At 38.9% G+C, this 72,089-nt stretch overlaps 1 protein-coding gene and 1 pseudogene across 3 annotated transcripts; one reads left to right on the top strand and one right to left on the bottom strand.

Moving 5' to 3' along the window:
- Positions 1-17,931: 17,931 nt before the first annotated feature.
- On the bottom strand, positions 17,932-18,819 carry LOC136329015 (cyclin-dependent kinase 1-like; annotated as a pseudogene).
- A 3,969-nt stretch (positions 18,820-22,788) lies between these two features.
- On the top strand, positions 22,789-49,116 carry ZRANB2 (zinc finger RANBP2-type containing 2). 3 transcript variants are annotated; one of them, XR_010730438.1, is made up of 11 exons: positions 22,792-23,032; positions 26,165-26,217; positions 26,305-26,413; positions 27,362-27,444; positions 35,797-35,873; positions 36,133-36,267; positions 38,406-38,575; positions 40,230-40,316; positions 42,206-42,361; positions 43,419-43,488; positions 44,013-44,029. XR_010730438.1 is itself a non-coding variant. In XM_066268889.1 (11 exons), exons 1-10 carry the CDS (start codon positions 22,977-22,979, stop codon positions 43,446-43,448), a joined length of 960 nt encoding a protein of 319 aa, XP_066124986.1. In that variant the 5' UTR covers positions 22,795-22,976; the 3' UTR covers positions 43,449-43,488; positions 44,013-49,116. The 3 variants fall into 3 exon arrangements, 2 of the variants coding, with proteins under 2 accessions (XP_066124985.1, XP_066124986.1); XM_066268889.1 differs by having other exon boundaries at positions 22,795-23,032; positions 43,415-43,488; positions 44,013-49,116; XM_066268888.1 differs by lacking the exon at positions 43,419-43,488 and having other exon boundaries at positions 22,789-23,032; positions 44,013-49,116.
- Positions 49,117-72,089: the final 22,973 nt, after the last annotated feature.

Below are 72,089 nucleotides of genomic sequence, written 5' to 3' on the forward strand. Positions count from 1 at the left end.
GTATACTAAGTAAACAATGTTTAGTAATTGTTTTGGTTTTTTACTTTTTTAATTGAATGTATTGGAGTGACACTGGTTAACAAAAGTATACAGATTTTAGGTGCACAATTTTACAACTGTGCATTCACCCCCTTAAGTCAAGTCTACCTCCATAACCATTTATCCCCCTTATACCATTCCTTACCTCTCCCCACTCCATACTCCACACAGTCTCTGCACTGTTGTTCATGTCCATGAAGCACATTTTAGAATAATAATTTGTCCTTTGGGGTCTGAGTGTCTGTTTCCAGCATAAGGACAGGAAAGGGTCTGATTTGCTCATCCGCTGCTCATCAATGCCCAGCCTCATGTCTGGCCAATGGAAGACAACTGACATGTATCTCTGTCACTGTGAAAGCCTATTTCCTTTGTTGTTCTCCATTTTCATCCAATCTGCTTTCTCACTTTAGGAGCTTGACCAGGTTCCCACAGTGAGTATGGGAAAGAAATCCTCTCAGGCTTCTGGCAGGTGGAGAAGAAAAGCAGCCATTTTGAAATGTTTAATAATTTCTTGTCACTTGTTTCAACACATTTAGTTTGAACCATAGAAAAAAATCTGGCTTTAGCCAGGTGGCTCAATGTATAAAGCATCCTTTCTGTGCACTGAGGTAATGAGTCCGATCCCCTGGGTAGGACATGTGTGAGAAGCAATCAATGAGTGCACAACTAAGTGGAACAACAATTGATGCTTCCTCTCTCTCTCTCTCTCTCTCTCTCTCTCTCTATCCTTTTCTCAAATCAAGAAAAAAAATTCAAAAAAGAAAAAAGACATCCATGTGATAAGTTATTCTCAGAGATGTACATTTGGGGTACATGAAACTTGAATGTCTATGAATATCTACACACATCTCCCAAGCACTATAATAATTTTTTTGCTCTTAAAAAGACTGTCAAAGAGAAAAAGATGAACAGTCAGTTTAAGGAGTTCTCCTAACTTTGAGAGAGTGACAACTCTAATGGCTATCCCTTGAAGTATTGGTATTTGCTTATTCAATAGCCATAGTAAGCAGAATTTTAAGATGGCTTCCAAGAATCCTGCCCCTCTGCATTGTACACTTCCTTCGAGTGTGGGCAAGAACTGTGAATATGACAGGCTGTCACCCCTTTGAGTAGGATACATTATATAGCACAGGTGATGGAATCATTTACAGTTACATTACATTACATAGGACTACTTTCATGGTGGTGGTGTGGTAATAGTAATGGTAGCAGGGGAGCAGGAGGAACAAATTGTAGAAAAGTTCTTCTGCAGAATGGAATGAGCTTGGAAGATGACCCTGAGCCTCAGATGAGACTGCAACCCCAGTCAATACCTTGATTGCTGTCTGGTAAGACTAAGCAGAAAATAAGCCATGCTCAAACTTCTGACCCACAGAAGCTGAGAGATAATAGAAAATGTTGCTTTAAGCTGCTAAGTTTTTGGTAATTTGTTACATAGTACTAGAAAACTAATACAAGAACCAACTGCTTTTTCTTCTCTCTGGATGCTACCCTTCCCCATAGGGATGCTTCCTGGCAGCCAGGGTAGCATGTTACACCGTCCTCAGACCACCTGACATGGCTGATTGGATCTGACCTAAGCTAGCACAACTAGAGCCTTTGTCTGGAAATATGAAGTTGGGGGCTAAAAGCTTCCAGTTAGGAATTTCTTAAATGGAAGAGAGATATTATAACCATGGATGCTTTAGTAAGTAACACTATCTTCTGTCCGGGGCTGCCTGTAGGGTATACAAGGTCCTGAGGGAGATATTAGGGGTATGGCAGTGAGAAAGCTAACTATAGCAACAATTCGATTATAGAACTAATTACAAATATCATGGTTCCATGTGAATTGTAGTGATTTATTTATAAAGTTTTGGAGTAAGAAGATACTAATGTAGCTGTTCATAGTCCAACCAGTGCACATAAATTTTTTTTTTGGTATCCAGGATCTACTTTTCTATGTTATTCATGGTAAAGATATCATTCCTGGCTAATTTCATATATCCCACTCCAAGGAAAATGTAGAAACACTATTATTATTCAAAATGCTAAGGCTCTTTGGAGTTTTTTTTATGTTTTTTTTTATTTTTTTTTATTAATTTTTAGAAAGGACAGAGAATGAGAGAGAGAGAGAGAGAGAGAGAGAGAGAGAGAGAGAGAGAGAGAAGGGGAGGGAGGAGCAGGAAGCATCAACTCCCATATGTGCCTTGACCAGGCAAGCCCACGGTTCCAAACCAGCGACCTCAGCGTTCCAGGTGGACGCTTTTTCCACTGCGCCACCACAGGTCAGGCTTTAATGTTTTTTAATTGAAACAGATTTTCTTGCCTCTACAGTTCCCTAATGCCATTAATTTAATGCTGATTACATCATTACTCATCTCATGGCAACATCCATTGTGCTTCCAATGACTCTCTAATGTTGTTAATTTGCTTTGTTGACCATAAATGCAAGTCTCACCCAGAGAATGCAGGAAAAAAAGTAAACAATTATTGTTTTATTATCATGTTGAATTTATCATTTAGTATTTCATAGCATTTATGTATAGAATTTACACATCTTCCAGCCATGTCTTCTCTTAAACTATCTAAGCCTTACTGTATTGCTACAATGTGACCCTTTAAAAATTTTTTTTAACTTATTGATTCTATAGAGAGAGGGAGAGAGAGAGAAACATCAATTTGTTTTTATACTAACTTCTTGGAAATAAACATGTCAAGAGGACCCATAAGAAACTTATATGTACCCTAGAAGGCCAATTTCTCAATCTATAAAGAGATTAAATCTAGGAAGAATAACATTTTAAAATTTTTATTTTTCTGGGTATTTCACCACAGTAGGTTAAAAGTACTCAAAAGGGAAAATTATCAATTAGAGGGTTGTTTCACGAGCCTATAATTAGAAGAGAATGAGAAGTTTTGAGTAATGTTTCCTTTGTGTTAAGATAGATGAAATTCCTTCTCTACTCTAGGAACAGTTCTCTTTGAAAATATAGTTGTAGTCCTTAAACTCAAATAGCTTTCTGTAAAGCCAGTAGCCATGGCCACCATCAAAGCCGCCTGGCCCATACAGGTTCGCATTTGATTAGAACAGACGGCAATGAAGCAACAGAGCCAAGAACTGGTGGGCCATTAGCTTTAGTCCTAGCTTGTACTTGGTGGGCAAGAAATATACACAGTGGGAAAACATTTCCCTTTCCATTTAGGGCTCCCAAAGCCACTGACTTACCTGAGCTTCCTAGAATTAAAGGTTTCTACCTCACCAGCCTTATTCACCTCTGTTCCCCATCTCCTTCTCTCTGCACAAACTCTGCACAAACTGGCTTCTCCTTCAGCACTCTGCCATCTTGGCTGCTTCTCCTCTCCTCCACATGGCCTTTCTCTGCCCTCCTACAGCATGGGCTCCTCTGTCCCATTTTATAGTGTAGAAATCAAAACCTTTAATCCAATATACAAACAAGGAGGTCTCTGATACAAAGTAATTTATCTGAGGCATAATGAGATTCCTCATGAGAGTGCATCACCCCACATCATGCAACAGTCAAGGGTGTGGGGAAAAGCATAGTTTTAAAAATATCTTAGTCTTAAAAGGATGGGAAAGGCTTAGTCTCAAAACTAAGCCTTAGGCTCTAACAACCCTGCCTGCTTACAGCCTGTCCCCCACACCCAATGCAAACTATAAGTGAGCAAACATATATATCATATTTACAAACTTATTTGACCAACAGCTTTCCTTCTTGGTATTTACCAGATAAATTTTTATGTTTTGTTCACTGTTATTATCTAAGACTTGTTGTAAATCATCTTTTTTTCTATTGACATATGATTCACTCAGTATAAATTTTCTGTTGGTTTAACTTTCAGTATACTAATTGAAAGTTCTTCACTAGTACCTATTACCTGTGAGTCTTTAATTGTATAGCAACAACCATTATTTATTGAGTTCTGTTTGTCAAGCACTTAAGTGAGTTATCTACTCTAAAATACAGATACTATTATCATCATCTATTTTCTAGATGAAGAGACAAAACAGAAATAGTTTAAGTAATTTGCCTAAGGTCAGAGAGTTAACAAGCAATAGAGCTGGGATTTGAACCCAAGCAATCTGACTCCAAATCACCATATATTACACTTTATAGACTTTCACGAGGTACTTACTTTCTAAACATTATTTTACTATTCTGTAAACAGAGCTAAAAATATCTGTCCTAAACATTCTTGGGGCTCTGGTTAGTTGGCTTAGTGAATTGAGCTTCATCCCAGTTCGCCATGGTCATGGATTGATCACCAGTCAGGGCACTTAAGGAGGCAACCAATGAAGACACAAGTTGATGCTTCTTTCTTCCCTTCTTTCTCAAATCAACAGAAAAATCAAAACAAATCATTTAAAAAAAAAAAGCTTCTTGGTGGTATAAATGTGATAGATATAAAGCTCTTAACAAACTACTAAATATTTGGTGATTAATAAATGGTAGTGTCAATGTAAGAAATTTTCAAACCTGTAAGAATTTTTTAATGAGTTTATTTGAGCCAACCTATTGACAATTGTTGGGAAGCAAAGTCTCAACAGATTGAGAAAGTGCTCCAGGAAATGATGGTTTCACCACTTATTTTATACATGAGTGTAAAGCAAATGGCCATGGCCATGCAGATGCAAGTTCTCACTGGATTTGGGCAGACAGTAAAGGAACTGTGGAGCCAGAGGATGGTGGGCCATTCTGTTTATTAAAGCCTCATAACAGTGGACAAGCAAATAGGCAGGGAAAACTGCTCCCCTCTCACTCAGGGCTCTCAAAGCCCAGACTCATTCTCTGGACTCTGAATTCTGAGCTTTCTAATTCTATAGGTCACTTGGGAAAAAGGATTTAAACTATTTCTATCATATTTATGTCTCAAATTCTAAAGATCTAGTTACAAGCACTAACTGAAATGACCAATATACTACAGAATAAGTCTTATATTCTACTTAATCATAAATTCCTTTTATATTCTAAGAAATTATACCTTATTTATGCTGTAATTTTATGCACCCTAACAGATAATGTCTAAAAAGTTCAAGAGAAACAGATTTCTGTTCACATTCTTTAGCCCTTTTAATCTGGGCTCAAAACTTAAATGTTTCCCACTACCACAATTAGTTATTTATTTCCTATTTTCTCCTTTCCACCTATTATGTTGAGAATTTTACTGTTAGGCCAATCAATACTAATATTTATCACTCTGGGTTTGGTGACCTAACATTGAACAATACTGCTTCAAGAATGATAATAAGCCTGACCAGGCGGTGGTGCAGTGGATAGAGCATCGGACTGGAGATGTGGAAGACCCAGGTTCGAGACCTCGAGGTCGCCAGCTTGAGTGCGGGCTCATCTGGTTTGAGCGAAAGCTCATCAGCTTGGACCCAAGGTTGCTGACTCGAGCAAGGGGTTACTCAGTCTGCTGAAGGCCTGAGGTCAAGGCACATATGAGAAAGCAATCAATGAACAACTAAGATGTCGCAACAAAAAACTGATGATTGATGATTCTCATCTCTCTCCTTTCCTGTCTGTCTGTCCCTGTCTATCCCTCTCTCTGAATCTGTCTCTGTAAAACCCCCCCAAAAAAGAATAATAATAAGCTAAACATTTATACACATAAAAAGACATCATTAATAATCATTACATATTCCGTAATATTTAAACCAAGATTTTTATATCACAGGGCTATGAAATAGCAAACAAAAAGGAGAATTAACAAAAGACTCTTGAAAGAACACATACAATTTTAACATAGAAAATATTTTTTTCCACAACTTTTCACACACAAATGGAGCGCAATAAGCCACTACTCCTAACCCAGTGGTTGGCAAACTCATTAGTCGACAGAGCCAAATATCAACAGTATAATGTAAAGCCAGTAGCCACGGCCACCATCAGAGCCACCTGGCCCATGCAGATTTGCATTAGAGTCAGACAATGGAGCCAGGAACTGGTGGAGCATTACCTTTAATCCTAGCTTGCACCCGGCAGGCAAGTAAAAACACACACTGGGCTTCAAAACCCATTCATTCAGTGCTCACAAAGCTACTGACTTATCCGAGTTTCCTAGAATCAAAGGTTTCTAGTTCACCAGACTTATTCACCTCTGTTCCCCATCTCCTTCCTTCTCCCTGCACAAACTCTGCACAAACTGGCTTCTCACTCAGCATTCCACCATCTTGGCTGCTTCTCCTGGTGTCCTCTATGTGGCCTTTCTATGTTCTCTTCTCTAATGCTAATCTCAGGAACCAAGAGCAAGCTCCTGGTCTGCCTCACTTTATAGTGCAGAAATCAAAAGCTTTAATCCAATATACAAATAAGGAAGTCTCTGATACAAAGTCACTTATCTGAGGCATGATGGAATTGTACCACCCCACATCAAAAAGGGTGGAAAAGACTTAGTCCTAAAATCAAGCCCCAGGCTATAAGGATCCTGCCTGCTCACAGCCCGCCCCCAATACACATTAATATCACCTGGGCAATGGGCTTCCACGTGGGCAGCACCATCTTTAACAAAGTGAGCATAATATATTTTATCTGCCCAACATTTGTTAATTTCTAAACTTTTCTAATTGACCCTGTTCCCTTTTCCTTTTTTAATATTTTTCTAAAGAAAAGTTCTAATCGTTTTAATATTATTCCTACCCTGTATCTTCCATATGGGTAAAATTACTTTTGGTTCAGTAGATGGATATCTGAATATCTGAAACTTGTTTCTACTCTATACTTCCTCCAGTCACCCTACCCTTACTTGTCCCATCACCTTACTCCAGCTGGAAGAGAGATGCTAACCCTCTTTTGACCCACAGTGCTTTATACTATTAAGTCAATATAAGGGAATTGGTCAGGGTCCCTGGGATTCCAAGGGGGGAGCAGGCTCTGGGAGCTGTGAGAGGAGCCTGCCACTTTTCATGCATCCATTTTAGCAAAACAATGGCCCCTCCCAAGCAGGAATGTAATCCAATCTGCCATCTGCAATCAACTGCCCTGCTCTGAGCAGCTGCCCAGTGCCATTTCCCATAACAAAAGCAGCAAACCAAAAAAATACAAATTTCACAAATTCACCTTCCCAACAGTGGGCTACTCTAGCCCACATGAAGTTTTCAATTTCCCCGGGGACACAGCAACCCCACAATTCCCTGAGAACCTTCTCTTATAATTTTCTACCATTATGGCTAAAGCAGTGGGTCTTCCTCTTGAACCCCATGCCTCCATGTCAGACAATAATCATCCCACATGAAGAAACTGGGGAAGGGTAGGGGAAACTTGGAGGGGACCCAACACCCGCCTCGGCCCCGTCAATCTTCAAGGCCCCTTAGAATGTAATATAGGACATCTTGTAATATAGGACATCTACTTTTCCAATGCCCTTCCTCCTTGCAATACATGCACTGATTCTTTCCTAGCGGAGTCCTAGTCCTTTTTCTCGAATCTCCTTTTTGTCCTAGATGTAAATCTGGCCGGACTAGGAAGACATAGCACCCTTTCTGCATCAAGCATGCTTTTAGACACTGTGGTGGGTCCATTGCTAATTTAGCCATTGATCAATGTAGGGGAACTGGTCAGGGTAGCCTGGATCCTCAGTCACGATATTCCAGACTGCCCTTACCAGCCGGAGATTAAAAGTACCGGCCAATGGCCATCTGTTGGGCAGATAAAATGTATTATGCTCACTTTGTTAAAGATGGAGGCCGTCGCCCAGGTGATATTAATGTGTGTTGAGAATCCTTGTAGCCTGGGGCTTGGTTTTGGGATTAAGCCTTTCCCACCCTTTTTGATGTGGGGTGGTACAATCCAATCATGCCTCAGAGAAGTGACTTTGTATTAGGGACTTCCCTACTTTGTATATTGGATTAGAGGTTGTGAAGCTACAATATAAAATGGGGGCGGAACGAGAGTTGGCTCTCTTGGTTCCTGAGATTATCATTAGAAGAGAGAGTAGAGGAGAGCAGAGAAGGAGGCCACATGGAGGAGGCCAGGAGAAGCAGCCAAGATGGCGGAGTGCTGAGTGAGATGCCAGTTTGTGTGCAGTTTATGCAGGGAGAAGGAAGGAGATGGGGAACTGAGGAGAATAAGGCTGGTGAGCTAGAAACCTTTGATTCTAGGAAACTCGGATAAGTCAGTGGCTTTGTGAGCACTGAATGTGAGTGGGTTTTGGAGCCCAGTGTGTGTTTTTACTTGCCCGCCGGATGCAAGCTAGGATTAAAGACTATGGCCCACCAGTTTTTGGCTCCGTTGTTTCTTTACCGACTGTCCGAATCCAATGCGAACTTGCAAGGGCCGGGCTGCTGTGATAGTGGCCCTGGCGCTGGCTGCTGGCTTTACACCATCCAACCCTGAAGGTGGGTGTAAAGCCAGGAGCCGCCATCGTGGCCATTCACATGCAGGTTCACATTGGATTCGGACAGTCGGTAAAGAAACAATGGAGCCACAAACTGGTGGGCCATAGTCTTTAATCCTAGCTTGCACCTGGCAGGCAAGTAAAAACATACACTGGGCTCCAAAACCCAGTCACACTCAGTGCTCACAAAGCCACTGACTTATCCAAGTTTCCTAGAATCAAAGGTTTCTAGCTCACCAGCCTTATTCTCCTCTGTTCCCCATCTCCTTCCTTATCCCAGATACAAACTCTGCCAAACTGGCATCTCACTCAGCACTCTGCCATCTTGGCTGCTTCTCCTGGCCTATTCCACGTGGCCTTTCTCTGCTCTCCTCTGCTCTCTCATGCCAATCTCAGGAACCAAGAGCACAAACTCCCACTCCGTCCCCATTTTATAGTGTAGAAATCCAACCCCTTAATCCAATATACAAAATAGGGAAATCTCTAATACAAAGTCACTTTCTGAGGCATGATTGGATTGTACCACCCCACATCAAAAAGGGTAGGAAAGCCTTAATCCCAAAACCAAGCCCCAGGCTACAAGGATTCTGCCTGCCTTTAGCCCACCCCAACACACATTAATATCACCTGGGCGACGGCCTCCTCGTGTTATCTTTAACAAAGTGAGCATAATACATTTTATCTGCCCAACAGTGGGCCATTCTGATTCACAGAGAGTGCGAAGTCTTCTTTTTGACCATTTAATTCCGTACTGTTGGGCAGATAAAATATATTATGCGCACTTTGTTAAAGATGGTGCTGCCCACATTGAAGCCCATCACCCAGGTGATATTAATGTGTGTTGGGGGTGGGCTGTGGGCAGGCAGGATCCTTGTAGCCTGGGGCTTAGTTTTAGGACTAAGCCTTTTCCACCCCTTTTGATGTGGGGTGGTGCAATCCCATCATGCCTCAGATAAGTGACTTTTTATTAAGAGATTTCCCTATTTTGTATATTGGATTAAAGCTTTTGATTTCTGCACTAAAAAGTGGGGCAGACCAGAAGCTTGTTCTCTTGGTTCCTGAGATTAGCATTAGAGAGGAAAGCAGAGAAAGGCCATGTGGAGGAGGCCAGAAGAAGCAGCCAAAATGGTGGAGTGCTGAGTGAGAAGCCAGTCTGTGCAGAGTTTGTGCAGGGAGAAGGAAGGAGATGGGGAACAGAGGTGAATAAGTCTGGTGAGCTAGAAACCTTTGATTCTAGGAAACTCGGATAAGTCAGTAGCTTTGTGAGCACTGAATGAGTGGGTTTTGGAGCCCAGTGTGTGTTTTTACTTGCCCACTGGGTGCAAGCTAGGATTAAAGATGTTGGCCCACCTGTTCTTGACTCCACTGTTTCATTACCATCTGTCTGAATTCAATGTGAACCCACATGGGCCAGGCAGCTGTGATGGTGGCCATGGCTACTGGCTTTACATGTACCCATGGTTGTCTTCATAGGTTTTTAAAAGTGCTTTAGGAGACAACCTAAGGGTTTTTTTGTGTGTGTGTACTGGGCCCTCTTCCTATATTTAATAGCTAGGGCACTGATTTACAAAATTGAAACTGTTCAGGAGAATTCAGGAATCAACACACCAATAAAAGGCAAGAAAGGTAAGACATAATAATTAGTACTCAGAATAAAAGATGTTTGACTATAGAGGTGTCAATCATCACACAAGACAAGAAGCAGGAGCCAACAGAAGAGAACAATTTCTTCAGAGGAGAAGTCAAACAGAGTGCCCTGAAGCCAGAGGTCTTTGATCCAAGAAAAGAGATTTAGTGGGTCTGGGGGAAAAGGCTCATACCACGAAATGTGTCAAGAGATTTCTCGGATGAGCAAATAGAATCTACAGTACAGACACTTCACCATTTAAGAATTTTTTAATACTTCTATGAATTTTGTTAGTCTTATAATTTGTGGGCTTTGGCAGACAGCCACTAGCTCATATGAGGTTTATGAATTTCCCTTCACTTTTGCCCTCTGGTTTTAAGTCAGAAATTTCTAATTTTTGCTTGCAAGAACTTAATTCAGGCCTTAAAAACAGACACCTTTAGACCAGAGGTCCCCAAACTTTTTACACAGGGGGCCAGTTCACTGTCCCTCAAACCATTGGAGGGATGGACTATAAAAAAACTATGAACAAATTTCTATGCACACTGTACATATCTTATTTTAAAGTAAAAAAAAAAAAAAAACGGAAACAAATACAATATTTAAAATAAAGAACAGGTAAATTTAAATCAACAAACTGACCAGTATTTCAATGGGAACTATGGGCCTGCCTTTGGTTAATGAGATGGTCAATGTGCTCCTCTCACTGACCACCAATGAAAGAGGTGGTGCTCCTTCCGGAAGTGCGGCGGGGGCCGGATAAATGGCCTCAGCGGACCGCATGCAGCCTGCGGGCCATAGCTAGGGGATCCCTGCATTTAGACATTAAACAAAGACTTCACATATAATCATACAAATTAAGAAATTTAGATGAGTGCGCTTTACTTATTCCAATTAAAATGACACCAGAGATTTTCCTGACACAGAGAACTTACAAAACAGACAATTTACTATTTTACATTTACACTTGACTTTTAGGTGCACAGTTCAACAGACAAAGGAAGGGGTTCTCCCATCAGGGCCCTCTCAGGTGCTTGCCCAGCCATGTTTTTCATGGGAGCTCAGGCTCAGGCACCAGAGATCCCCACTCATAAACCAATAACTCACGGGTTTTAGACAGAAACATTAAAAACAAAGAATGAGATCTCAACAAGTACAAAGGTGTCCCTTGAAGTTCAAGACAGGGCTGATTAATTCAGTCCCTACTCATGTCTCTTCCTGAGAGCACCACCAAATGTCCGCACTAATGTCTCTTTCTGAGAGCACAACTGGATGTCCCTGGAAATCCAAGATAGGACTCAGTCTCCACTCATTTTCTTCCTAGAGTACAACCAAATATGTCCCAGAAAAGCCTGAGGCAGGACCCAAAACTCTCCACTGATGTCTTGGTCTTGGAGAGCCTATTGCGAGAGTGAAACTGTGTCCGGTCCTCTACACAACAGTACAAATTAGAGTAGTCCAAAAGAGAATTCAGCAAAGCAAAAGATTTGCCTCACTTACCTCTAGAAGTCAGAATTTTACACTCCTCAATCTCGCTGCCAAATTGTCAAATTTGGGGATTGGGAGTGTCTGCCAAAGAGTTTTCTGAACCCCACAGGAAAATGGGAGCCCTGGAACATCTCAGGTGGTGCCTCTTCTCGAGATCCAAGTGGGGTTAGGCAACCCTCCAGAGAGACCAGCTGATCCGGGTGTCTCTACCTGGTGACGCAGAACACCGAATTCCAGACAAGCCCCAAAATGTTGAAAAGTACTGTACCTTACTTCAGTGGGTTTACGTAGAGACACCAAGTCCAAATGAATTTTTTGAGGAGTTTTATTGATTAACCTGGCTGCATATGACTAACACAGGGTATAGCTGACCCAAATCATGCAGTGTTGAATATAGCTCTGAGGCTGGTTATATACCTTTGACCACATACAGGTTGGGGGGACCATGACACAATCATTAACAGCTTATAACATTTTTTTAGAGGATCTATAAAAGACATTAAAACTTTCAGGGTAACACAATAGTGATGTTGTTTTACATATCAAAGACATTCATTTAGTGTCTATCTCCCCTCCTTTTCCTAGAGGTGTATGTTATTCTCAGGGTTCCAGGAAGGGAGGGAGAGTTAAAATCAGTGTAGGGTATGTAAATTTTGTCTCTTATTTAAAGGGGAAGGAGGTTCTTCAGATAACCTTTATCCTTTCAGAGAACTATAGTTAAACTAAATGAACTAGTTGTCCTTGTAAGTCAGGAACTCCCATTCTCTAAAGAAAGGATGGTACAAGAAGCCTGACTTTCTCTCCTAAAATACTAATATTAATTTTTGCAATTCTTTAGTACCTTACCATACTATGTGGTTACTTTAGGTCTCTGAGTCTGTAAGGCCACCATGCAGGCCTCCCTGAGCTCGTCAGGTTTAATGTGTGGCTCCTTTTTCATCCACAGTAGCTATTTTTTTTATTTATTCAGTTTTAGATAAAGAGTATTGAAAGAGAGAGAGAGAGGGAAGAGGGGAAGGAGCAGAAAGCATCAATTCCCATATGTGCCTTGACCAGGGAAACCCAGGTTTTCAAACCTGCAACCTCAGCATTCTAGGTTGAGGCTTTATTCACTGTGCCATCATAGATCAGGCTCCACAGTAGCTATTTTTTTAGATTTTATTTATTGATTTTTAGAGAGAATGAAAGAGTGGGAAAGAGAGAAAGGGGTGAGGGGAGAAACAAGATGCATCAACTCATAGTAGTTGCTTCCTGTATGTGTTACCTGACTACAACCAGTCCGGAGTTTGGGTCATTCCCCACCACAAAGGCCAAAAGCAGAGACTGGGTCTGAGAGGGAAACAGGAGTCTTTAATCAAGATTGCTCAGCAACTTGAGAAGACAGGAGGCATATTTTAGCCCAAAGCCTGCTGTACAATCTCAGTTGCAAGGGCTGATTATCTACTTTTTCAGGTGAGGTTAGTATAATGGAGGGCATGAAGTTAGTCATAAAGTAGTATAGGTGGTTCCCAGCATTGTAAGAGTCATCAAGCCTGACCAGGTGGTGGCGCAGTGGATAGAACGTCAGAATGGGATGCAGAGGAACCATGAGGTCGCCGGTGTGATTGTGGGCTCATCTGGTTTGAGCATAGCTCACCAGCTTGAACCCAAGGTCACTGGCTTGAGCAAGGGGTCACTTGGTCTGCTGTAGGGCCCCGGTCAAGGCACCTATGAGAGAGCAATCAATAAACAACTAAGGTGCCGCAACAAAGAATTGATGCGTTTCATCTCTCTCCTTTTGTGCTTGTCTGTCCCTATCTGTCCCTCTTTTTCTCTGTAAAGCCAGTGGCCACCACCGTTGTGGCCATGCTGGTTCTCATTGAATTCAGGCAGACAGTAAAGAAATAGTGTAGCCAAAAAATGGTGGGCCATTCCATTTATTAAAGTCTCCTACTGGTGGACGAGCAAACAGGCAGGGAAGACCACTTCCCTCTCATTTGGGGCTCCCAAAGCTGTGACGCATTCTCCAGTTCCACAACTAGGAGAATCTTCTCCTGTTCCTCCTAGAATCAAAGGCCCCACCAGTCTCAGTAGAGCTCGCAAAGTCCCTCAGTTCTGGTACCCCATCTGCACACCTTCTCTCTCTGCAAAACTGGCTTCTTCAGCACTCTGCATTCTCTCTGCTCTCCCTGCAAAACTGGCTGGGGTCCACAAAGACTCCTCCTCCAGCAAACATTAGCAAAACAATGGCCCCTCACAAGCAGGAGTGCAATCCACAATTTGCAATCAATTGCCCTGCTCTAAGGGCAAGCACACATTTCACTGCCCAGTGCCATTTTTTTAACAATAAAAGCGAATAAACAAAAAATACAAATTTTACAAACTCATTCGCCCAACAGTCTCTCTCTCTGTCTCTGTCTCTGTCTCTCTCTGTCTCTGTCTCTGTCTCTCTCTCTCTCTCTCTCTCTCTCTCTCTCACACACACACACACACACACACACACACACACACACGAAGAGTCATCAAGCAGGACAGCTGGTTCCTGGGATCATAATTTCTTCTCCATGACATTCTGATCTAATCACAGTCTTTATTGCTTCTTGAGGTCAGTCAACTCCTCAGGGGTATGGAAACATCCAGCTTCTTCAGTAGTTCTCCTCAGTGGTATGGGAGTATCTGGCTTTAGTGGTTTTCCTGCATTTCTGGGTGGGGGTGCTATAGAAAATCTAGGAAATAGCTTACATGCAGTGCACAAGCACACTAGCAATCAGATGATAGATAGATATAGATATAGATGATATAGATATAGATATAAATAGATATAGGTATAGTGATATATATATAGATATATATAGATATATAAATGTTATTGATTATATACTATATACTCTTGCCTGGTCAAAGCACATACAGGAAGTGACTACTACCAGTTGATGCTTCCCACTCCTCCTCACCCCTTTTCTCTCTCTCTCTCTCTCTCTCTCTCTCTCTTTCTTTCTCTCTTTTCTCTAAAAATCAATAAATAAAACCTTTTAAAAATAATTTTAGGCCCTGGCCTATTGGCTCAGTGGTAGAGTGTAGGCCCCGTGTGTAACAGTCCCAAGTTTGATTCCCAGTCAGAACATACAGAAGTGACCATCTGCTTCTCCACTACTCACCCTCCCTTTCTCTCTTCCTCTCTTCTCCTCCGGAAGCCATGGCTCAATTGGTTCTAGTGCATTGGCTCCGGGAGCTGAGGATGGCTCAGTGGAGCCTCCACTTCAGGCATTAAAAATAGCGTGGATACCCAGCAGGGGTCTCATATGGGCAGAGCATTGCAGCCTGTAAGGGGCTTGCTTGGTGGATTCTGGTTGGGACACATGTGGGAGTCTGTCTGTCTTCTCTCCTCTCACTTAAAAAAAAGTTTTTCTTTTTGCCCTGGCCAGTTGGCTCAGAGGTAGAGCGTCTGCCTGGCGTGCGGGGGACCAGGGTTCAATTCCCGGCCAGGGCACATAGGAGAAGCGCCCATTTGCTTCTCCACCCCCCCTCCTTCCTCTCTGTCTCTCTCTTCCCCTCCCGCAGCCAAGGCTCCATTGGAGCAAAGACGGCCCGGGCGCTGGGGATGGCTCCTTGGCCTCTGCCCCAGGAGCTAGAGTGGCTCTGGTCACCGCAGAGCGACGCCCCGGAGGGGCAGAGCATCGCCCCCTAGTGGGCAGAGCGTCGCCCCTGGTGGGCGTGCCGGGTGGATCCTGGTCGGGCACATGCAGGAGTCTGTCTGTCTCTCCCCGTTTCCAGCTTCAGAAAAATAAAAAAATAAAAAAATAAAAAGTTTTTTTTAATTCCTTATTTTTCTGTTTGAGTAAGACCTACTGTTTTCAAGAACAAGAATTTTATGGTTATAATCCCAGATATTTTATAACACAAGGATTTATATACCATAAAATTAATGGAAAAGAATTCCGGTCAACTAAAAAACGATTATTTTAAAATATCTTAATTATGATATGCAGTTAAGATTTAGAAATCTTTTTAATTTTTTTTTAACAGGGACAGAGAGAGGGAGAGTCAGAGAGAGGGATAGACAGGAACAGACAGGAACAGAGAGAGATGAGAAGCATCAATCATCAGTTTTTCATTGCGAGAACTTAGTTGTTCATTGATTGGTGTGTCATATGTGCCTTAACCGTGGGCCTTCAGCAGACTCAGTAACCCCTTGCCCAAGCCAGCGACCTTGGGTCCAAACTGGTGAGCTTTGTTCAAACCAGATGAGCCGTGCTCAAGCTGGCAACCTTGGGGTCTCGAACCTTGGTCCTCGGCATCCCAGTCTGATGCTCTATCCACTGCGCCACTGCCTGGTCAGGCTTTTTTTTTTTTTTTTTTTTTTTTGCGAAAGAAAGAGAGAGAGAGAGAGAGAGAAATGAACAGGGCCAAACAGACAGGGAGGAAGAAAGATGAGAAGCATCAACTCTTCGTTGCAGCACCTTAGTTGTTCATTGATGGCTTTCTCATATGTGCCTTGATTGGGGAGCTCCAGCAAAGCAAGTGACCCTTGCTTAAGCCAGCAACCTTGGACTCAAGTCAGCAACCTTTGGGCTCAAGCCATTGATCATGGGATCATGTCTATGATCCCACACTCAAGCTGGCAATCCAAGCTTAAGCTGGTGAGCTCACAAACAAGCCACATAAGCCCACACTCAAGCCAGCTACCTCAGGTTTCGAATCTGGGTCTTCAGCATCCCAGTACAATGCTCTATCCACTGCGCCACCACCTGGTCAGGTGAATTTAGAAATGTATATGAAGTTGTTTTTTTTTAATTTTATTTTTTACAGAGATAGAGAGAGAGTCAGAGTGAGGGATAGACAGGGACAGACAGACAGGAACGGAGAGATGAGAAGCATCAATCATTAGTTGCGCATTGCGACACCTTAGTTGTTCATTGATTGCTTTCTCATATGTGCCTTGACCATGGGCCTCCAGCAGACCGAGTAACCCCTTGCTTGAGTCAGTGACCTTGGGTCCAAGCTGGTGAGCTTTGTTCAAACCAGATGAGCCTGCGCTCAAGCTGGCGACCTCGGGGTCTCGAACCTGGGTCTTCCTCATCCCAGTCTGACGCTTTATCCACTGCACCACCACCTAGTCAGGCTGAAGTTATTTTTCACTGTTTTGAATAGCAGATTTTTTTTCCTGCCTTTATCTAAATATAAAGAATAAAATCTCCTTGATTTACCTGTACTTTGCCAAAAGTCTCCTTGAGACTGGATATGTAAACCTTAGAGAGATTGAATCATTGCCACCTTAAATGCTCAGTTAACTGAAGAGCTGAGAATGGGCCTTTTCTTAATAGCCTTGTAATATGACTCTATATTAAAGTTATGGCAGATTCAACATCACAACTCTAAGAAACCCCAATTACCATTAAAGCCAGAAAGTACCCAGGTATCAATGATGCCCAGGTCACAAGGGGATCTGGGATCACTACCATTACCTTAAATTTGGTATAATATTTAGCAAGTATTTCCTAAATGAAGAGATAGGTGGGACATGAGATGGGTAAATTAAGTATTTTTTATCTTCTTATTAAAGTTAAAAATAATGCCCCAATCATAAGTGTTGTGAAAAGTTGGCATAAACAGAACTATTTTATTTTTTTATTTTTATTTATTTTTGCTAATAAAAACTTTATTTGCAAATTTTGACAGTGTTTCAGTGAGAATTGAAAGCCACAAGATGCAGCTCCTTTGCATAGTTACTGCCTCTGATGAAGGCAAAAGAATTCACTTAGACAAAAATCTTTCATAATCTACCTAAAAATAGGATAGTTCATAAATTCTCTAAACTGTTCTTTCCTGCTGTGTGCATCCCTTGACCTTTAACTGTAAAACTTAGCAAACTTTGGCATTTTTTAATGCTAGTTTTATAAGTTACTGAAAATCTCTATAAATTTAGCATTATTTCTCAAATCTGGGTAATTTTCTCATTCTGAATGCTTAACATTTAGATTCTAAATTGAAATACCATAGAAAAGTATTCATCTTTAAGCAGGTTGTGTGGTCAACACATGGCAAGAAACTGACAAGAAAAGTTAAACATCCAGAGCATACAAATATTTCAAAGCATCATGAACTTTGAACTTAGCACTTTTCTGAATAGTAAAGAGCTTGACTACAAAAAAAATCTGACTGTTGTAAGGTTTGATATGATTTAAGCTAACTCAAATTTTTCCAATGCCTGATATCAATATTAGGTTTATAGTTTTATTATAGTAACAAACAGTTGTTACAATGAGATCTACACACATATACAAAATTATATTTAAATTCATCTAGAATATTTACATTTTTAAGTTACAACTTTTGAAGTTATATGAAACAGTTTGAGCTTTACAACAAAGAAAACAAAAATACTTGACAAAAATAGAGTTGACAGCAAAAATAGAACTATCTGTTCTTCATACAACATGTGGAAACTCTTTGTCAGAAAGCTACATCTTCTTAATTTGATTGTCCAAATTTTTAAAATATGGATGATTCAGTGCCACTTTGCAAGAAATTAATTAGGCAGGATAGTAGACTAACATTTTTTAGAACAGATCCAAGCCATTTTCATCCAAGTTTTTGACATGAGATGCTAGGCTTCCTGGCTTCCACTTGGGAAATGTCCTGTAAGAGATTCCACTTCTGGACACACTTCACTGTTGGGAGTACCTAAAGCTCTGAAAACTGAAGAGTTGATTGATTTCTGAATCCCCATGGAAAAGGGGTTTCTTAGTTGTTAATTCTGTAAATATGGTGCCTATAATACAAATGTCAACTGGAGTCGAATAGTGAGCTGACCCCAGCAATACTTCTGGAAATCTATACCAAAGTGTTACCAGCTCATGTTTAGATACTCTAATATAATAGTTATTCCAAGAGCTCTGGCAAAGCCAAAACCAGCCAGTTTAATTGTTCCTTTGTCATCAATCAGTAGATTTTGAGGTTTTAAGTCTCTAAGAAGAACTCTTCTAGAATGACAAAACATAATCTTTTGTAGGATTTAGTACAAATAACTGTTAATAAGTGAAGAATCCATGAACTGACCAGGAGGAATAGAATCCAAGTAGTTCTTTTGATCCATGAAAGGGTATTCAAAGATGAGACATAACCTGGAATCCTGCATGAGCACATCTTGAAGACTGACTATATTTAGATGATAAAGTTCTTTTAATAGAGAAATTTCCTGAATTGCAGTATTAAGAACCCCTTCTTCTTCACTTTCTAGTCTGATTTTCTTCAATGGCTACCACTTGACCTGTAGTTTTGTGTCTACCCTTATACACAACTCCATAGGTACCTTCTCCAATTTTCTCTATTTTAGTATAACCCTCCATTAGTCAATCAAGAGTTATGGTAGATGCCGGATAATGACCCTGCAGCGAAAACAGTTGTGGCAGCAGCAGGTACCATGTTCAATTCACCCTTCCATTTAACTTCTCAGAGCCAGCTTTGAAGCTGTAAGTAGAGCTATTTCAAAATGGAGTGAGGGCAACCATTCCAGAGGAACTGAATTGCACATCTTATCCCTTGAACCTTTGGGATGTTTAACTGGGCAAAATAACATTTGGATTGGCCAGAGCAGCACTGTCTTCCCAACAACTGTTTGTAAAGCTAACAGGAAACAGACCTCCTGATTTTGAGAACTGATCATTAAAGATACTCTTTAGAACCCGTAAATAGCCATGTATAGCTAAGGAATAACAGTTTATTAGCACAGATAGAAATTTCTCCTTTTTTGTGTGTGTGGCAAAGACAGGGAGAGTCAGTGAGAGGGACAGATAGGGACAGACAGACAGGAAGGGAGAGAGATGAGAAACATCAAGTCTTCATTGTGGCTCCTTAGTTCATTGATTGATTTCTGATATGTACCTTGATGGGGGGGGGGGGTGACAGCAGACCGAGTGACCCCTTGCTCAAGCTGGTGAGTCTTGCTCAAACCAGATGAATCTGCACTCAAGCTGGCAACCTCGGGGTCTCGAACCTGGGTCCTCCACATCCTAGTCCGACACTCTATCCACTGTGCCACTGCCTGGTCAGGCAGAAGTTTCTCCTTTCTATTCATGTAATTATTTCCCTTTCTTTTCTCATAAAACCTCCTTTGATCTCAAAGAAACACTTGTTGCCTCTCATTTTAGCCTTTTATTTTCAGGTTAACGGTGTGCAGCTCAGTGAATTTTTATAAGGTGAAAAGCTGTGTAATCGGAACCCAGATTATGACAAGGAATATTATCAGGACCCCCAAAGGTCCCTCATGCACCCTTTGAATCACTGTCTCCTTCTTAAGCAATTGGAAATGTCTACTTTGGGGTTATTATGAATAGTGCAGTGATGAACATTATATATGTCTTTGGTGAACTTAGGTGCCTTTCTGTTGGGAGTATACTTAGGAGTAGAATTTCAGGGACATAGGGTCTGCATATGTTCAACTTTAATAAATTCTAACATTTTTCCAAAGCAGAATTATCAATTTACACTTCCACTGCCAGTGTGTAAGAATTCTAGTTTCTAAAAATAAAAATAAAAATAAATTCTAGTTTCTCCACACTCTCTCCACACTCTTCTCAACACTTGGTAATGGCTAAATTTTTCATTTTAATTATTCTGATGTATACACATTGGTAAATTACTCCAGTCAAAATGGAGTAAGACCATTGCAGCCTAGCTTTCCTACTGATTACAACTAAATGCTCAGGAAAAAATACAAAAAAACAACTACTTGAGGACTCTGAAAAGTATATAAAACAGATTGTGGAAGAGAAGCAAAACTTTGGAGAAATATCCTGTGTTTGTTTCTCCTGTTTTTTTCTCACAGCTTTGGCCTGAGCCCTGGCACCTAGTGAAAACTGTAATGGCAGCAAAAGCAGTAAAAACAGAGGGGTGGGGGATGACGACATATTTCTAGCCAGTTGAATGGGGAAAGGGGCTTCTGTGAGTCAGTTTGTAGGAAACACCTGGCTTTTCTCCTTCATCTTTCCCTCCAGACTTTGACCTGGGAATTAGGCCTAGGCATAGGCAGCTACAACACCAACAGAAACTCTATCTTTCTAAACAACGAAAATGGGAATGTGGACCTCCATGGTCTGAACAGAATAGAAGCAATCCGTGTTTTTTTTCCCTTTTCTCACCTTTTTACCCCAGTGTGGACACTAGTCAGCTGCTTCAGTTATGCAGGCAGCTAAACTCCTAAGAGAAACCTCTTATTTCTGGCAAAAGGGCCAGGAGAATAGGACTTTGCAAAAAAGAGTATGAGAGGAATTTCAAAAAGGGAAGAGTTGGAGAAGGGGATCCTAATTCTGTGTAAGAACCATGTAAATTCTGTGTCCACAGCTAAACTGAGCACCTGCACGACATAAAGCTGCATAGCAAAAGATATGTGAACTAGACTACAATTTCAACTACTGTCAAAGTTACAAAATAATCCCTGAGTGTTGTATATGTAGGACAGACTCAAAACAACATAACAAAGCCTTTGAAAATAGACCGGACATGGAACTGATCATAGAAGGTGAGACTGAATTTCTAATCTGAACCAAAGTAGATTGACTGTTCCCTAAAATAAAATAAAATAAAGCAGCACCCCCTCAAAGGCTTTTAAAAGGAGTCAGTTTATGCAGTATAATGTTCAGATTGTCCAGGATAAAAACCACAATTACTCAATTCACAAAGAATTTTAAAATATAATTGGCTCTGAAAGTAAAATAAAATCAAAACCTGCCAACTCCTATATGACCAAGATGTTACAATTATCAGAAAAAGACTATAAAGCAGTTATTATAACTACAAAATAGTTAAAAACATTCTCTCATATATATGCTGTGCTCTAACAAATTCTTGCATTTTTGTACCCTAATCTATGCATAAGAATGTTTATACCAGCATTGTTTGTAATGACAAAACCCTGGGAAACAGAAGGAATAAATTGCCACATAAAGGAATATTACCAGTAGATAGCAGGGAAGTTGAGGAACTACAGTTACATGCAAGTATATGCAACAATCTGAGATGAATTTAGAAACATTGAGTGAAAAAAAATTAAGACAATTACATAACTATCCTTGTAAAGCTCAACCATTTATAAAATGAAAAATATATGTACATAAACTAAACTTTTAAAAAGCAAAAGAGGCCCTGGCCGGTTAGCTCAGCAGTAGAGCGTCGGCCTGGCGTGCGGGGGACCCCGGTTCGATTCCCGGCCAGGGCACATAGGAGAAGCGCCCATTTGCTTCTCCACCCCTCCTCCTCCTTCCTCTCTGTCTTTCTTCCCCTCCCGCAGCTGAGGCTCCATTGGAGCAAAGATGGCCCGGGCGCTGGGGATGGCTCCTTGGCCTCTGCCCCAGGCGCTAGAGTGGCTCTGGTCGCGACAGAGCAACGCCCTGGGGGGAGCAGAGCATCGCCCCCTGGTGGGCAGAACGTCGCCCCTGGTGGGCGTGCCGGGTGGATCCCGGTGGGGCGCATGCGGGAGTCTGACTGTCTCTCCCCATTTCCAACTTCATAAAAAAAAAAAAAAAAAAGAAAGAAAAGGAAAAAAATAAATAAAAATAAATAAAAAGCAAAAGAATAATCCTCAAATACTGAAGTGTTACCTCTGGAGGAAAAGACGGGGATGGTAAAAATACCAGTATATATAATTTTTTTTAATTTAACAGGGTGACATTGATCAATAAGAGTACATAGATTTCAGGTGAACAACTCCACATCACCTGTACAGTCGATTGTTATACGCCCATCACCCAAAGTCAAATCATCCTCCTCATCTTGTATTTGTCTCTTTATAACCTTCCCCCTAACCCCCTCCCAGGTAACCACTGCTCTTTCATCTACGTCCGTGAGCCTCAGTTTTATAACCCACCTATGAAGACACCGGTAATTTAAAGAATATTGGCAACATCCTAGTTCAAAAATTACTGGTCGGTTTCCATGTTTACACTACTTACCTGTATTTATATATAAAAACAATTTTCTAAAAGATATCTCGTGTGCATAATAAAAGAATAACATGTTCACTCTTTTATTAAAATAAGCTCTTCAAAAACTTAACCCACTGCAGCTAATCCCCTAAACGTACACCGGGGAACCCGCGATTCTGATCCCCACGCCCAACAAACACCTCCGCCTGTGTTTACTTAGCCCCGCCCATCTGAGCTACAGAGGTACTTTCCATCTGGGTCCTCCCGCCTGTAGGGGGCTCTCCAATTCTTCCAGGGCCAAGAAGGCCTCCCGCCTGGGGTGTCCCTGCAGCGCCTGTTTGTTTAGCTCGAGAAAACATATTTGCATTATAGCTCTTTCTACCAGGAAAAAAATCGCACAGGCATTGTACTCTGGACGATAACGTTCAAACCCAATCCTGTCCGAATGCCTTCATTATCAAACCCTGACGCAGTGGTGGTAGGAATCAGGCGGCACATGGACAGTCCCAGAGTGCCGAAAGTCCCCGATCGGCTCTCCTCCTAAGAAGACGTAGCTGCGGGTGCCTGTGGTGGCGGCGTTCAAGATGTCGACCAAGAATTTCCGAGTCAGTGACGGTGACTGGATTTGCCCTGACAAAAAGTGAGTTCACGGAGGGCCCCGAATTGGAGCGGGGTTTATCAGCGGAGTCTTTCTCCGTCGGTTCGGCATTTTCCCTTTTTAAGATCCCCAATGGCATAAGCCCCCGGTTGAGGCGGCGAATCGCGGGCTCCCTGGCGGGAAGGAGGCTCCCAGTCTCCTCACGAGGACGCCTTCCAAGAGCTTTTGTTTTGAGGATATGTCCCGGGTTTCCTCGGCGTTTTGTCCCTTTTCGGAGAAGGGGATGGCCTCCCCTCTCTCCCCACGCCCCACCCCCGCCCCACCCCCGCCCCGCCGGGTTTCAGCGATAAGGAAGCCTTCCTGTCTTCCCGGTGGAGGGAGGCCCGCTCGCTATTTGATCTCCCTCACGTGACTTCCCTGCAGAACTTTACCTCTGGTTCGAGGAAGGCGTCTGGTTCTGCAACTCGCTCTTCTGCTTCTCATAGTTCACCTTGCTGGAGTTTTTTTTTTAACTTAAAAACTTTTTTTTCGTAATAAATGTATATATATTTATTTTCCCCAAACACTACCCATTCGTGGTTTGGGAAATTCTGACTTTTTATTTTTATTTCCCCGCAAGAGTTGAACCTTTCACCTCGTTAGAGCCGAAGGCTTGAGGCCTGTGATTTTGCTCGCTCAGCCCTGTGGAAGGCCTGCAGCGGAGAAGCACGTGTTAGGTGGCTCTGCTTTTGACATTGTTGCTCATCAGATGGTTAGTTTTTATTGAAGGGCACTCCCAATAGGTGTATCTCTTTGGAAAGATATGGAAACTAATTGTCAAAAATGTTGAATGCACAACTCACCTTCAAATAAGAATTTTTGATTTCTTGTACCTAAGTTAGTCACAGATATAATAACAGAGTTTATAGTGGTAAAGAGGAGAAACTTTGAAGCAAATAGACCTGAGTTGAAATCCAGCCCAATTACTTGTTAACTGTGTAACCTTAAGTATTTAACTGGGCTTAAAAAAAAAAAAAAGAATGAAACTTTCCTCACAAATACATGAAGCAGCATAGATAGTATGCAGAGAACAGTGGTCTGTAGCAAATAGTCATTAACAGTTACTGATAGTAGTATCAGAAAATCAAATCACCTAATGTCATTAAAGGAGAATAAGTTATTTCCCCAGCATTTGTCTTCTATCCATATTTTAAGCAATTTAAATGAAACATTTTTTAACATGATAAATTGATGGTTCTTAATTGCATAAAGATTCAGATGACTGAAGGATGTCAAGTGTATCTGACAATATTGAACAAGAACAAGAGTGATATGTTGTGAATAACATTGCTTTGTATGGTAAGACTATTTGAAAACATTAAAAAGGTATTCAACAACTTCTAACTTATGTTGTTGGTCACTTACAGAATAATGTGCTTAATGACAACATAACCACATATTTGAAGGAGGTCTCGAAGAGTGTGCATTTCAACTCGGTTACAAATATGTGAATAGACTATTATTTCTCCAGTCTATGTAAATCCAAAAAACATTTCTTCAGAATATGTTTGGCTCAGAATGGATATTCTTTAGTGGGGGAAGTCACCTAAAAAATCTTTGAAGTGCTTTAGGTCTGTGGTAATTACATCTTTATTTTGTTCTAGTATAATAACTAAAAAAAAAGTGAACAGTTTTTTTTTAAATTGAAGTTACACATCAGCATTTTTCTGATTCTGACGTGCACTATTCAGACCATGTTAACGACTCCAATAAATTTTTGTCTTTGTTTGCTGAATATAAGCATAAAATGGTATTGTTTCTCCATGTCTTGAGATTATTGGTTATGATTATTTTTTTATCTAGGTTTCAGAGATTTGATAAGTCAAAAAACACATTTTTTTGTAACTATTGAACCTATTTATAGTTTTTAGTCAGTACAGTGTATTCCTGTTCTTCCTATCCCACCTTTCACTTGTAAAAAGTATTTTATCGGCCTGACCTGTGGTGGCGCAGTGGATAAAGCATCGACCTGGAAATGCTGAGGTCGCCAGTTCGAAGCCCTGGGCTTGCCTGGTCAAGGCACATATGGGAGTTGATGCTTCCTGCTCCTCCCCCCTTCTCTCTCTCCTCTCCTTTCTAAAATGAATAAAAAAATAAATAAATAAAAAAAAGTACCCTAAAAAGTATTTTATCAAGATGCATGAAACCCCCCCCAAAAAAAAAGGGGAAAAAAAAGATCGGGAAACCCTCTGATTTATTTATTCTCTCCCCATTGGTTTGCCCTTAGGATTTTATATTTCCAATAATATTTAACACATTTATGTGTATATTGCATTTCCTTTACCGGGACTGACTTTGAAGTTGTTTGAAACTCCTTGGTGCCTAATCAGTAATTATTGAGGTGGACTCATCTTACTTCAGCTTTGCTAAGGGGATTTAATTACATTACAGTTATGTTCCCCTTAATGACAGGATTATGTTCTGAGAAATTTGTCATTAGGTGACTTTGTCATTGTGCAAAAAAGAGTGCACACACACAAACCTAGATTTAGTAGCCTACTACACACTTAGGCTAGATAGTATAACCTGTTTCTCCTGCACAAAACAACACAAAATGAAATCAACCAGTTAGTATCGTAGTCATTTATTGTCATTGTCAAGTATTATGTACTATACATAACTGTATGTGCTACACTCTTATACTGCTGGCAATGCAGTAGGTTTGTTTTTTACTAGTGTCACCACAAACATGAGTAATGCATGATGTCACTAGGCAATAGGAATTTTTGAAGCTCCATTATAATTTTAATGGAACTACTGTCATTTATGCTCTCTGATGCTGACCAAAACATCTTAATTCAGTGCATGGCTGTAATAATACAGTACTATATGCTAATAGGATACTGAGTCACAGAGATCTTAAGTGACTCGCTAGGATCAAATAACTAGAAAGTGAGATACATGCTGGGTTTCTTATCTTGGACGTGTGACTTCAGATCTTATATTTTTCCACCTGAATTGTGAGGATTTTTTTTTTTCTTCTGGTAGTTAATAGTGACACTAACATGGCTAAGATGGCTTTAAAATTTCTGGACCCAGGTATATAGTGACGGAGGACACATTAAAAAGCTGGATTTTAAAAGATTGTATTAATTTAAAAATAGTATTTATATAAACATTTTGCTTTATTTTCAGATGTGGAAATGTAAACTTTGCCAGAAGAACCAGCTGTAATAGATGTGGTCGGGGTAAGCATTTAAGGAAATTTCTGTTAGGACTGTATATACAGATCATTATTTCCCCTGATTCATATTGCGTAATTTTTCTATTTTCAGAGAAAACAACTGAGGCTAAGATGATGAAAGCAGGGGGTACTGAAATAGGAAAGACACTTGCAGAAAAAAGCCGAGGCCTATTTAGTGCTAATGACTGGCAGTGTAAAACGTATGTGTTTCAAATTATCATCCATTTTTCTTCCATAATAATGTATCTATCGACTCCTACTAGTCACATTAAAGCCAAGGTAACTTTTGGATCAAAGGTTTATTGATTGTTATGTAGTTTGTGTCAGATATATAAGTGAAGAGACCTATTAAATTCTATTTTTTAATGGTAGTATTAGTTGTTACTATGATATACTATGTATACCACCATTAGACAAATGTTACAGGTGAGCTAACATCCCAAAAGGAGGAAGATGGATTTAAAGCACAAGAACCTACTTCTTTCTATTGCTGAAAGAAAATCTCAGAAACTTTTAGACTATTAATGTGAAACAGCACAAAATTTATTTTGCCTGTTTACAAAGTAATTTTAGAATTATGCATACCGTGATAATTATTCCTAGATAGGTTTCTTAATGGTTTTGATTTTTAAGTTCTGTATTGATTTTTCCGACTTCCATTTTTTTTTCTGTTATGCAGGTGAATCAAATATATATATAAGAAAGAGGATTTAATCACAAGGGGGTCTTACATAAATTTCAGATCCTGTAGATATTAATTTTTACTAGACTGGGTTTGGTATATGTGAAATTAAGTGCTTGAACTATTTTCTTTGGGAAAAAAATAACATTATTTGGACATTATAACTTTACCTTTGAGGTGAATTTGGAGACAGAAATTAGGAGAACCTTTGATTTAAAATTATATTTTCCCCCTAAAATGACAGAGGCACTCTGCATACTATATTGCTTTTGCTTCTCCGCTTAACTAGTAAGAACCTACATACATTCTCTTAAAAAAATACAGTGGTACATTTTATTTGTTTGTAATATTCTTAGTAAATATTTTATATGGTAGTGATTTCATCCTAGTTTTTATTTTAAAATTCTAGAATGTCTAAAAATTTACTATTTTTCTTGTATTGATTTGGTATTTTTAACTTCTAAAGTTGCAGTAATGTGAATTGGGCCAGAAGATCAGAGTGTAACATGTGTAATACTCCGAAGTATGCAAAGTTAGAAGAAAGAACAGGTGAGATAAAAACACATTCTAACTAAATGATTTTAAAAGGACTGAAAATTGAATTGACAATTATATCATCCTAAGAACGTAGTGATTAAGGATTCCATCTATTCTACCTTTAGGTTTTTTACCTTGATTTTTTTTTTCCAGTTTACAAAGTACAGCATTAGGTACCTGTATCTTAACAAATAGTGACAATAGGATACTTTAAAAAAAAATTTTATTGATTGATTTTAGAGAGAGAGAGGAAGAGGGAGAAAAATATTGATTTGTTGTTCCACTTGTTTATGCGTTCATTGGTTGATTCTTATATGTACCCTGAGCAGGGACTGAACCCACAACCTTGGCCTGTCAGGACATTCCTCTAACCAACTGAGCTACCTCAGGACTAATATACTTCTAGAAATGTTTTATTTACTCCCTTTTCCTACACTGGTTTAGATGTTTATTGTTAATAATAATAGAATAATGCCACTTTTTCATTTATTTTATATTCTATTGAGACAAATAATGGGCAGAGAGGCACATTTATTTATTTAAGATGGGGAGTGGAGATAGGCAAACTCTTGCAGGTGCCTCAGCCAGGATCCACTTGGCAACCCCATTGGGGCCAGTGCTCAGTACCAAGCTATTTTTAGCTCCTGAGGCTGACACGCTTGGACCAATCAAGCTATCCTCATCACCTGGGGCCATGCTGGAACCAGTTGAGCCATTGGCTGCAGGAGAGGAAGAGGGAGAGAAGCCGATGATTACTTCTCCTGTGTGCCCTGATGGGGAATCAAACCTGGGACATCCATACGCTGGGCCATTGCTCTTTTCACTGAGCCACCAGCCAGAGCCAGAGAGAGCCCTTTAAAGTAAATCTCTTTAGGGGTAGGGGTTCCAAAATTCTGCCACTGATTTGTATAGAATTAGGCCTAAATATTAGCTTACCATTGGCTCTGTGTTAGTGTTGAGATGAAAATATGTACCTAATAGGATATGGTTTTCCCATGAACAGCAATTAGCCCAACCACATTATCAGTATACTTGAAATATGATTTTATCATTCAACAACTCATACATCATATAAAAGCTTCCTTCTGTATCTAGTCACCTTTCAGACCAAGACTTAGTTAATTAGTTCCTAGGGATTTTTTCCACCCTGTCTTTAGACTGTGTCTACAATGTTTGGTTTCTGGGAATAAGGAACCCAGTAAAGAATCTTTTAGACTTAGCCCATCCACAAGTGCAACAGAAATTCTAGTTTAAACCCATCTACCATTTTTTTTCATTTATATTCTCACAACTGAGAACATTACAGCTGAATGTTGTAGATATTTTTTTTTAGTGTTCAGATCCTGCCCCACTCTTTTTGTGTGTGTGTGTGGCGGAGACAGAGAGTCAGAGAGAGGGACAGATAGGGACAGACAGACAGGAAAGGAGAGAGAGATGAGAAACATCAGTTCTTTGTTGCAGCTTCTTAGTTCATTGATTGATTTCTCATATGTGCCTTGACTGAGGAGGGGAGGGGGCTACAGCAGACCGAGTGACGCCTTGCTTGAGCCAGCGACCTTGGGCTCAAGCTGGTGAGCCTTGCTCAAACCAGATGAGCCCGCACTCAAGCTGGCGACCTCGGGGTCTTGAACCTGGGTCCTTCACATCCCAGTCCAGCGCTCTATCTACTGCGCCACCGCCCGGTCAGGTCCTGCCCCACTCTTATTATCCCAAAAATAATCTTGCCTTTGTTCTGATTGGATAGAATGAATCCTGCTAATAAGGGTATTCGTTTTTTTCCTTCCCTCGCCTCTTTAAGATGCACTTTTTTTACCCTCACACCTTTGCTTGTTTATTGTCTTCGTTTTTAGTTTCATCACCTTCTGCCCTCTTATCAGGCCACAGAATGTTGGGTTTTCTCAAGATTAAATCTCTAAGGTCTCTTTTCTTTAGTTTTCTAGGCATCTTCTGAGCCCTAAGTTTAAGTAACCATTGGCACAGCATGATGCCTAAATTTATATCTAGCTGCCTATTCACCACCATCGTGTAAATGTCAAACTCTATTGTAGCTGAATTCATGATTTTTTTCCCCAGGACCTGGCCCTCTTCTAGTGAACTTTCTCATGATAAGTACCACCTACCACATGCTTATTATGTAATTCAGAAATCTAGGTGACTTTTATAATAACTCCATCTGTCCTCCAGAATGTCTTATCAATCACTGCCCTACACAGAGGTACCACTACATCTTGTCTTGATAAAATAGCTGCCTAGTTAGTGTTTGTGCACATTCCACACTTGCCCAGTTAGAGCCAGAGATTTTTGTTTTGGGGGAGAGGTAATTCTAAAAGTAAAAATTCCATTTGTTTAAAAGTTATGATTATTTTTAAGGTAAAGTCCAAAATCTTGAATAATAATTTTAAAATATATAATCCTAAAAAGCTTTTTATTCATATTCCCTTTGACCTGTTTTGCTGCTCCTTTATTTCACAAGAGTTGTAGTCTTAACAACTGAAGCCTTCAAACTTTAATGCCTTCTCACTTTGTTTATTGTTGTCTGTTTTTTATCATTTGACTCTTTTCCACATCCTTGGCTCCAAGTAGTTTTCTTGGCTAGTCAAAATTTAAGGTGTGGGGTAACTTACACTGTTGCTCTCCAGTTTTTCTTGACTATTTGTAATAAAGTCCAAAGTTTGGGAGCATTGCATTTCTTTATTCTTTTTTTTTTTAATTTATTTTTTTAATTTATTCATTTTTAGAGAGGAGAGAGAGAGGGAGAGAGAGACAGAGAGAGACAGGGAGAGAGACAGAGAGAGAAGGGGGAAGAGCTGGAAGCATCAACTCCCATATGTGCCTTGACCAGGCAAGCCCAGGGTTTTGAACCGGCGACCTCAGCATTTCCAGGTCGACGCTTTATCCACTGCGCCACCACAGGTCAGGCTTTTTTTTTTTTTTTTTTAAGAGACAGAGAGAGGGGTAGACACAGACAGACAGGAAGAGAGAGCGATGAGAAGCATCAATCATTAGTTTTTTGTTGCGCATTACGACACTTTAGTTGTTCATTGATTGCCTTTTCATATGTGCCTTGACCATGGGCCTTCAACAGACCGAGTAACCCCTTGCTCGAGCCAGCAACCTTGGGTCCAAGCTGGTGAACTTTGTGCTCAAATCAGATGAGCCTGCGCTCAAGCTGATGACCTCGGGATCCTGAACCTGGGTCCTTTGGCATCCCAGTCCGACACACTATCCACTGCGCCACCACCTGGTCAGGCCTCATTGCATTTCTTTTTTTTTTTTTTTAATTTTTCAGAGACAGAGAAAGAGAGAGAGAGATAGACAGGGACAGACAGACAGGAAAGGAGAGATGAGAAGCATCAATTATTAGTTTTTCATTGCGACACCTTAGTTGTTCATTGATTGCTTTCTCATATGTGCCTTGACCACGGACGGGCCTTCAACAGACCCAGTAACTCCCCCCCACCCCACCCCCCCTCTCGAGCCAGCGACCCTGGGTCCAAACTGGTGAGCTTTTGCTCAAACCAGATGAGCCCATGCTCAAGCTGGTGACCTCGGGGTCTCGAACCTGGGTCATTGGCATCCCAGTCCGACGCTCTATCCAGTGCACAACTGCCTGGTCAGGCCTCATTGCATTTCTTAAGTACCCAATCTACAGGACAGGCTGTGAATAAAAGAAAACTTGATGCACTACTTCTAAAATATTACTTCTGTTGCATAATTTCATCAAATGGTTATATAGCAATTAGCCATCTTAGATTTTAGCAAAAAGCTGTTTTATATCATTAAGGGTAACTGCAGTAGAAACAATACATTGTGATTTTCATTCACCCATATTTCCAGCTTTAGAATAAATTCTTAGAAATTGGATTAGGTAAATTGTTCAAAATACAGATTCACAGAATTTTAAAGTTAGTATCATAGTTTTTACTTTGCGGCACATGTTGTATTCATCCACTTTTCTGTGTTCATTTCCATTGTCACAGCCCTAACTCAGGCCTGATTTAAACCTGTGTTTGATGCTTTACTGTATATTGCCTGCCTTTTTACATTTCACTGCGAGACAGATTTGAAAAGATTTTTATTGTAATGCTTACAGAAGTTTTGGTTGCTTGTTTCTTCTAAACTGATTTTTAAAGCCTTCTTTATATGGCACTAGAATTATGGTGTTTTCTATATTCAGTCACTGAAGAAATTATTTATTTATTTTTTACAGAGACAGTGAGTCAGAGAGAGGGACAGACAGGGACAGACACACAGGAACGGAGAGAGATGAGAGCATCAATCATTAGTTTTTCATTGCACGTTGCAACACCTTAGTTGTTCATTGATTAGTCTCCCACACGTGCCTTGACCATGGGGCCTCCAGCAGACCAAGCAACCCCTTGCTGGAGCCAGTGACCTTGGGTCCAAGCTGGTGAGCTTTGCTCAAACCAGATGAGCCGGCGCTCAAGCTGGCGACCTCGGGGTCTCGAACCTGAATCCTCGGCATCCCAGTCCGACGCTCTATCCACTGCGCCACCGCCTGGTCAGGCGAAATAATTTATTGACCATTATACAAAATGTTGGGGATACTTGACTGAGCAAAACGGAGATGTAGAGCCAAATATTAATGAAGTCTTTTTAAGAAAGCAGTTTGAGAAAGCATTGTGTAAGCTAAGAAGAAAAACATGCATTACCCGTGTAAATAAGTTGAAAGATTATTCTAAGCAAGAGCAAACAGCTTGTATGAAGGCCCTGAGACTTGTAAGAATTTAGCATATTGGATGAACTAGTTAACTCCAGAAAACACTTCAGAAATAGGCAAAAGTCATGTAAATTATGGTATGAGGAGTTTATTTTATTCTAAATGTAATGGGATCTATCTGGAGGACTTTTTTTTTTTTTTTTTTTTTTCCCTGAAGCTGGAAACGGGGAGAGACAGTCAGACAGACTCCCGCATGCGCCCGACCGGGATCCACCCGGCATGCCCACCAGGGGGCGATGCTCTGCCCATCTGGGGCGTCGCTATGTTGTGACCAGAGCCACTCTAGTGCCTGAGGCAGAGGCCACAGAGCCATCCCCAGCGCCCGGGCCATCTTTGCTCCAATGGAGCCTTAGCTGCGGGAGGGAAAGAGTGAGACAGAGAGGAAGGAGAGGGGGAGGGGTGGAGAAGCAGATGGGTGCCTCTCCTGTGTGCCCTGGCCGGGAATCGAACCCAGGACTTCTGCACGCCAGGCCGACGCTCTACCACTAAGCCAACCAGCCAGGGCCCTGGAGGACTTTTTAACAAAGGAAGTAACACCTCTGGTTTTCTTTAAATATTGCAAAAAATTTGGGTGAGAGTGGCAAGAGCAGAAGCAAAGCAAGAAGACCAATTTTTATTATTGAAATTTAATGCACATTTTACAGCTAGTGCTTGACTTACGACCACAATTGGTTCCGACAGACCGGTCATAACACAATTTGGTTGTAAGTTGAGTAGACTATATGTACAGTACTGTGAAATGATGTTATAAAAATCTTTAAGTCATATTTTATCATAATTTTCTTTCATTATTGTTATATATCATAATTTTCTTTGTTCATTGTATGCCATTTGTATCATCTCTACACCATTTTGTTTCTTATTTTTTACATTCGTCAGGTTTAAGTAAAACACTGCATTACCAGTAGAACTGGTTTAATATTTGCAAAGACAATTTCCTCTTGGTAGACATCTTGGGAGGGGTTTGATGAAAAATATCCAAGACACAAAACAAATTGCTGTCGTACGCCCAGCTGGGCAACACTTGCACTGCCAGACGTGGAGCAGTGGTGGCTAGTGATTGTGGTCATAAAGTCGAATGGTCGTAAGTTGCATAGGTTGTAAGTCGATCAATATTTGTACTCATGTTATATGGACAGAAACAAAAGGAAATGTTTATATATTTCAGTTGAAATGCTGTTGTTTCTGAAACAAGGTAGAAAGAGGAGGAAAGGGATGATATGCAAGTATTTTCAAGGATAAACATTGATACACTTCAGTTTTCGCTGGTACAAAGTATAATGAAGAAAAGATGTTATATTAATGTGACTTTTTTTTTTAGAAATTTAAATTTTATTATGTTATTTTGTTGGGACAGTAAGAGCCTTTCTGATATTTGCTCTGTTACAAAAATGATCATTTTTTAATGCCCATTTTTGATTAAAGTCAGAAATCCTAAATTAAAAATAACTTGTTTATAAACTTAACATTTTGCTGGTTTGTGAAATCTTTAAATCTGGGAATCACTGGCCTTAAGTGCTGGTACTGCTCTGGAATATGTTAGGTAGATTGTGTTACTCTTGACCACATTACCACTCAGTTACTTTTTCAGTTGGAGGTTGATTCAAAATCTCTCATCTCACTTTCTCTAAAACTAACTCATTTTCTTATTCCAGTTTCTGTTAAGCATAAGTGAAAGACCATTCTAATTGTAGGTGTTAATTGCAACATCAAAGAATAATGGCCTGACCTGTGGTGGCGCAGTGGATAACGCATCGACCTGGAAATGCTAAGGTCGCCGGTTCGAAACCCTGGGCTTGCCTGGTCAAGGCACATATGGGAGTTGATGCTTCCAGCTCCTCCCCCCTTCTCTCTCTCTGTCTCTCTCTCTCCTTTCTAAAAATGAATAAAGAAAAAAAGATTTAAAAAAAAAAAAGAATAATGGTTTGCTGATGTTGATTACTTTTCAATAGAATATTTTTAGTTTAAGAGTAAACTGGTTGCCCTGGCCGGTTGGCCCAGCGGTAGAGCATCGGCTTGGCGTGCGGGGACCCGGGTTCGATTTCCGGCCAGGGCACATAGGAGAAGCACCCATTTGCTTCCCCCCCCCCCCTTCCTCTCTGTCTCTCTCTTCCCCTCCCGCAGCCAAGGCTCCATTGGAGCAAAGATGGCCCGGGCACTGGGGATGGCTCCTTGGCCTCTGCCCCAGGCGCTAGAGTGGCTCTGGTCGCGGCAGAGTGACGCCCCGGAGGGGCAGAGCATCGCCCCCTGGTGGGCAGAGCATCACCCCTGGTGGGCGTGCCGGGTGGATCCCGGTCAGGCGCATGCGGGAGTCTGTCTGACTGTCTCTCCCCATTTCCAGCTTCAGAAAAATACAAAAAAAAAAGAGTAAACTGGTAGCCCTGGCTGGTTGTCTCAGTGGTAGAGCATTGGCCCGGTGTCTGGAAGTCCTGGGTTTGATTCCCGTCCCAGGCACACAGGAGAAGAGCCCATCTGCTTCTCTACCTTTCCCCTTTCCTTCCTCTCTCTCTCTTCCCCTCCTGCAGCCAAGGCTCCATTGTAGCGAAGTTGACCCCAGTGCTATGGATGACTCCATGACCTCTGCCTCAGGCACTAGACTAGAATGGCTTCGGTTGCAATGGAGCAACGCTCCATATGGGCCAAGCATCGCCCCCTAGTGGGCATGCCAGGTGGATCCTGGTCAGGCACATGCGGGAATCTCTCTGCCTCCCCGCTTCTCACTTCAGAAAAATACAAAAAAAAAACACAAAAAAACCGTTAGCTGGCTACTGCATAGAATCTTCAGTGACTTAGGTGTGTATTGCAAACAGTTGCATTAAAATCAATTTGGATATTTATTATCATGTAATTGAATTTGCCTATAATTTGGAATTTTCTAAACTTTAGCTGCATTTTTATTTTAGCCCAGCAAAATTTCAATATATTAGAAGATTCCAGACTTAACCGTAGTTAAACAGTGAAATTTGATTCTTAGTTCTTACTGAGCCCAGTTTTTTCAACTCAGTTATAGCAGAGGTTAAAGGACATGATGTTTTCTCCCCCCATATATTCCAGTGCATGGTCTGCCTCTTTGCTTAATTAAGGACATTTTGAAATTGAGAAGAGCTCTAAATATTGCTGTAGGACTTTCCAGCTAAGTATCTCACACTGAGACTTCTTTGTAGTAATTTTTTAATAGATTTTTTTAAGAATACATTTACTAAATCTGGAGACAGTAAAGAAGGGCGGGCTCAGGGTAGAAGAAGCAACAGGAGAGAGCCCAGGTGGGGCTGCTTTAGCTCATTGGGAAGCCAGAGGAAGGGGTTGTAGAGACCGATTCAGGAGATGAGCCTCAGATGAGCTGTCACTCTCCATTGCTTCCTCTGGGTGCAAGTCTCATGGGGACCCGTAGTTAGGAGATGCACACCTGGGAGGGAAGAAAGGCATGGATGTGCTCCCAGGAAGGAGAGCGCTAATATGTTTTTTTTTAAAAGACTAGTAATTGTTATATACACAGGGAAATCTCATTGGTAAGATTTCTTTTTTCCTCTTACCTGGAAGTGATTTTAAAGTTTTATGTTTTGTTTTTGTTTTTGCTGTTTTAATGAATTGTCAAAAGGTAACAATTTATGCCCTTTTTTTAGGATATGGTGGCGGTTTTAATGAAAGAGAAAATGTTGAATATATAGAAAGAGAAGAATCTGATGGTGAATATGATGAGGTAAATTATACATTAGTGTGCAGGTTGAATACAAATTAGAAAGACATGTTAGAAAATATCTTAAGTGCAAAGGAAAAATATAAATGTATCTTAAGTGTGCTTTGAATCTTATAAAAACTGTAGGAAATCATAATTGACTTTACATAATTGGCATAATGGACTAAAATAATATTAATTTAGATACATAAAGGTAATGTCTTAGAAAAATGTTCATTTTAATACATTTTTAGCTGACAGAAATATGAAACTTTTTCTCTAGTTTGGCCGTAAAAAGAAAAAATACAGAGGGAAGGCAGTTGGTCCTGCATCTATTTTGAAGGAAGTTGAAGATAAAGAATCTGAGGGAGAAGAAGAGGATGAGGATGAAGATCTTTCTAAATATAAATTAGATGAGGTAAATGATCTTTTTCCCTTTTGTCTTATTTCAGCTATGACATAACATATGCATATTTTTTATGACATTTGGCCTGTGGTGAAGATACGTTCTGCTGCATACTCATTTGTTATCACAAAGGTTTTGAGCTTTCACTGTGCCAAACCCTATTCTGGCTTTGGAAATACGTATAATAATGACTGGGACAGAAACACCCATCTTTTTATTTATTGATTGATTTTAGAGAAAAAGGATGCAGGAGGAGCAAGAAGCATCAACTTAAAGTAGTTGCTTCTTGTATGTGCCTTGACCGGGCAAGCCTGGGATTTTGAACTGGCAACTTCAGCATTCCAGGTCAACAATGCTTTATTCACTGCACCACCGGCAGGTCAGACAGAAGCACCCTTCTTTTAATGGAACTTCAATAAAACATCAAGTAAAGGTTCCCTGAGTAGGAAACAAGTCAGCAACATTAAAAAAAAATCAACATAGGCTAATATGGTTAGAGCAGAGGGGAGAATGTGGTATGGCAGTGACTACATTAGGTCTGGTGATGTTTGTTTTGTTGGCTTGCATATAAAGATTTATGGTTTAGATTAAAGTCACTTTGGAGTATGATCATAAGAGGCCCTGGAGTGAAACTAAACAAATCAATATGGAACACTTTTTAAAGCTTTTAAAAAACAAATAAGTTATCTGACCTGTGTTTCAGAATAGTATCTGTCATTATACAGAAGTGACCCTTGAACAACACGGGTTGAACGGTGCAGGTCTACTTATACATGGATTTGTTTTTTAATACATACTGTAAACGTGTTTTCTGTTGTGATATTATTAATTATGTTTTTTTCCTAGCTTTATTATAACAATAGAGTATATAATACCTATATAATACCTATAACATAAAATGTGTTAATTGACTGTGCTTTAATGGCGGCTGTTTTTGCTTAAGTCTTGTGGGAATCAAAATTTATGCACTGGAAGTCCTGCATTATTCAAGGGTCAACTTGAACATTGAAATATTGGAAGGCAGAATGGATTTTCTGAGTTAAGGATACCACCTAAAAGATTACTGTAGTATCAGTAGAGAGAAGAATGAAGTACCAAGGGAAATGGGTTTAAAGATTTTTTTGGGAGTAAAATAGAAAATTCTTGAGTTTATTTGGTGGTGTAATTACAGGGGTCCCCAAACTACGGCCCGCGGGCCGCATGCGGCCCCCTGAGGCCATTTATCCGGCCCCCACTGCACTTCTGGAAGGGGCACCTCTTTCATTGGTGGTCAGTGAGAGGAGCATAGTTCCCATTGAAATACTGGTCAGGCCCTGGCCAGTTGGCTCAGAGGTAGAGCGTCGGCCTAGCGTGCGGAGGACCCGGGTTCGATTCCGGCCAGGGCACACAGGAGAAGCGCCCATTTGCTTCTCCACCCCTCCGCCGCGCTTTCCTCTCTGTCTCTCTCCTCCCCTCCCGCAGCCGAGGCTCCATTGGAGCAAAGATGGCCCAGGCGCTGGGGATGGCTCTGTGGCCTCTGCCTCAGGCGCTAGAGTGGCTCTGGTCGCAACATGGCGACGCCCAGGATGGGCAGAGCATCGCCCCCTGGTGGGCAGAGCGTCGCCCCTGGTGGGCGTGCCGGGTGGATCCCGGTCGGGCGCATGCGGGAGTCTGTCTGACTGTCTCTCCCTGTTTCCAGCTTCAGAAAAATGAAAAAAAAAAAAAAAGAAAAAGAAATACTGGTCAGTTTGTTGATTTAATTTTACTTGTTCTTTATTTTAAATATTGTATTCCCATTTTGTTTTTTTACTTTAAAATAAGATATGTGCAGTGTGCATAGGGATTTGTTCATAGTTTTTTTTATAGTACGGCCCTCCAACAGTCTGAGGGACAGTGAACTGGCCCCCTATGTAAAAAGTTTGGGGACCCCTGGTGTAATATATTGTGACATGAAAGGAGGAAATAAAGATGACCTCTAGGTTTACTTCTTTGAAATATTTGAGATAGTATTAAGCCTGCTTAGCTGAGCTAAGGAATCTCTTTCAGGACTGAGAATGAACTTGCTGAGATATCAGTGATGTTATATGTCCAGTACGTAGAATGGTTTATTATTCCTAGTAAGTAGCATTAATTTTAAATGTCAAGTACAGTTAACTCTGAATTTTTGTTAGGATGAGGATGAAGATGATGCTGATCTCTCAAAGTATAATCTTGATGCCAGTGAAGAAGAAGATAGTAATAAAAAGAAACCTAATAGACGAAGTCGCTCAAAGTCTCGATCTTCACACTCACGATCTTCATCACGCTCATCCTCCCCCTCAAGTTCAAGGTCTAGGTCCAGGTAAACGGGTACAGGTCAAGGGAACACCAGTCAAAATGTCAGTATCTAATTTCTTTATTTATAAATTTTGTTTTTCTTGACTGAATAAGCTTTCCTTTTATTTTAGAGATTTCATTCAAATTCACCTTTTAAACGATTTTTTCTTAGTGCCTTGAAGTTATATTTTCAGAAATACAAATTTTAATATGAAACTTTCTTAATCTATTTATCACCAGACCTTTTATTAAAATGCTTTAAAAATCTAATTAAATTATTACATAATGTATATTATCTAAATAGATAGTTTACATTTAGAAAAATATTTTTTAAGACTTTTATTTATTAATTTTTACAGTGATAAGACAGAGAAAAGGGCTGGGGGTGGGGAGGGAGGAGCAGAAGCATCCACTTAAAGTTGCTTCTTGTGTGTGCCTTGACCAGGCAAGCCCAGGATTTTTCAAACATTCCAGGTTGATGCTTGATCTGTTGCACCACTGTAGGTCAGGCTAGAAATTTTTAGGGGAAGATTTATATTTTCACTGATAAAGGCTAGCATAGAAATTATCTAGGCTTTAAATAAATTACTGCTTATTCACAATGCTTTGATAATTTACTTTGGTACAAGTATTTTGAATAAAGGAGAAAATTTAGTCGTATAATTTCTATTGGCTTAATGCTTATAATTTTTAGATATTCAAGAATAAATTAGAGAATTCAAATGGTAGTATACGTGAATATTATTGTTAGTAATGTAAAATCTTAGTAAATATTTCCAGATTATGTAGTCAGCAATAAAAATGAAATTTTAGGTGACAAAAAGGAGTATCTTACATAAATAGTGTTCCCATGAAGAATTCTTATTCACAGTTAGATGAAAGAACAGGCAATGAATTTTAATGGTATTTAAGAAAAAATATTAGTTAATTGAGTAATCAATTAACGCTTAAAAATGATTGATTATAAAGATAGTTTTAAGATAGATTTGATAATCATTTACTGTAGGTTATTTTAAGGGACAGATTAAAGGTGTAAGATTAGTATTGACTTTTATTTTTATGATTTTTGAAATTTAAATGGACTGTATCTTTTCTTGTATCATTTTTCAGTAATATAATTACCTAAAAGAATGACAAGGTTTTTAATGTATTCTCCCTTTAATTATCTAACATTTGAGTAGACAGAAAAACAGTGTTAAATGCACACGTGTCAGCAGTTAAAGCTTCAGACTAGATAGTGATCAAGGAAATGGAAGGGCTTACTTTGTAAGGGAAATTCATAGATATTTCAGAGAGGTTAAATATAAACTGCAACATTCAAAATTCCTGGATTTGTTTAGTCCTGGGTTACTCTTAAATTTTATAAATGTAAAGTATATTCAGTGTTAATAAATTGATAATGCTGAGTGTTTTTACTTGTACAATCTTGAGTAATATTTAGAGTAATTTTGTCAAACTTGGAAAGTGATAGTTTTTCAAAAATTACCAGTTATCTTTAGTTTTTGTATAAATATCAAAACAAGTTTAGTTACTTTAAAGTATTGTGTTTTGCAAATATGTATCTCAAATTATCTTTTTATGTGAAAGTGTATTCTAATTCGTATTTTTCTTTCAGTGTTCATATCACAAAGTTTAATTAAGTGGTCCTGGAAAAAAAAAATCCTTCCATGTTGTTCCAGGTCCCGTTCAAGAAGTTCTTCCAGTTCGCAGTCAAGATCTCGTTCCAGTTCCAGAGAACATTCGAGATCTCGTGGGTCGAAATCAAGGTGAATGAGGTAGCATCTCTCTGTAAAGCAGAGAGAAAAATATTTAAAGGCTGCAGAAGGTGTTGCTGCTTTTTTTCCTCTTATTTTGCTTCTACTTGTCAATTTTATTTTAGCATTAGAAAACTAATGCACTTGCCTCGGCTTAATTTTCTCACCATGAGATGTTTTCATTGCCTGCAGTGTGCCAAGACATTCCCATGATTGAATTAAGGTGGTAATTTTGCATTATGCTAGGTTTGTTATTTCTGTGCAATAGAAGTAGAAGATGGAGTCAAATCCTATTACCAAATCGCTTGTATATTAGTTGTTTTCAGTACTAATTCAAATAAAATTAGAAATAAACAAATAAAAAGGAAACATTTACTCCCATTTTTAAAAGGAAGAAAAACAAAACGTTTGGTTTTTCAAAGCATGTTTCACTATTTACAAAGACAATTTTGTCATTTATATCAGATAAGGTTTCTGGAGAATCGTATACATATTTCCATGTCTCTGTAACATTACGTTGGCTGTTATAAAACTGGACATGTAGAACAGGCACTCTTAAATTCCATGGACCAGATCACCAAGTATGGTTGATGAGTCTAGGTAGAGTGTGGTCTTAACTAATGCTGTTAGCTTTATGTTGCATTTATTTATAAAGGGAGAAATTTATAAAATGTACAAAACTAGTATTTTCTAAACATTGTCCAAATATACTGCATTTCTTTTTAAGTTAATCTAGTAAAGGCATCTAACATGAATAAGAAAAAACACTAAAATTCTACTTTCATAGAACTTGACACTGAAGTTTAATGGTAGCTCCTTTGGTAAAAATGATTGCTTAATAACTTATTAGAGCCAAGTCTGTAGCATTAGAGGGCAGCTGCAATTTAACAACATTAAGAAGAATGATATACACGCTTGTATTAACCCAATACAAAATACAACAGATCAAATGAGTTTGTTGTTGTTATTGTGATGATGATGTATATTATCAGTGTTTCAGTCCTTTGAGTGCTTCTTAGGTTAAGATTAAGTCCTAGTTCCCTTTGGGAAACACTGTAATAAGGTTTACAAAACAGCCTTCAAATTCTTCCCAAACATTTTTTTATTGCTTACAACTTTCCAAAGAATTCTCCTTTTGGGCTTTCTAAGTTTATTTTAAGCCCAAAGGTGAATTTTTTGGGAAGTTTGAGCTAAATTACTTCAACCAAAATATGTAAATGAAGAAAAAATTGCATTTAAACATTTGCACGTTTACCTCTACTTAAAACATGTGAATGTCAACACTTCATACTTCATGAATAGTGGTCCTTCATAAAACTAAATATTGCTGATATAAATCAAGTTTTAAAGTTGCTCATTTTATTTTTCTTTGAATATTTAGCAGTTTAATAGTTAACTGTTCTTTCTCATCCCCTGTCCCTGCTTTTCCTATAGCATTTTAATAAGTTTTATAATTCCACAAGGAATTGATATGTTTATTTTCCTTGGGAGTTTGTATATATAATACATTTTATATATATATATATATATGAAAGGTGGTATTTCTAGATAACAAGTCATGTAAATGCACACTTTACCTGTTGGTTTTGCTATTTGTGTATACTTTAAAATTAAAGTCTTGAGTTAAAAAAATAACAATGATTTAATATATAAGTTGGTTTTTAATTATAAGTGATGAACACTTAGACTATTAAAAAGAGAAGAAATTAAAGTAAATGTATTTAAATAGAAATGTTTTCATGGTTGAACCAGAAGTCTTCTGTTGAGTAAGCAGTAAGTATTTCTTCTTATAAAATTTTCAGTTATAAATCCTTTTTATTTGTGGAGCTGTCTGTTAACTAAATGATCTGCCTCATTTCTTCTTTTAATGAAATGTTTGATTTGTTTCTCAATCAATGAAGATCCAGCTCCAGATCCCACAGGGGCTCTTCTTCCCCACGAAAAAGATCTTATTCAAGTTCATCTTCTTCTCCTGGGAGGAACAGAAAGAGAAGTCGTTCTAGATCTTCATCTGGTGATCGCAAAAAAAGACGAACAAGATCACGGTCACCCGAAAGGTTTGGGTTTCTGTAGAAATAAGAATGGGTGTTCTTAAGTGTGTAAAATAGATTAAACTTTGTAGTGAAGGGTTAGATTTTTATAATCTCCTTTAGTCCAACATTAAATTATACTTTTCAACTCTAAACTTCAAAAAAACATTAATACTTTGTGATACATGCTTTGACCATATTGTTTAGAAAAGGTGTAGATCAAACCACTCTCTTACCATTATATATGTTCCTTTTATTGTTTGAATATTTTCATATATAAGTATAGCCAACTCTCGGTTATTTCTGTCTTTTAAGATTTTTATTCAGAAGCTGTGTGTTGAAGTAATTTAGAAGTTGATTTTTGTATGTATTTATGCTATAGGTTTTTACATTAAATATTGGAAATCAGGATTCTAGGTCACCTAATATATAACTATTCTAGATCATTGGAAATCTGTCCTCATTTAAATCTGTGTAATTGCATTTTCACAGCAAATTATTGTTTCATGCTTTTTATAAGGAAATTGTTCTTGTAGCTAATACACTTTTTATCTTGCAGTACAAATCTCATTTTTTTATTTTTGAGAAAGACCTATACCAGATATGTTATCTCTATATTGACATTTTTAAATTTGGAGAGTGTGTCATCTGTCAGCTTTTTCTACAGCAGGCTAATTAGTTTTATTAACTTTGTCTTGATTCTCAATGTCTAATTATGTAGTCAATTTAATGGCTTCATTTGTATTCTTGCCAAAATTACTCTTTATCCTTTCAGCTTGTAAAAGTAAGGATAGGTAAAGTGATTGTTGCTGGGTTCAGTGGTAAGATTACCTCATGATTCCTGCTTGTCCAGAATGATTAGCTTTGCTTCACATCTTGAAGTTTAGATATCAAGGTTACACACAACTAGTCTTGTTTCTCAGCATTTGGTTTTTTGTAAAAAAAATTACTTCATACTTGAGTGAAATTCATTCTGTTGCTGTCTTACCACTTCTGCAATTTTTTTTTTATCTTAGCCACATATAATCCCCCTGGTTTGTTGTCATCTAAACTTAATGAACATGTTCTCTATTCCATAAGCCAGGTGATTGGTGAAAACACTAAACAACCCTGAGCCCAGGGCCAGCCCCTCGGAACACCACTACTTTACCCAGGTTGATATATTGACTTATTCATATTAGCTGCATGAATATAAACCTTTAACTAATTGTGCAATTATTTTGTGAGACCTAGATTTCCAAAATGTAATTATTTATCAATATATGTTCTTGTACAGTGAGAAGCCTTGCTCTATCTGTTTCACATATAGGCCTACCACACTATCTACAGTATTATCACAGATTGTTTTAGTCACTTTTCCATTGCCAAGTTTATATGCTTTTGTTTATTATCTGTAATTTGACACATTTTTGCAAGGCTTTTTCTCATTACCTCAAATAATTGAGAGGTGGCTATATCTTGAAATAAGAGATTTTTTTATTATAGAGAATATTATAGATAATTACTGGGTTCACGTCCAAGGTCTAAACACTAGTTAATTTTATGTGTATACATTTTATTCATTTCTTTTGCCAGTATAATGAGGTTCAATTTTTATATTATTAAAGTCATAAGAATGAACCATGCTATCCATCTTCAGCTTACAAAAACTACCTCCTTTCTCGGTTATATCTTCCAGGCACCACAGGTCATCTTCTGGATCATCCCATTCTGGTTCCCGTTCAAGTTCAAAAAAGAAATAATGTATTAAAATTTACATCTTAAAAAGAAAATCTAGTACAGTGCATGAAGCATATTTTTTAAGAAGTTGGTGTCTTACTTGGTCAGAAGTGATAAATCTGCTAGTAGAGGTGCATGCCTTTCATTGCTTTTCAGAAAAATACAGCTGTTTTTTTGTGAAAATAAAAGTAAATAGTATTTTAAGCCATAATATTACAAAATAGATTCTCTGTTTATCGTTCTTTATTTATAGCCATTTATAACTCTGTTATAACAGAATACTTTGTTTCGTATTTTTTTTACTTTGTTTCCTAATTTGAACTCATGTTTTTCTCATTTCCAAATATGAAAGGTTTATTGACTTAAGATGACGTGATTACCTTAGGCTTGCCTGAACTTTGGGCATGGAGACAGGACTGTGGTGAAGCAGTTGGAATTAGTCTGTTTATATTAATCTGAGAAAAGGGGTAGCCTATTTATGTTAACCTATGTCAAAGTTAACTTATGTCTGTATCAGAAAAAGTTTAAACTAGTTGTAAAACAGCCAGTTGGAAACTTCATTTTGAAATTCCCTATGCTAAGGGTGCCTTAGAATCATCTTTTTTAATTTAGTTTTACTTTTTGTACCACATTTAATGCAGAAAAAATCTTGTGAACTGTATAAGGACAGAGGTTATTCATTTCTCCCTTTCTGACACATAAGCAAGAATATCTGACAGTTCATTTTTTCTCTGCTGATATGGTTGTCTGATAAGAAAAACATTGTATTTCAAAATGCTTATCTTAGTATTTTAAGAAGCTTTGTGTGATACCCTTTAAAAATTCAGCTATCACATATGATAGGGTAGGCAAATCTAAGTTACAGTTAATGAAGAATAAATTGAAGAAAGCTTCTGAAGTATATTTCTCTTTGGATGAATGACCAACAGAGACATTGTTAATTTAAGTGAACATTTGTCATGAGATGCTTAACTTGAAACACACTGCATAAAGTTTTTTTCTGAGCAAATGAATGTTTATTTCTGCATGACATAAGCGGAAATAATTGTTTCTTTTCACTTGAAATTACTTATGGCTTAAAATACTTTCAGAGTTTGACTTATTTCGCAAAATTAAAATCTGGTCACTTGAGCTTTATTATATCTTCTGGTTTAAAAGCATAAAGGTTTCTCCTAACAGTATCTTCAGTGACAATGCAAGGTAAGTATATTAAGGAAAATCAACAATTGTGCTTGGGGACTTTTTGTCATGGGGGTCAATACCCATTATTATTGTTCTGTTTTTTGTGTGTTTTTTTTAACATTAATGTCTTCTGCAATGTAAAATTAAAATGTTTTAAGGTATTTTGTAGACAGACCAAACAAAATTATATGTTCTTTAATTTGAAAATGAGCAATTTTTCTCTTCAGCTGATCTAAAGATGAAAGCAAACTATCTTACGTAGAAATATTTTGATGATATTTTTACATTGAATTTGCCCCTTGGTTTTTTGTCTTAATTTTCTTTGCTACGTTTACTGTAGTTTGCACAAGAACTTGTGTCTCTTGTAATTGTGCCTCAGACTTCTTGAAAGTCTATCTTCTAAATTGCCCAGATGATCTCCTAGGATCTACGTGTTACTGTTGGTTTATTCTTGTGCTTTCTGTATTTAAAACTTTGGCTGTATTAAGCAAATGCAAGGTTTAAATTTAGCTAATAGTAGTTTACAGACAATTCAGATGATTATGAGTTTATTTGGTTTAACTAAGCTGTACTAGTCCATTTCATAAGGAAATGATTCTGTAGACAAATGTAAATAAAGCTTGTGAGTCAAGCATCAAGTGGTGTTTGTTAGAAATAAATTAGAATTTTTAAGCTCTGATTTCATGTTCGTGTTTAAAGCTATTTTGCATTTTAAACCTTTTATATTCCCTTACCTTTTATATAATGTCTTCCTTTATATATGAGTGCTTCATTGAAAACATTACAAAGTGTATCACTGTAAACTTGGGTACACAAGATTTTTGTGGTTTTTTAAAAAATGTAGATTATCCAGATTAGTTTAATAGTTTCTCCTGGAACATTACATACCTATTTCATAGCACACCATAGTGTGCTTTCTGAATTACTCTTAAAACTGTCACTTTATAGCACTCAACAGGTGTCCCTTTTAACTAAGTTTACTTAAGTTTCTATGTGTGATCCTTCCATGTAAACAATATTGAATGGTATCTGGTAACAAATGACAGAGTTCAGAATAAGCCCTAAATGCAAGACCATCTCTAGCACAGTTATGAATATAAAACAAGTCTTGTGTCAAAACAAGTTTCCTGTCTCATCTCTTCTTGCTATCTGGCAACTACAGCCTGTTGTATAGATGTTGGTAAGACGTAGGGAATTTCTCCATTCCGCCCCCCCCCCCCCATTTTTAAGGAATTGTTAGGTATTTTTTAAATAGAAGTAACCTTGTAGCTTTCTTGAAATTGAAATTCCTTTATTTCTAGAAAATAAGAGTGGGCAGTTTTAATTAAAAGACAGTTTAAGTTAAAAAGTGCGCTACAGGTATTATCTCAAGTTCTTTGACACCTTTACATACAATTGTATATCCCGTTTTATGGAAAAAAGATTATAGCTTAAGGAAAGTAAATATTTGCCCAAGAGAGTCCTAGATACAGCTAAATAAGGATTCACCTCCAAATCTGATGGCACATTTCACTGTTATCTCTGATAACAACCTGTTTGAGAAGATAATTATTAAGCCAAATGGTCAGATGTTTTTTAATCTAGTAATTTGTTAAGAAGGTAATAATTTCATCATGTATGGGAAGGTAGGTAGATAAGTAGACAGACATATTATTATGAATTAAGATTAAGGAGTAATCTTTAATTTACAGAAAATTGTGAAGATTAGAGTTCCCATTCACTCCTCACCCACTTTCTGCCATCATTAAGATATTAATCGTCTTCAGAGTAGGGATGGAGATGGCAGTATTAAATGCCATCTCCCCTTGGGAAGAGCTGTGCCGCGACCAGCATGGGGAAGTGAAGACCTGAATAGGGGCGACGGAGGATGAAGGAAAACACAGAGACATAGATAGAGTTTGAGCCAGGTGGGACATTGTGCTCTGATGGAGACACAATGACTCCATGTCTGTTTTCAGGCTGGTGATCTCTTGGGGCTTCGAACCTGGGTCCTTTGTTATCCCAGTCTGACACTCTCCGTTGTGTCACTGCTGGCCCTGCCTTTGGCACCAATACCACAAACAACTTTCAAGTTGTTTTAGTGACCTTCCCCCGCCAGGTCACTCAAGGCCGAGCAGGCCCTTCCTCTGCTTTCAGCTGCAGGTAGGCTGGACGCATTCAGATGCAGTGGCTCTCTGCAGAACTATGTTCATACTTGGATTTTCCTCTTAAGAACAATTTCTCTATATCTTCATAGATTTGTGCACCAGGTCACAGTCCAGGGCAGTGTTATTTTATTACTTGAATTGTTCTAGCTTTGGCCATTGGGAATTCTTCCAGGTTGGCTTTTGTGTCTGACATGACTTAATTCTTCAGTAGAACAGAAAGTAAATGATGGGGAGAAGGAGGGAAGACCTGTTAGAGAGGTTCATCAAGTAGTTAAAAGGGAATGGGATCTAGTACTGTGTTGGCATTGGTGGTGGCTTCAACCTTAAATTAGGATCCTTGACAGTTAATTGTAGTATCAGGAGGAATGCATCCATGTAGCATTAAAGCCAAGTTTGTAGTCACTGAGAGTGACCAGTATATATGTTAACGAATTTTTTTCCAGCCGCAGTGAAGCACAGTGGTGCTTATACAAGGTACAAGGTGTATATTATACACAGAAAGAAAAAATAGACATGTAGTAAGTAGTAGTTCCTAAATGTCTGTTATTTATCAAAATAAAAGTTACTAGCATAAGAAATATAACTTGGTAAATTTCTAAATTAATGAATATTTACAGTACACTGCTCACAAAAATGAGGGGACCAGGGAACGTGCAGATACTCTAGTGCTTTCAGTCTTTTATATAGTGCATTTTTACCAATGAAATAAAAGTTGGTTTTGCATTTCATTTGCATAATCAACAACTTTTCTTTGCCTTATCATTTGCTTTTCTGATGTTCTTGTTTAATCAAAAATAATCTAATGCTTTTTTAAATCACTTCATATTCATTTTGAAATATCCCCTAATTTTTGTGAGCAGTATATACATCTAAGAAGAGTAGGAAGAAAGCTACATAGCACTATTTGATAAGGTAAAAAGACATGGATTAATGCTCACAGTGTGTAAGGCATCCCTGAATTACCTTAGTCTGGTGGGGGAACACTCCATAAAATTTTTCGTGGTAGAAAAAAAAATGATGAAATGGGGAGGATCAGTTTTGCCAGAATGAAAAGGCGCAAACCTTAAGGAAATGACTTGAATAGTCTTGAAGGACACGTTTATAGATGAATAATGTGAGCGCATTTTTGAAGGTTCAAGGTTTGTTTATGTCGTTAGGGGACCAAAAGTAACTGGCTATGGGAAACCCTGGAAAATGAAGGGACTTCATAATCTGTCTGAGTTAAACTGTACCACATTGAACACTGATTAAAAACAGTGATGAGCTAAAGACCTTTTGTAAAATTTACCCCCCAAATGAGACATAAGTAGCTTATTAGTTGGATCATCACAAAGGCTAAAAAGTACCTGCAGCTTGAATGTAACAAGTCAAGTTTGCTTTTATGGGTGTGGTTAGTTGTAGCATTGTCAGTGATACTTGATTTCGATTTTATACCCCTAGAGTCCAGGTGCCTAATGGAAATTTTTCATAGTAGTTTATATGATTGTAGGCATGTTATTTATGCCTAGCACATAGTATATAGCAAATACTAGCATTTATTTTTACCCCTGCTCGTGTACTAATACTCTTCTGTTTATTTTCTACTTCTTTCTGTAGCACCAAGTTCCTATCTCTGGCTACTGTGTATCTCCCTTTAAACAAATGCCAGTCAGTTTCAGCATATCAAAATTCCTCCAAACTTTCTGTCCACCAAAACTGGTATTGTATTTCATATTAATAAACAGCATTTTCAGTACTTGGGAGTCCTTAGATTTCTCTTTTGCTAACCCAGTTCAAATAAAATCTGTTACACTCAGAATTGAAAGTCCTACCTCAACCCCCAGCTGTACACTGCTCCATTGCTGCTGCCATTGCTTTGGTTTGTAGGCTCCTAAAGGGTCATCTGGCCTCTAGTTCTGTTTGACAAATAGGTTTTCTTTTCTTTCTTTTTTTTTTTTTTGGTATTTTTCTGAAGCTGGAAACAGGGAGGCAGTCAGACAGACTCCTGCATGTGCCCGACCGGGATCCACCCGGCATGCCCGCCAGGGGGCAATGCTCTGCCCATCTGGGGCGTCACTCTGCCGCAATCAGAGCCATTCTAGCGCCTGAGGCAGAGGCCACAGAGCCATCCTCAGCGCCCGGGCCAACTTTGCTCCAATGGAGCTCTGGCTGCAGGAGAAGATAGAGACAGAGAGGAAAGAGAGGGAGGGGTGGAGAAGCAGATGGGCGCTTCTCCTGTGTGCTCTGGCCGGGAATCGAACCCGGGACTCCTGCACGCCAGGCCGACGTTCTACCACTGAGCCAACCGGCCAGGGCCGACATATAGGTTTTCTATAATATTTGTTCATCTCTTTCACCAAGTAGTGACCCTTTCATCACTGATAACAAATAATCTTGTTAACAGTTCTGTTTATGTCATTTCTTTCAGTGTCTTCCCACAGCTTTCAGGGTTAGACTAAAACCTTTTCACATGTCATAAAGTCATGCGGGGTTTTTAAGTACTGACACCACCTCGTCCCCCACATCCCAAATCTAGTACAGCCTTTATACTGTATTTCCCCACATATAAGATGTACATTTTATTTTTTAAAAATAAATTTGGGGGTCTAAAACTGGGTGTGTCTTATACAGTGGTTGTAGATTTTTTTTACTTGTATTTCCTGCTTTTTCATGCTTGTTTTTGTTCTCATTGAAAACTGATTTGTCATCACACAGATGAGGACAAGCTAATGGGTGGGAGTTTTGACAGTGTTGAGGAGTTTTATGAATTTTATGATGAATAAAACTTGAGTTCAATAACTTTATGTAATAGTTTTTTTTTCAAATTTTGTGCCCCAAAATTAAGGTGCATCTTATACATGGGAGCATCTTATACACGGGGAAATATGGTTCACTACATGTACAAACCATGCTCAGCTACTTGTGATGGACTTGCACTGTACAAGTTTCCTGTGACCTCAGTGCCTTACACGTCCCACTGTCCTCCCTTTCACATTTGGCGGTTCTGACTCAATTCTCAATACTAGGGTGCCATCCCTAGTGCCTCTGAGTTGCTATAGAAATTAGGTGAATTTCTTGATAGGCCTTATCTTTAACCAGTATTCCTAGCCCTTACAGCCTGTCATAGCAAGCAATCAGTGTTGGACAGGGGAGTCAGCTAATATCTGCCATATTTCTCAAGGTTTCGATCAGCTGTATTTTTCCCAGTACTAAAAATGAGTAAATGCTTGTTCTTCACTGAAAAACATTTTGATTGCTGGTGTCATTGTTCTGATGTTTATCTTAGCAAGATAGGCCAGCCTTAAAACCAGTTATCAAATGTAAGTCTCCAGAAGAAACATTTCCTTGCTTTTCAAGTTTAATAAAGCCATTTCTTTACAAGCTGAAAAGATTTGAAGTTAGCAGTCCAGCCATGCTTCAGTGTAGTACAGTCTCTAGAAATTGCCATTCATTGTCATCAGTGTTCTATTTAGAGTACCTAACCTCTGTTTATTGCAAACAACTTAAGAATTTTGGAAAACGGGTCAGCCTCAGAGGCATGCATTTTGAAATCTTGTTTAGATTCTTGTGTCACCAAGGACAGAAGCAATAAAAATGCTGAAAGTAATACTTTTGGTCAACTATTGATTTCTTTCTGATATACCTCTAAAAATATTAACCTAAGTAACTTTGCTATTAACTGGTAAATTGAGTTTCGTTGGTGCATGGCCTTTTATCTAACTGTATTGTGGTGTGTTATTTGCAAAAGAAGCAATAACTAAGTAATTTGCTTCACTATTCTGATGTAGAAACATGATAGAGATCAGAATAGTTCATTTATATTAAAATGCTGTCTAATATAGTTTTAAGGCTCAAAAAACTAACAGAAGAAAATAGCATAGAACATATTGTTTGGTAATACCAGTGAAATACATTTTTATTTCCAAAAATGATTTGGATGTTTACTTGGACTTATAATACCAGCTGTTAGGAGGAGACTGCATAATTTATTCATTTGGTCAGTAGTGAAATGAAAACCTGAAAATCAAAACACAAAAGGGAATTGTTTTGAATAAAACAAGTCTAATGAATTATACTTTCATAGTGTCACCTCTGTAATCTACTTATTAATGTCAGACCTGCTCGAAAAGTTGCCTTTTCAAGGATTAAACACTTTGCCACATCAGAATTCTGAGCAAGGAAAATAATTTATCTGCATTCTTGTAAAAAAAAACAACGTGACTTTTAGCTTAGGAATTTTAATCTGATACTAGTGACCATGATCAGAATATAGGATATACTTGTACCTTTGTAAATGGTTTGATTTGAAGTACAAGATTGCATTGCCCTATATCACACTTAAAACTGTCATTTTTATTAATGCATTAGAATTGTCAAAAAGTGTTACTCATTCTCCACCAGAAATTAAGAACCTATCAATACTGAGGCTATGTACCCAGTACTGGAGAACCTGCCAAACTAAGAACCTAGGATGGGAAAACATTGAGGTGATACTGGGACATTGCACTTGTAATAAATTTTTATAAATTTCCCCAAATTAATGATTATGGGAATTGGTTTGAATCCAGGTTTTTCACAGAGCATTCCATATCCAGGTCTAAGGCAAGTATCTGACATGAAAAATAAAATTTTGACCTGTGAGTTTGCTTAACCAATTGGAAAGTAGCAAACCTATGATTTCCTCTATACTCGGAAGAATTTCCTTCATATGTCAGGTAAGTGGGGAAGAAAAGTATCAGCTTAAAGTTAATTTTGGTGTAAAAACTTAAAGAATTACAAAGGCATTTAACATTGAACATTTTGACACACCATTGGTTTCTGTGATTGATTGTTCAGGCTGGGAAAGAGTTTACAGTTGTGAAAATGTAAATAGTTTATTGTATTCCATATGAACAAAACAGTAAAGACTTACATTTAGTTGTATACTGATGGAGTTTTACTGCATGCTAGGCAGTGAATTGGTTAATGATTATTACATGCTGAAATCTATTCTAGTGAATTATACATGGAAGCAAAGGGAACAGTTACGAATTAGTTTAGTACTATCAAGGAAATAAAAAATAGGGGTGGGTGTGTGCTACATTAAGGGAAATGAGTAGAAGACTAAAGGTCAGGGGAATTTTCTTTGGGAACATAATTCTTAATAGGTCTGTGCCAGAGTGGCTGCATAATGTTACTGTGATAGCCAGTGAAACTGGTGCATGGCTTACTGAGAAAGGCATAAGGTGTAGAAATAGAGGCCCCATTATGCTAGGCTTCTAGGACATAAAAAAAGGAATTTGAGTTTTCTAAGAATAGCTGGAAAATATTGAAAGGTTCTAGGTCGGGTAGTCAACCTTTCTATACCTACCACCCACTTTTGTATCTTGTTAGTAACATTTCCTAGCCACCCACTGGTTCCACAGTAATGGTGACTTATAAAGTAGGGAAGTAACTATAAAATTTAGAGAGCAGAGTTACAGCAAGTTAAAGCATATAATAATTACTTTCCAAGTACTTTATGTCAGATTTTCGCTAAGTTTGGCAGAATAAATCTTTATAAAACAACTGTAGTTAAATCTATCTATTTATTTATACTTTGGTTGCTCCACTACCGCCCACCATGAAAGCTGGAACGCCCACTAGTGGACAGTAGGGACCAGGTTGACTACCACTGTTCTAGGTGGTCTAATTTTAATATAAATGAATTTGGTTGCTTCCTGAAGAATAGGCATACTTGATGGGAATAGAATAGTGCTTGCTTACCCAGATTGAAGTTAGGTTTGTGTATTCAAAACAATATAGCATTTAATCAAGGGAGCATATTTTAATATCTATAATACAATAACCGCTAAAAGAACATGCAATAGTTTACTAGGTGAGAAAGAATGAAGTTTTTATTAGTTTTTCTTAAAAGATAAGTTTAAAAAATAGAGATTAAATACACCAGGCTAAACTATCAGTAAGTAAAAATGGATGACATTCCAATAAATGATAGATTATCAGGATTAAAATAAAATTCCCAAACTATTATGTCTTTTATAGGACATTCAGAATAAGCCCACAGGTTGAAAATAAGATGGAAAAAGTTATGCAAATATTAACCAATATGTAATGTGGCAACATTAATATAAAAGCAATAGACTAATGCAATTAAGTATTAAAGAGGTGCGTAATAGTTTGTAATTATAAAAAGGGCCAATTTGACATTAAGGTAGTAAATGTATGTATCTAATACTTTCAAAGCATAGACCTGAAAGGAAAAATAGATTTACATAGTTTGGAATTCAATACCAAATAGTAACTAAAAAAACAGTATTAAGCGTATAGAATATATGAACAACCACCAATTTGACCCGATGATAAAACTACATCCAATAGTGGCACACATAATATTTACACAGACTTGATCATACACAGTTCTCAAATGATCTATCACAGGGAATAGATTTTCTGGCCACAGTGGAATTAAATTGGAAATTTATGACAAAACTAGAAAGTACAAGTTTGGAATTAAACATCTCCATGGTTCAAAGAAGAAATGACAATGGCAATATAAAATATTCTGATGAATAATGAAAACCTCTGGGATTCACTATATTAGAACTTAGGAATGTGTAACTGAAATATATTTTTTTTAAAGTGGAATCTTGCCTAAGTTATTACAACAATGAAAAAATATTCAATACACAGAAGTGGAGAACTTCTAATTCAGGCCAAGATTTACCACTTACACCTGAAACAAATGACAGAGCAACCTAGCCCAGTCCAACAGCATCCACAGTGACCTGGAGAGGTCTGATATGGAGCCAGATGGATGTGCCAGGCACTTCATATGACTGTGGATCCCTGCACTCCCATATTGCAGCCTGCCCCTGGTCTCCCTGAGCCCAAGCGTCCAGTATGACCCTCTCTGTCCCAGTTGAGGGGAATACTGTCTTGAAGCCAGAAGATACAGAACCCACCGTATGAAGTGGAACAAATGCTTCCGTTTCAAGAAGCACTCTTCTCAAGAAATATCTTTTGAAATTTTGGGGGGGTTGGGGACAGAGTTTTATGAACTATCTCAAAGATGTATATATGTATTTATCTCAAAGGTGTATATTGTACATATACTAACATTACTGAAGGGCATTTTTTTTTTTTAAGTGAGAGGAGGTGAGATAGACTTCCACATGTGCCCCGACCGGGATTCACCTGACAACCTCTATCTGGAGCTGACGCTTGGACCAACCAAGCTATCCTCAGCGCCTGAGGCCAACGCTCAAACCAGTGGAGCCACTGGTTGCGAGAGGGGAAGAGGGAGAGAAGTGTGAGAGGGAGGGAAAGAGAAGCAGATAGTCGCTTCTTATTTGTGCGGAGAACAGGGATCAAACCTGGCACATCTGCACAGCAGGCTGACGGGCTCTATTCATCTGAAGAGTGTATTTTAATAAAAGTGTCATTTTTTTTTTACAGGGATAGAGAGAGAGAGGGATAGATAGGGACAGACAGGAATGGAGAGAGATGAGAAGCATCAATCATCAGTTTTTTGTTGCGACACCTTAGTTGTTCATTGATTGCCCTCTCACATGTACCCTGACCGTGGGCCTTCAGCAGACCAAGTAACCCTCTGCTCAAGCCAGCGACCTTGGGTCCACACTGGTGAGTTTTTGTTTGTTTGTTTTTTTCTCAAGCCAGATGAGCCTGCGCTGAAGCCGGCGACCTCGGGGTCTCGAACCTGGGTCCTCCGCATCCCAGTCTGACGCTCTATCCACTGTGCCACTCCCTGGTCAGGCTCTGTCATAATTTTTTAAATGGCATTTTTTTCAATACATTGGACACAAAGCCATGGAAGACAGTGAAATCTGATAATGGGAATCAAGCAAGGTGAACCCTACTGAATGCTGCCACCTTACTGGGGAGTGTCTAGAACAAATAAATCCCAAGAGTCCACTGAGTGGAGAATTGCAACCTTCTTGAGTTGAGATGGAGGAGGCAGGACTGTTAATGCAAGTCCAAACTAAAAGTTTAAAAGTTTATTTGAGCCAAGGCTGAGGGCCAGACCTGAAAGCATAATCTTAAAGGATTGACCAAATGCTTTGAGGAATCACAGTTTTGCAGATCATTTAATACATTAAAATCAAAGGGATAGACATAAGGTTATATGCATGACATCTTTTGCTGGTAGTTTTGGGAGATGGAACAAAAGCAAAATGGGGAACTATCTAGGGTTAGATAAAAAGAAAAATGGAGAGATACATTTATAGTGGTTGGCACAGGATAGTTGTTAATGTTTAACAATTACAGCAATTAGAAATGGTACGTGGGCAATACATAGCTAGGAGTTTTGGTGTTCTCATGCCCTGTTGCCAGGAGGGGAAAATCACTGGTATTTTAAAGGTATTAGATATAGAAGAATAGTAGACAGGTTTACTTAAAGATTAATCTTTTACTAAGGAGGCTATATAGGCGTGGGTTGTGACTACACATCATGATCTGCCATGCTAAGAATTAATCTTCCAACTATCCTATGCAGTTACTTGCTGGTAGTCAATTAATAGAAGTGGAAGTAGATTAATACATTAAAATGGATTTTACTTCACTAGTAGTTAGGGAAATCCACATTAGCAAAATATATCTCACCCACCATATTGCAACGAATTTAAACAATATTCAGGGCTAACAAAAGCAGAAACCCTTGTATTTTGGGTGGAAATATCTTTGTATGAGCATAAAAAAACACCTGAACTAATACACCCCAAACCTATTAATATTGGTTACTTTGCGAGTGATAATAAGTGAAGAGGATATTATTAACATTTTAAAATACAATCTAAGTGCTCTTTAATCTTTTTTGTTTAGGTCATATAATTAAAAATGATAAAATCTAAGGCAGTTAAAAAAACTATTGTGGTAGATTAAGCAAAAGATGATAATTACCTGAACCAGTTTGGTAGCTACAGAGATGGAGACAAGTGAAATGTACATGAAATATATTTTGAAAATAGAATAAATATTACTGAGTGATGGATTGGAAGACAGATAATGGAAAAGGAAAACTTAAGGATGGCTATTGACTTTTCATTTGAGTAGGTGGGTGGTTGCACTAGATACTCAGATTGGGAAGACTCAGGTAGAACCAGGCATGGGACAGAAAATTTGAAATTCCACATGAACCTATTGAGGAATCTGTGGACTATATAGTCAATGAGGATAGAGTTCAAAGAAGTCTCCTTGACAGCCTTCCAGGTTGACTGAAGAAAAGGGAAGGGGCATGATACTGAGCTTCTTGGATTTTAAGAGTGCCCCTTTTTTATTCCTTTACATTGAGGTCATGGTATGACCCTTCCCAATTTACAGCCTTCACAGAGTCTAGTAGTAAACCTTTTTATACCTACCACTCACTTTTTGTATCTCCGTTAGTAGTAAAATTTTCTAACTGCCCACCGGTTCCACAGTAATGGTGATTTATAAAGTAGGGAAGTAACTTTATAAAATTTATAAAGCAGAGTTACAGCAAGTTAAAGCATATAATAATAACTACTTACCAAGTACTTTATGTTGGATTTTTGCTAAGTTTGGCAGAATAAATCTTTATAAAACAACTTACTATAGTTAAATCTATCTTTTTATTTATACTTTGGTTGCTCCACTACCACCCACCATGAAAGCTGGAACGCCCACTAGTGGGCAGTAGGGACCAGGTTGACTACCACTGGTCTAGAGAGTTGTTAATTCTCCTATTCTCAGGGTTACAATTACAATAGTTTCTAAGTTTCCAGGATAAGATTTTAAGATATTTGAATGACCTGCTTTCTCCTTTTTTCTTCCTTTTTTTTTCTGAGTTTTACTGTCTGGAAGGGGAGTGTGATCTTTTCCCCACTTTGAATTATTTATTTTTTTCTCAGTAGAATCTTTAATATGAACAACATGAAGGCTTGTGCATAACATAGTAACCAAATCCTAAATAAAGACATAATTCAAGCAAAAGGTATTTATAAACCAAATCTAGAAGGAGGGACTGAGACACTAGTCTTTAACCCTTATTTCACATTAACCAGGTACTGTAAATAACCTTTACAAGGTCTAGATTGGACAAAACCCAAATGGTGGAGGCAGAAGATTTCTAGTACACATAGAATAGTAAAAATCTCAGACAGACAGACAGGCAGACAGGCAGATAGATGAGACAGACAAGAGCTTTCAAACTGAAACTGACTCCTATTTCAGAGACAGTACAATTTGACATACAAACAAGAGAAGTACAGCACAGAGACACGGGCATAACACATAAATGAAATCTAATTAAACCTAATAGCAAAGTTGCTACTTGGCCCTAATCTCTGAAGGCAGTGAACATAGAGCACAGTAATTAGTATGGCAAGACCTTGCAGAGCACAAAACAAAGAATCCAGTTTAAGATCCAAAATTACATTCTATTTAAGGTTAAATGAGTGCTCCTCACATATTTCAATTTTAAAGCAACAATGCCCAGAGCATTTAAATACAAGAATGAAACGATTTTATTTAGTTCCATATTAGAGCCAGCATTTACAATTTTTGCATGCAAGAACTTAATCTAAGCCTCAAAAGAGCCACATCTTGGCTATCCTAAATTAATATCATTTCATAGATTTATAAGCATAGATTGAACAATTAACTAGAATTCACCCTAGGAGTGCTATTTTTAGGAATGGATGGTGTGTTACCCATTCTGTTACAATATCAGACAGAAACTGAAACAGAAACCAGAATCAGATAAAGCAGAGAGGAGCCTCTAACCTGTTATATCTGGGATTTCAGTGTGCAACTAGACCAGAAAGATGCCTTCCCAATCTAAGGGTATTTTGTGACAGGGAGTGAGTGCTAGAGGATGAAATGAGCAGAACTTCCCTGAGTAAATTGCACACTTGGAAGCTGCTTGGGAAGTACTGTAGTCAGATCCTCCAGGGTCTCCTAGTCCAGGAATAATTTCAAGGCAAAGAATACAGAAGAGACAAAACAATAGCTGTAGCCAAAACAGTCAAGAAAATCAGAAAAATTCAGGATCTCATCTAATTTCTGATGTTTATAACTGTGTGTTAATGGATTTTACTGAAATATCATTTTTCTCCCTAAAATTACCCTTAGTTGTTTTTTTGAAGAGCCAAAGATTAATCTAGTTGCAGTATTAAATTCAGTTTTAACTTGGTCTGGTAATTTGCATAAACACAACAAGAAAAACAAATGATCATGTTGGCTTTTTACAAGCTACTTTTCTGGAACTTTATAAGGAATTTTCAGATTGAGTTTTAATTAGCCCCTCAGGGCACACAGAAGCCAAGCTACACTGTTGCCCCTAGGCTCTGCCCGCAATCTTTCTGAAAATGTCCTTCTTTGCCACAGTTATAATAAGTTTGTGGCCACAATGTGGCAGCAAGTACCTGGGCTCAATGTAATCTGGTACCTACATTTTGACAGGCTCTAATCATTTCTGCTATATTAGGGTGCTGCCCCTTAAGAGGAGCCAGGAGCTTTTGGCAATCAGTATTTCCATTCTCATAAGCCATTGTGGGGTCAGCACCTTTGCTGCTTGTTCTACCGGTCGAGAGATGGCAGTTTGCAGGTGATTAATGAGGTCAATATAGGGTTTGTTAGGTCTCTGATAGATGCTTGCAAAAGAGCCCATAGGGGCCTTGATATCAGGAATCCATACCCATGCTTTAAAAACTGCCATATCCATACGTAGGTGGGATATAAAAGCGAGACTAAGAGACATTGATAAGAGTGTGGTGGTTATGGGGGGTGGGGGGAGAGGGAGAGGGAAAAGGGGAGGGGGAGGGGCACAAAGAAAACTAGATAGAAGGTGACGGAGGACAATCTGACTTTAGGCAATGGGTATGCAACATAATCGATTGACAAGATAACCTGGACATGTTTTCTTTGAACATATGTATCCTGATTTATTGATGTCACCCTAGTAAAATTAATAATAAAAAAATAATAATAATTTAAAAAAAACTGCCAAGGTCATCAAATCCAGGGAAGTTTGAGAATCTGTCACAGTCAAGTGGAACCTAAAGAAAATGACAACCCAATGTCATGGTGAGATCCTAGAGCAGAAAAAGCACATTCAGTAAAAACTAAGGGAATCTGAATAAAGTCTGTGCTTCCGTTCATAAAAGCTGCCATAAAAACCTGAGAAAAGGCAGCGCGGTTCATGCGGCCTGAGTCTGGGGAGTGTCACAAGCCCCAGCTTCTGTGAGCATTATCAACAGCAGTTGGACTCCCGCATTCAGATTCTCTACAGCTTGTGTCTGAGCTGCATCCTGGTATTCTTGTAGCCAGACACTGCACTGAGCAGTGGTGGTTACTGCTTTCACTAACCCCTTCCAGTCCCACAGGGTCATTTCAGATTCTGTGCCAACTGCCTCAACCATTCCTTTGGTAAATGTGCTCTGTACCCCATTTTCAGTAATACTTTTCCTGAATTTCTTAAAGACCAGGAAGGGGAAAATCTCTTGTCAAATAGGCTGTTTAAAATGGCAGATTACTGAAAACAATCTTTGCTTCAAACCCTTTGTAAAGCCAGTGGGCGCGGCCACCATCACAGCCACCTTGCCCATGCAGGTTCGCATTGGATTTGAACAGTCGGTAAAGAAACAACGGAGCCAAAAACTGGTGGGCCATCATCTTTAATCCTAGCTTGCACCCAGCAGGCAAGTAAAAACACACACTGGGCTCCAAAACCCACTCATTCAGTGCTCACAAAGCTACTGACTTATCCGAATTTCCTAGAATCAAAGGTTTCTAGCTCATCAGCCTATTCACCTCTGTTCCCCATCTCCTTCCTTCTCCCTGCACAAACTCTGCACAAACTGGTTTTTCCTTCAGCACTCTGCCATCTTGGCTGCTTCTCCTGGCCTCCTCCATGTGGCCTTTCTCTGCTCTTTGCTCTCTCCTCTAATGATAATCTCAGGAACTAAGAGAGCAAGCTGCCCCCATTTTAGAGTGTAGAAATCAAAACCTTTAATCCAATATACAAAATAGGAAAGTCTCTAATACAAGGTCACTTATCTGAGGCATGATGGGATTGTACCACCCCACATCAAAAAGGGTGGGAAAGCCCTGGCCGGTTGGCTCAGTAGTAGAGCGTCGGACTGGCGTGCAGGAGTCCGGGTTCGATTCCTGGCGAGGGCACACAGGAGAAGCACCCATCTGCTTCTCCACCCCTCCCCCTCTCCTTCTTCTCTGTCTCTCTCTTCCCCTCCAGCAGCCAAGGCTCCACTGGAGCAAAGTTGGCCCAGGTGCTGAGGATGGCTCCAAGGCCTCTGCCTCAGGCACTAGAATGGCTCTGATTGCAACAGAGCAACGCCCCATATGGGCAGAGCATCGCCCCCTGGTGGGCATGCCGGGTGGATCCCGGTTGGGCGCATGTAGGAGTCTGTCTGACTGCCTCGCCATTTCCAGCTTCGGAAAAATACAAAAAAGAAAAAAAGGGTGGGAAAGGCTTAGTCCTAAAACCAAGCCCCAGGCTACAATGATCCTGCCTGCCCTCAGCCCACCCCCAACACACATTAATATCACCTGGGCGACAGGCTTCCATGTGGGCAGCACCATCTTTAACAAAGTGAGCATAATATATTTTATCTGCCCAACACCCTTGCACAAACATTGATTGATCATATTTTCAGTTTGTGGCAGAGGCAGCTGTGATGGTAATTCTGGCTCAGAGGGAGCCATGGGGTTTGGTGAAGTGGCCAGCGAGGTTAGTCTCATCAGGATGGGGAATCTGGTGATTTCTTCCCTGAATTGGGTGTATTGCCAATTGAGAATGATTCTGAGGAACTACTGCGCCACTTCAACCGCAGGTGTTGTAAAGCACCAAAAGCTACAGAATTAATATTAATATTTTCAGAGGCTTGAAGAACATTTTATTAATTTGGGTTAAAGTGGGCAGAGAATTTTTTTTTTAATGGGGCGACATCAATAAATCAGGATACATATTATATATTAAAAAATCAACAAGTCCAGGTTATCTTGTCTTTCAATTATGTTGCATACCCATCACCCAAAGTCAGATTGTCGTTTGTCACCTTCTATCTAGTTTTCTTTGTGCCCCTCCCCCTCCCCCTTTCCCTCTCCCTTTCCCCCTCCCCCTGTAACCACCACACTCTTATCAATGTCTCTTAGTTTCACTTTTATGTCCCACCTATGTATGGAATAATGCAGTTCCTGGTTTTTTCTGATTTACTTATTTCACTTCGTATAATGTTATCAAGATCCCACCATTTTGCTATAAATGATCCAATGTCATCATTTCTTATGGCTGAGTAGTATTCCATAGTGTATATGTGCCACATCTTCTTTATCCAGTCATCTATTGACGGGCTTTTTGGTTGTTTCCATGTCCTGGCCACTATGAACAACGCTGCAATGAACATGGGGCTGCATGTGTCTTTACGTATCAATGTTTCTGAGTTTTGGGGTATATACCCAGTAGACGGATTGCTGGGTCATAAGGTAGTTCTATTTTCAGTTTTTTGAGGAACCACCATACTTTCTTCCATAATGGTTGTACTACTTTACATTCCCACCAACAGTGAATGAGGGTTCCTTTTTCTCCACAGCCTCTCCAACATTTGCTATTACCTGTCTTGTTAATAATAGCTAATCTAACAGGTGTGAGGTGGTATCTCATTGCAGTTTTGATTTGCATTTCTCTAATAACTAAAGAAGATGAGCATCTTTTCATATATCTGTTGGCCATTTATACTTCCTCCTAGGAGAAGTGTCTGTTCATGTCCTCTTCCCATTTTTTTATTGGATTGTTTGTTTGTTTGTTGTTGAGTTTTATGAGTTCTTTGTATATTTTGGATATTAGGCCCTTATCTGAGCTGTTGTTTGAAAATATCATTTCCCATTTAGTTGGTTTTCTGTTTATTTTGTTATCAGTTTCTCTTGCTGAACAAAAACTTCTTAGTCTGATGTAGTCCCATTCATTAATTTTTGCCTTCACTTCTCTTGCCATTGGAGTCAAATTCATAAAATGCTCTTTAAAACCCAGGTCCATGAGTTTAGTACCTATGTCTTCTTCTATGTACTTTATTGTTTCAGGTCTTATGTTTAGATCTTTGATCCATTTTGAGTTAATTTTAGTACAGGGGGACAAACTGTAGTCCAGTTTCATTCTTTTGCATGTGGCTTTCCAGTTTTCCCAGCACCATTTATTGAAGAGGCTTTCTTTTCTCCATTGTGTGTTGTTGGCCCCTTTATAATGAAAAATTATTTGACTATATATATGTGGTTTTATTTCTGGACTTTCTATTCTGTTCCATTGGTCTGAGTGTCTATTTTTCTGCCAATACCATGCTGTTTTGATTGTCGTGGCCCTATAATATAGTTTGAAGTCAGGTATTGTAATGCCCCCAGCTTCATTCTTTTTCTTTAGGATTGCTTTGGCTATTCGGGGTTTTTTATAGTTCCATATAAATCTGATGATTTTTTGCTCTATTTCTTTAAAAAATGTCATTGGAATTTTGATGGAAATTGCATTAAATTTGTATATTGCTTTGGGTAATATAGCCATCTTGATTATATTTATTCTTCCTAACCAAGAACAAGGAATATTTTTCCATCTCATTATATCTTTTTCGATTTCTCTTAATAATGGTTTATAGTTTTCATTATATAAGTCCTTTACATTCTTTGTTATGTTTATTCCTAAGTATTTTATTTTTTTTTGTTGCAATTGTGAAGGGGATTATTCTTTTGAGTTCGTTCTCAGTTGTTTCATTGTTGGCATATAGAAAGGCTATTGATTTCTGTATGTTAATTTTGTATCCTGTGACCTTACTGTATTGGCTTATTGTTTCTAGTAGTCTTTTTGTGGATTCTTTGGAGTTTTCGATGTATAGGATCATATCATCTGCAAAAAGTGATACCTTTACTTCTTCTTTTCCGATATGGATGCCTTTTATTTCTTTGTCTTGTCTGATTGCTCTGGCTAGAACCTCTAGTACCACATTAAATAAGAGTGGAGAGAGTGGACAACCCTGTCTTGTTCCTGATTTAAGGGGGAAAGCCTTCAGGTTAGTGCCATTTAATATGAGGTTAGCTGATGGTTTATCATATATGGCCTTTATCATGTTGAGATATTTTCCTTCTATACCCATTTTTTTGAGAGTCTTAAACATAAAATTGTGTTGTATTTTATCAAAAGCCTTTTCTGCGTCTATTGATAAGATCATGTGGCTTTTGTTCTTTGTTTTGTTGATATGGTGTATTACATTAACCGTTTTACGTATGTTGAACCATCCTTGAGATTCTGGGATGAATCCCATTTGATCATGATGTATTATTTTTTTAATATATTGTTGTATTCGATTTGCTAGTATTTTGTTTAGTATTTTAGCATCTGTATTCATTAGAGATATTGGTCTGTAGTTTTTTTTTGTTGTTGTTTCATCCTTGCCTGGTTTTGGTATAAGGGTTATGTTGGCCTCATAAAATGTGTTTGGAAGTATTGCTTCTTCTTCAATTTTTTGGAAGACTTTGAGTAGAATAGGAACCAAGTCTTCTTTGAATGTTTGATAAAATTCACTGGTATAGCCGTCAGGGCCTGGACTTTTATTTTGGGGGAGGTTTTTAATGTTTTTTTCTATTTCTTCTCTACTAATAGGTCTGTTTAGGCTTTCTGCTTCTTCTTGACTCAGTCTAGGAAGGTTGTGTTGTTCTAGGAATTTATCCATTTCTTCTAGATTGTTGAATTTAGTGGCATAAAGTTTTTCATAGTATTCTACAATAATTCTTTGTATATCTACAGTGTCCGTGGTGATTTCTCCTCTTTCATTTTGGATTTTGTTTATATGAGTTCTTTCTCTTTTTTCCTTGGTAAGTCTTGCCAAGGGTTTGTCAATTTTGTTGATCTTTTCAAAGAACCAGCTCTTTGTTCTATTAATTTTTTCTATAGTTTTACTGTTTTCTATTTCATTTATTTCTGCTCTGATTTTTATTATCTCCTTTCTTCGGCTGGTTTTGGGTTGTCTTTGTTCTTCTTTTTCTAGTTCCTTAAGGTGTGAAGTTGAGTGGTTCACTTGGGCTCTCTCTTGTTTGTTCATGTATGCCTGAAGTGATATGAACTACCCTCTTATCCCTGCTTTTGCTGCATCCCATAGATTCTGATATGTCGTATTATCATTTTCATTAGTCTGTATATATCTTTTGATCTCTGCACTTATTTCTTCTTTGACCCATTCATTTTTTAAAAGTATGTTGTTTAGTTTCCACATTTTTGTGGGATTTTTTTCCTCTGTTTTGCAGTTGAATTCTAGTTTCAAGGCTTTATGATCAGAAAATATGCTTGGTACAACTTCGATTTTTCTAAATTTGCTGATGTTGTTTTTGTGGCCCAACATATGGTCAATTCTTGAGAATGATCCATGTACACTGGAGAAAAATGTATACTCAGTCACTTTGGGATGAAATGTCCTGTAGATGTCTATCATATCCAGGTGCTCTAGTGTTTTGTTTAAGGCCACTATGTCTTTGTTGATTCTCTGTTTGGATGACCGATCTAGAGCCGTCAGCGGTGTATTGAGGTCTCCAAGTATGATTGTATTTTTGTCAGTTTTTGTTTTAAGGTCAATAAGTAGCTGTCTGATATATTTTGGTGCTCCTTGGTTTGGTGCATATATATTAAGAATTGTTATGTCTTCTTGATTCAGCGTCCCTTAGCCATTATGAAATGGCCATTTTTGTCTCTGAGTACTTTTGTTGTCTTGTAGTCAGCATTATCAGATATGAGTATTGCTACGCCTGCTTTTTTTTGGATGTTATTTGCTTGGAGTATTGTTTTCCAGCCTTTCACTTTGAATTTGTTTTTATCCTTGTTACTTAGATGAGTTTCCTGTAGGCAGCATACAGTTGGATTTTCTTTTTTAATCCATTCTGCTACTCTGTGTCTATTGGTGAGTTTAATCTGTTTACATTTAGTGTAATTATTGACACTTGTGAGTTCCCTATTGCCATTTTATAGATTGCTTTCTGTTAGTTTTGTGTCTTGTTTGATCCTTCTCTTTCGTTTTTCTATCTTTTGTTTTTATTTGGTTGTATTCCATACATGTTTCCTCTGTTGCTATCTTTTTTATCTCATGTGCTTCTGTGGTGGTTTTTTCAATGGTGGTTACCTTTAAGTAATGAAAAGGGTTTCCCTAGTGTGCAGAGGACCCGGGTTCGATTCCCGGCCATGGCACACAGGAGAGGCGCCCATTTGCTTCTCCACCCCTCCGCCGCACTTTCCTCTCTGTCTCTCTCTTCCCCTCCCGCAGCCAAGGCTCCATTGGAGCAAAGATGGCCCGGGCGCTGGGGATGGCTCTGTGGCCTCTGCCCCAGGCGCTAGAGTGGCTCTGGTCGCAACATGGCGATGCCCCGGAGGGGCAGAGCATCGCCCCCTGGTGGGCAGAGCATCGCCCCTGGTGGGCGTGCCGGGTGGATCCCGGTGGGGCGCATGCGGGAGTCTGTCTGACTGTCTCTCCCTGTTTCCAACTTCAGAAAAATGAAAAAAAAAAAAAAAAAAAAAGGGTTTCTACCCTGTTCATTATAGTGCACTATTTTGTGAGTACTTTTGCACTCCATCGTCCTTTGCAACTGTTAATCTCCATTCTCTCCCCCCTTTCTTTTTGTGTTGTCACAGTTTAAATTTGGTTTTATTGTGTTGTTCTTGGAGCTTTTACTTGTGGCTTTATTTTTTTTTTTTGTTCTTTGTATCTGATTGGAGAACCCCCTTTAGTAATTCCTGGAGTGAGGGTTTTCTGATGATAAATTCCCTCATCTTTTCTGTATCTGTGAATGTTTTTATGTCTCCTTTATATTTGAAGGATAGCTTTGATGGGTATAGTATTCATGGCTGAAAGTTCCTCTCTTTCAGTACTTTAAATATTGGGGTCCACTCTCTTCTAGCTTGTAGAGTTTCTGCTGAGAAATCTGATGATAATCTAATGGGCCTTCCTTTATATGTTGTATTCTTCTTTTCCTTGGCTGCCTTGAGAATTTTTTCTTTGCCATTGGTTTGTGCCAATTTCATTATGATGTGCCTTGGAGTAGGTTTGTTGGGGTTAAGAAAACTCGGAGTTCTGTTTGCTTCATGAATTTGAGGCTTTAGTTCTTTCCACAGGCTTGGGAAGTTCTCATCTATTATTTGTTTGAGTATGTTCTTCATTCCATTTTCTCTCTCTTCTCCCTCTGATATACCTATTATTCTTATGTTATTCTTTCTGATGGAGTCAGATAATTCTTGTAGGGCTATCTCATTTTTTTTAATTTTTGAGTCTCTTTCTTCTTTTCTCTGTTGTGCCTCAAGTTGCTTGTCTTCTATTTCACTAATCCTCTCTTCTATCTGGCGTGTTCTATTTGCTAAGCTTGTTACCTCATTTTTCAGCTCATGAATTGAGTTTTTCATCTCTGTTTGATTTGTTTTTATAGTTTCAATTTCCTTGGAAATATATTCTTTGTGTTCATTGAGTTGTTTTCTGAGCTCCCTAAATTGCCTTTCTGTGTTTTCTTGTATATCTCTGAGTATTTTTAGGATTTCTATCTTGAATTCTCTGTCATTTAGCTCCAAGGTTTCCAATACATTAAATTTTTTCTCCATAGATTTTTCCTCATCTAGCTGTGTTACCTCTCTTTCTTTTGTATCCATGATATTCGATTTTCTCTTCCTTAATGGCATCTGAGGGTGGTTTTGTTGATAGTATTAATGAGATTTAATAAAGAATAAAAAGTTAAAAAAATAAAAAATTGAAAAAAGTTGTGTTTTTTTAATTAATAATGAAATAAAGAAAAATAAAATAAAATAAAAATTTAAAAAAAGGAAATTATTCTCCCTTCCTTTTTTCCTCTCCTCTCCTCTCCCCTCTTTCTTGAGAAAATCTTCTGGTGCACTGTGAATTATATTGTATTTAATAGAACAAACAATGCCTGTAATGGAGGGCCTGAATTGGGGAAAATTAATAAAGGGGCAAGAAAAAAATAAAATAAAAAAAATAAAAAAGGGGGGTATGGACCCACAAAAAGCAAATAATGAAAGAATTTTGATCACAAATAACATGATTTGCTTTTAGGTGTTGGTTGACTAAGAGTTATGATGAGAGGAATAAGAGGGAAACAGGAAAATGGGGGGACAAATTTAAAAATTACTATTTTATTTAGTGGAACAAGAACTATATAAAATGGAGAGCCAGGGATGGGAATACTGCTAGTGTGTTAAAAAAAAAACCCAAAATGCCACAAACATAAGTTTGAGTCCCAGATAAAATAATTTGTTCGTTATTGAGGTTTTAATGAGAGGAGACATAAAGGAGAAAGGAAGAAACTAATATAGAGGGAGAAAAGGAAGAGAGAGAGAGAAAAAAAAAGAGGGAATCACTAAAAGAAGAATAAAGAAAAAGGAGAGAGAGAGAGTATTAAGGGTTTTGGAGTGCAACCCTCATAGAGAGAAAGGAAGAGGAAAGAAAAGATAATGGGAGATGTAACACTTATGGGTAGTGTAGTTCAAGGAGAGGAGAGAGTAAGACCGGTAGAGAGTTAAACGACCAAATTGGAGGAGGAAAAAAAAAAATCAAGGATGAAGATAAGGGAAACAAACGAAGAAATATAATAAAATGGGATAGGTTATAAAGTCTGCGGATTATTCTTGATTTTGAGAGGTTATCTTCTTGCTTTTTCTTTTCTCTCCCTCTTCCTGGTCGGTGACTCTGTACCCCGGGTTCTGCACCTTTGGCATGCTCAGGTAGAGGTTTGCAGTTGATAAGTTTCTATGGCGATGTCATGTATTGTGCTTCAGTCTCGTTGGCAGTCGAGGCTCATTAGCATTTATAGGCTCTGACAGTGAGAGATTCCGTGTTCCTGGAGCCTCTCTCCTAGTCTTTCCTTCCTCAATTAGTAGCCTGATAATCCAGCTATGCAGTTGCTGCTGCCTCTGCCTGGATAGTAAGAGCCTCAAAGAGCTGGCAACTCCCCACTCTATTCCCACTCAGCACAGGGCTCTGGGTAAGGCTCAGTCAGTCAGAGCTGCTAGCATAATCATGCGGGGCTTCCGACCACTCGAAGACCTCTGGCTCTGCCACTTTGTCCGGTAACACGGGCGGGCACCCACTCCTGGGGCGCTTGTAGTAAACTCTCACTCACTATCTGTGCGCACAGACCAGGATGTCAGGCCGGAGGTCTCGCCCTCTGAGTGAAACCCCCCGCCCGCACTGAAAAGTTCCAGCGTTGGAATTGGCTCTCGCTCCATCCCCGTGTGCGGCTTTTTCAAGGCGCTGGGGCGGCCTGAGATTCCGCTTTCGGCTCACACAAAGGCCCCTGACTGGCAGAGAATTTTTGAGAATAATCTCTGTTCTGTGTGATTGGCATAAAACCAGGATGGCCCTTGGCATTGTATTGTAAATGTAAAGGGAAGGAAAACATGGATTCCCAGACATTCCACCACACCTGTGGGGAAAGGGGTGAATGGCTAGCCAGGTGCAGGAAGAGAAAAGCCAAAATAAACCTTTTCTTATAGTAATAAGCCATTTGTGGGCATTTGTCCCCATGGAAACTACCTCTCCTATGTACATGCATGTGGTTAATACGTATGACTCTGGACAGAGAGATGGCGGATAAACACTAAAAAATATAGGAATGCCTTTTAATATGTAAAGAGACATTTTTCTACCATTGTGTTGACTTATAAATTTTGTTTTCTCCAAAATGATGTATGGTTTACAAATTGAACATGGTCCTATCATGTTAAAGGACATATGACTATAACCAATAATGGTAAAGGGCACCTAATTGCAATTTTTGCTTCTGTACTTCCCACTTACAAACATATAAAAACTAGGTAGAACAAAGTGCTCTCCCTCAGATTTCTGTCGGAGTTGCTGCCACTTGGCCAAGCTAGACAATAAAGCTTTGATGTGCAATCGACCGGATTTTGTTCTTGTCTTCAACATGTCAAGCCCGTCCGAATTAGGCTTAACAATCCCATGTTGTTAGTGGTTGTACAGACCCTAACCCTAATGGATTTTGGAGCCAGCATCCTATGTGCTCCCAGTCTTCAATGTCTAGGCTCCCTTCTTTTTGTATATTAAAGACATGTTCACACACTACAGTAAGTAGCTTTGTGAGTTGCCTACTGGTGACCTTACAAACCCTGCACTGTGAAGAAGGCCATGAACTTGGAGCTTATGGTAGTGCTTCTTCGGGGTCAGAGAATTTCCCATGATGATCAGGGGAAAGAAATGGGGAAAGGGAGGGGGAAAATGGGGAGTCTCCTCATCTGAAACCTATTTGACCTAGCCACAGATGTTCAGAGGCTGTTCTACATCATCCATGTCCCAGTCCCCAGGATGTGTTGGACGTCCTTTTCCTTTGCCAGGTTTTGGGAGGTCATTTCCCCACTTATGGTTTGGTTCCCATTCCTCAATGGGGCACCACTTGTCAGGGAGACAATGACTATTTGAAGACTACATGGAGTGCATCAAGGAACCCGGGGAGACCGCCTCACAGTCACCCATATAGGTTTCATGAGACAGCCTGACTCCCAGTCCTTAAGGGTATTTACTGATACACACAAACAGAAGCAGGCCTGAGAATGAGGAAGTCAGGAAGGGGAGGTTCTTCAGAGCAGACTAAAGGGCAAGGGAGTAGCTCAAATGACCCCACCTATTGATTAATCAGAATTGCTAATTCTATCCCTAGTGTGATGCATTCAGCACCTACTAAATTCAGTACTTTTGTCAATGATCCCACTGTGGCCTTTGCCTCAGGGCACTGAATTTAGAACACTAAGTTCCTATTCAGGCCTCTACAGAACTGTATGTCTTTATGCCATTATTCTTGCCCTGCAGATAACATTTATAAAATCTGAGAAAAAATGTAAAACAACAACTATTTAAATTTACCAAAAAAAAAGCCTTTTTAAAAACATACCAAAATTAGAAGAGATTAATCTCAAAACCTGAAACTGAAGGGCTAAAAGTTAAGAATTACTGGCTTATTTATTTTATTTATGACTTTAATTTGTGTTTACATGGATTCAAGTGTCCCATTGAATGTATCTCCCCCATATACTCCCTTTGACCCCCCTATATTCCCCTCGACCCCCCTATACCCCCTCCCCTTAATGCCTTCCCCCCTTCCCTCCAGGATTTGCTGTCCTGTTCTTTATAATTCTGTGTTATGTATATATACTTTCATTAATCTCCTTCTCTTCTCTGATCCCATCTTCTCTTCTACTTTCCCTCTGACTGCTTTCCCTCTGGTCCCTTTGATCCTGCCTCTGCCTCTGTTCCGTTGTTCAGTTCACATTGTTCATTGGATTCCTCAAATGTGTGAGGTCATATGATATTTTTCTTTCTCTGCCTGGCTTATTTCACTTTGCATGATAGTTTCCAGGTCCATCCATGTTGTCGCGAAAGGTAAGATTTCCCTCTTCCTCATGGCCATGTAGTATTCCATTCGGTATATGTACTACTGCTTTTTAATCCACTCGTCCACTGACGGACATTTGGGCTGTTTCCAGATCTTGGCTATTGTAAACAATGCTGCAATAAACATGGGGGTGCACTTCTTCTTTAAAATCAGTGATTTGGTATTCATAGGATATATTCCTAAAAGTGGGATGGCTGGGTCAAAGGGCAGTTTCATTTTTAACTTTCTGAGGAATCTCCATACTGTTTTCCACAGTGGCTGCATCAGTCTGCATTCCCACCAGCAGTGCAGGAGGGTTCCCTTTTCTCCACATCCTCACCAGCACTTATTATGTGTTGTTTTGTTAATAAGCACCATTCTGACAGGTGTGAGGTGGTATCTCCTTGTGGTTTTAATTTACATTTCCCTAATGATTAGTGATGTTGAACATTTTTTCATATGTTTATTGGCCATCTGTATGTCCTCTTTGAAGAAGTGTCTATTTATCTTTTGCCCATTTTTTATTAAATTGTTTACCTTCCTGGTGTTGAGTTTTAGAAGTTCTTTATACATTTTGGTTATTAACCCCTTATCAGAAGTATTGGCAAATATATTCTTCCATTGTGTGGGTTGTTTTTTTAATTTTATTAATGGTGTCTTTTGCTGTGCAAAAGCTTTTTAGTTTCATATAGTCCCATTTGTTCATACAGTCCTTTATTTCACTTGCCTGTGTAGATAAATCAGCAAAAATATTGCTACGAGAGATTTCAGAGAGTTTACTGCCTATGTTTTTTTCCAGGATGTTTATGGTTTCATGACTAACATTTAAGTCTTTTATCCATTTTGAGTTTATTTTTGTGAATGGTGTAAGTTGGTGGTCTAGTTTTATTTTTTTGCAAGTACCTGTCCATTTTTCCCAACACCATTTGTTAAAGAGACTGTCTTTCCTCCATTGTATGCTCTTACCTCCTTTGTCAAATATCAATTGTCCATATAGGTGCGGGTTTATTTCTGGGTTCTCTGTTCTGTTCCATTGATCTGTATGTCTGTTCTTATGCCAGTACCAAGCTGTTTTGAGTATGATGGCCTTATAGTATAACTTGATATCAGGAAGCATGATACCTCCCACTTTATTCCTTTTTTTTCAGGATTGCTGAGGCTATTCATGTTCTTTTTTGGTTCCATATAAATTTTTGGAATACTTGTTCTATATCTTTGAAGTATGTCATTGGTATTTTAATAGAAACTGCATTGAATTTACAGATTGCTTTGGGTAATATAAACATTTTAATGATGTTTATTCTTTCTATCCATAAACATGGTATATGCTTCCACTT

This window comes from Saccopteryx bilineata, chromosome 3 (genome assembly GCF_036850765.1).
Source record: "Saccopteryx bilineata isolate mSacBil1 chromosome 3, mSacBil1_pri_phased_curated, whole genome shotgun sequence".
Taxonomy (NCBI): domain Eukaryota; kingdom Metazoa; phylum Chordata; class Mammalia; order Chiroptera; family Emballonuridae; genus Saccopteryx; species Saccopteryx bilineata.

Excerpts from the sequence above, each read along its gene's own strand:
- ZRANB2 (XM_066268888.1), top strand. The coding sequence starts at position 22,977 with ATGTCGACCAAGAATTTCCGAGTCAGTGACGGTGACTGGATTTGCCCT. Across the intron at positions 27,445-35,796 it reads AAAGTTAGAAGAAAGAACAG|GATATGGTGGCGGTTTTAAT; the intron begins GTGAGATAAAAA and ends CCCTTTTTTTAG. Across the intron at positions 38,576-40,229 it reads AGTTCAAGGTCTAGGTCCAG|GTCCCGTTCAAGAAGTTCTT; the intron begins GTAAACGGGTAC and ends ATGTTGTTCCAG.